This window comes from Sorex fumeus, unplaced genomic scaffold (genome assembly GCF_029834395.1).
Source record: "Sorex fumeus unplaced genomic scaffold, SorFum_2.1 ptg000075l, whole genome shotgun sequence".
Taxonomy (NCBI): domain Eukaryota; kingdom Metazoa; phylum Chordata; class Mammalia; order Eulipotyphla; family Soricidae; genus Sorex; species Sorex fumeus.
The window spans coordinates 26,557,267-26,629,355 of NW_026606132.1; the positions used below are offsets into that span (position 1 = coordinate 26,557,267).

The 72,089-nt window shown below is 43.0% G+C and overlaps 1 protein-coding gene across 1 annotated transcript; it reads right to left on the reverse strand.

Annotated features, from left to right (window-relative positions):
• Nucleotides 1-4,186: 4,186 nt before the first annotated feature.
• GABRE (gamma-aminobutyric acid type A receptor subunit epsilon) lies at nt 4,187-16,995 on the reverse strand. Its single transcript, XM_056130269.1, has 10 exons — nt 16,884-16,995; nt 13,502-13,719; nt 13,035-13,102; nt 8,991-9,211; nt 8,221-8,303; nt 6,631-6,762; nt 5,658-5,810; nt 5,346-5,542; nt 4,707-5,095; nt 4,187-4,298 (listed from the first exon to the last, which is right to left on the reverse strand). The coding sequence occupies exons 1-10, from the start codon at nt 16,937-16,939 to the stop codon at nt 4,187-4,189; spliced, it is 1,629 nt and encodes a 542-aa protein (XP_055986244.1). The 5' UTR covers nt 16,940-16,995.
• Between the last annotated feature and the right edge of the window lie 55,094 nt (nt 16,996-72,089).

The window sequence follows — 72,089 nt, forward strand, 5'->3', positions numbered from 1 at the left end:
ACTGCCAAGATTCAGAGACTATAAAACCCAGCTCCCGGAAGTGTGCAACATCTTATTATCTCATTCTTACTTTGGACAACCTGGCAGGCTACCGAATGTAACCTGTCCACACGGCAGAGTCTGGCAAACTCCCCATGGCGTACCCAATATGCCAAATACCAGTAACAATCATAGGTCTCATTCTCCTAACCCTGAAAGAGCCTTGAATATGGCACTTCTTAAAATCTCAAGGCTAGGACGAAGGAGACGTTACTGGGGCCTGCTCGAGGCAATCAACGAACAACACGATGATCGTGATCATGATCATTGCCTTCTACGGGGACAGGCTTGAAGGATGCTTGGAAAAATGGAGGCAATGTTGGAAAGAAGGTGACAGTGGTGGTGGGATTGGTGTGGGAATGTCGAATGTCTGTAAGAAATCCTCATGAGGCAGAGATGCCTCCAGTCCCCTTCCAGGCTGAGTCTCATCAGGAGCACCCCAGAGGGGGGTGAGTAACCCTACTACCCGCCCAAGCAGAGCCCCAGCGGCCAAAAACCCCCACGCTCCAACTGCCACCATGCTCACGGTCGGACCCAACAGGCTTGGGTTGACCCTCATGCAGGAATGAATCTGTTGAAAAACTCAGGTAAGTGGGTTTTGTAACTGAAATCTTCAGGTCTCAGAGAATCAGGAATGGGTGACCTCTCCTATCTCCCTGTGCTTCCATGCTTCCAGGACCCTAGCGGCCACATCCATGAACTGCCTCTGGCACCATATAAGCTCATTAACCGACCATGATCCAAAGACTCACAAATAAATCTCGAAAGAGATCAACAAGCTGCAGAGCAGAGATGCCTCCGCACACCAGAGTCACCATCCAGTTAAAAATTTCACTCCAACTGTATCACCCCATTCAATATTTTAGAATTCCTGGAGCACATGGCCATGATATATAAAACTCTACACCATTGATATACTCTTAGTAGCACACCACATTGGATGGGATGAAAAGTAAAAGGTCACCAATCTAGAGTAAGAAAATATTAACACACAAGTCTTAACCTGTAACAACACATTAGTAATCTCTTATACAAGGACTTAATGGCTTCAAAATGAGATACAACTATCTTCACACACTTTCTCCTAAGGAAATTTTTCTTGATAATTTATAGAAAATTATTCATAGTAAGCAATATACAATAAATTATATAGGGCCTTCTATTGGAACAAACTTGGGTGGTGGTTGGGAAAATTGGATATAATGGTGGTGGGAAGTTGCAATGGTGGTGGGATTGGTCTTGGAATATTAAATGTAGCAAATTATCATGAACAACTTAAAAAAAAGAAATCATCACGAACAACTTTGTTAACCATGGTGTTTAAATAAAGTAAGGGAAAAGACCCTTATCGATATTTTTGATATAAGTAAACTTTTCAATATTTTCCTTTATAGTTTCCTGTTTTGTGTCATGCTTAGAAAGGCCTTCCCTCTCCCAAGGATATAAACATTTTCAACCATATTGTCTTTTGGTTTTCTGAAAAGGTTTTACAGTTTCAGGGATAGGGAGATAGCAAAGGGGTTAAGGCAGTTGCCTTACAATCTATCAACCCAGGTTTGGCCTGTAGCAATGCATGGGGTCCCTCAACACTGCCAAATGAGACCTCTGAGCACTGATCTCATTGTTCCCTCAAAAGTTTGAATACCTTGGATTCATCTTTAAGTTCAAGGTCAAGAGAGAGACAAGTCACCCAGTTATCTATACTGATTTTGAAATGGTTAGTTTCTACACTATATTTTAAAAATTCTTTTCCCCAAATTTTCTAAGGCATAGTGTTTTTATTCCTTTTCCAATTTTTAGGTTTCAATTCTTAACTAATTTTTCTTTCACGTATTTAGTAATTGGAATGCTTGAAGTATGAGGTTTTCTCTAGGCATCCCATGCATTTTAATATGCAGTTTTTTCATCATTACTTTTATTTTCAGACATTATGGGCCCAGTTTTATCTCATTTTAAAGAACTTTTTGAGCTTTTAGAAGTGTATGACCATAAGCAGCAAGAATGTTGCTTCGAGCTTTATTGTAATGTGATTAAGAAATGTAGATCATACTATTCACACATTTCAAGATGATTTTATTTATTTATTCTTTTTAATTTTTTTAAGTTTTTAATTTTTATTAGTGAAACACCATGAGGTGCAGTTGTAGACTTACAAATTTTTGTGCTTGGGTTTCAGTTATACAATCATCAAGTACCCATTCCTCCACCAGTGCCCATTTTCCTCCACCACGGGTCCCAGTATCCCTCCCACACCCCAGCCCCCCCCCATTCCACCCTGCCTCTGTGGCAGGGCATTCCCTTTTGTTCTCTCTCTCCTTTAGGGTGTTGTGGTTTGCAAAAGAGGCATTGAGTGACAATCATGTTTGGTCTATAGTCTACTTTCACCATGCTTCTCCCATCCTGGGAGGATCCTCCCAACACCCTTTATTTGTTGTTCCCTTCTCTATCTGAGCTCCCTTTTCCCCTAGCATGTGTGACTGCCCTCCAAGACATGGAGCAAAATTCCTGGTACTAATCTCGGTCACTCTTGGGTGTTAGTCTCCTATTTTGTTACTTTATGTTCCCCGGATGAATGCAATTTTTCTATGTCAATCCCTCTCTTTCTGACTCATTTCGCTTAACATGATGCTTTCCCTGTAGTACCACTTGTATGTAAATTTCATGACTTCATCTTTTCTAACAGCTACGTAGTACTCCATTGTGTAATTGCACCAAAGTTTCTTTTACCAGTCATCAAGACGATTTTAACAATGAGTGACACCAATCTGCATCTCTCACTGCCCAAAGTCTGATGGTCTCTAGGATCCATCTAGGTCTGACTAGGTAGGAGCTAGAATAACAGGTAAAGAAAAAGGAACATGGGTATGGGAGGCAAATGCCTCAAATCAATAAGGGAGTCATTGAAAGGCTTGAGTTTTCCCAAGTAGTTTCAAAGCTTCATAAGAGTGACTACTGGGTCCCTCTCTTCTTTCCATTTGTAACTGAGAGAAGGTATGTGGCCGCATGCCTGCTGAGTCCATGGGTTAAAGTGAGGAACAGACAAAGGTTCGAATCACTAATTTAAGATCTAAAATCTGAGTTGAGAACAAACTTGAACACCTGAGAAATAACCACACCATCAGTGCTTTGCTGATATCTTTATTATTTCTCCTTATCAGATGAAGATGATGAGAGAAAGGATATGGATCCCCACCACACCCACCCCCAATAATACACAGAGAATTCATTCCACATATACAAGCATCGTGGTATGTACAAATTCACTTCACTGGGTTAACAGAGCCAGGATAGGTTCGGTCTTGGGGTGCCAACAGAGACCCAAGAATAGTCATGGTAGAAAGAGCTCTCTAGCTAGTCCTGTCTTCTAACCTAGACGGTGGCAGTGGGTTACTGGGTAGTTTCCAGTAAGAGCCACTGTGCCATTGAAATCTGTGACTCAAGGATCTCATCTGCAAAATAGGAATAACAATTGTATCTTGGATACATTACAGAACTGTGATAAAGTTCAAGATAAAAGTAATTTCTCAGAGGAGCTTTGTAACAGTAAAGGGCTGTATACATTTTAGAGAATTCAATTGGTTTATTATGATTGTGCAAGTGCCCCAGGTAGAACCGGGGGTCGACACAGGGGCCCAGGGGCTGGGCTAAAACACTCCTTTGGTGTCCGCAGGTTGTGCAGGAAATGCCTGCTCCTTATCTTGACCCCAAAAAACCACCATGGCCTGGACTATGAGGAAGGACTAGGAAAATCACTGGGGAAGTTACAGAGATTCACAGGAGTTAGTCAAGGAGGGTGGTGGCATATACAAAACAGAGGGTTATTCCTGTTACCACACACAAGTCTCTCTCTGTATCTATACTGTATCTATATCTATATCTATACCTATATCCATATTTATATAATTATATAGATATATAGATAGAGATAGATATAAACTCTGGATGTATGGTACTGAATTGGTAGTGCAGATGAAGGATGAAGGGAGGGCCTGGGTGGAGAGAGGAAGGTACCACAACAGCACAGGGAGGGATACTATTCCAAAGACGTTCAGTTGCTGGATCCCCTGTTTCTAAATGAATATCTCCGAGTCACTCTCTATGCAGGGGGATGGGGCAAGGGGAAAAACCAACACAGTAAGAACCAAAGCTAAAGGTCTTGGTCCTCCCGGGCCATTCTCTTGCTGCCCAGTATCCTCAGGAGGTGTCGGTAAGAGAAGAGCAATTGATAGGCGCCTCGAAGGCTGAAGTCAGAACCAGACCTGTCCCCACAAAGGCAGCACTGGGTTTCTGGGGGGAAAGCCAGTGGGTGTCAGAACTCTCATAGGACTGAATTCATTTATATATAGGCCGCATATTAGGACATGGGCTACTGACAGTCTGTGAATTTTAGCTGAAACATAATAAATGTCCGTTGGAGAACAGAGTCAGGCTACTGTACTTGCCAAGGAGCGTTAATGAACGGGCTAGGGAGGGAGAGAGCTTGCAAAGACCGCTTCACTGCTGGCTCCTGTTTGGAAAGGGTGGAGGAAAGATACTCTCTGGTTTCATTTGCTGCTGCTGTCTCATCCCAGCTCCCTTAGCAAGAGATGTGGGACCTCCAGAGGAACTGGGGAGGCTGGCCCACAGGGTAGGTGTCAGCTAGAGCCTATGATTTCAGGCAAACAGACCAGTAGACAATATTGAAAATTACGAAGACCAGTGGGAACCAAATCCGCGAGTAGGCATCCAGGCGGTAGACATGAATATAGATGCGGCCGTCCTGCCATATCCCACCACGGCAGGAGGCGAAGGTGCAGAAGAACTTCTGGTACCACTTGCAGGAGCTCGCGGGGCGGTGGGCAATGTCAGGATAGTCGGCCACCTGTCTAGGGCAAGCCAGGCGCTCCCACCCTCCCTCCACCCATTCCTCCACCCGCTGCTGCTCCTCACCCTCGGTGTCACTGCTGTCAGAATCCATCAGCAAACCTTCGAGATGGAGTCGGGTCGCGGCACGGGCACGGGCGCGGAGATAGGCACTGTCCCGGGCCGAGATGTGTACGCGGACAAAGGAACGAGACTGTAACAGAACAGAGAAGTCAGGCAAGAGGGAAGAGAAGAGGACAAGTTCTATCTCGAGCTTCTGTGGGGAGTCTGGCCTTGGGCCCATTTTCATCATTCCTAGAATCTCTACCACCACCTCAGGAAGTCCAACTCCCCCACTTTGCAGTGTAAAGAAAACTGCCAACCAGGGACCTCAAGTCCCAGGGCCCTCTTTTGCATTTCTGCATACCCCAACTCTCCCCAGGACTCCCATAACCTGTTCATACATGGCGAATTTTTGGAACATGGAGTTTGTTTCGTTTGTAAGTCACGAGGGTAATCAGAGCAAACTCCAACAGAGAACAGAAGGAAAAAACGAAGCAAGTGGCGACATAGAAATCCAAGACAGTGCCACAGGTCATGTTGGGTACTTTCCTCTTGATTAAGCTGCTTATCGTGGACAAAGTGAGAATAGCGGTAATCCCTGCCAACACAGAAAAGTGAAGATAGGTCAGCCACTGGCCCCAAAACCTTGCTACCGAAAGAAGACTGGAGAAATCCATTCTGTGTTCAGGCAGGCACCTGCCGCACCCACTTACCCAGAGAGATCCTGGCAGAAGAAAAATCCTTATGGATCCAAAAGGAAAGCCAGGAGAGCATTGTGGACAATGAACAAGGGATATAGCGGTGGATGGTCAGAAAGCCCAGTTGGCGGGTGATATGGAAGTAAAACGTCATTACTGTGTATTCACCTGAAGGACACAAAAAAGAAACCACATTTGTGGCGGCACTGAGGAAAGGCTCAACACCCAGGCTCATTCATATCACCTAGGAATAAAGCAAAGGTGTTTATATCTAATTGAGGACCGACATTCATAAATGTCAGGAACTTCATAAGACCCAGGAACCATTGCTTTAAGTCTAAGGACAGGATCAGAAAACCAATGATCACCATAACTATGTGACTTCACCACAAAGCCTTTTACAGGAGTCTGTGCTCGTGAGAATTCTTTCTTTATGGTCCCCAAACCCTCCAAGAGTGATCCCTGAGTGCAGAGCCAGGAGTATTCCCTGAGCACATCCCTGTGTGGTCCCCAAACCAAAATGAATATAGATGTTGATGCAACAGTTGCTATAGCATCTGAAATTTCTTTCAAACACACCAAAGGGATATTAGAACTCTAGTTTCTACACTCCATTAGTATGAACTTTCACAGAACAGCTTTGGGTATGAAGAACTCACATGAACTCCATTCCCCAAAGTAGACCTGTTTTAACAATCACTTTGAAATATAATGTAAAATATGACATCAATCAAACCTGTATGTTTACCTAACATTTTATCTTGAGAGGCTTAGCAAAGTAATTGCCTTTTATTAAAACAAGACTGAGGCATAGTCACAAAATCTGTTTCCTCTGCACACAGTTGTAAGTACCTAGCATTTACAACACAGGAGCCATGTTCTACAGCTTTTAGATGGGCTAGTTGCATGCTATATGTATGAAAAGCCATATCCAGTCATCCTTCCATCCTGGGTCTCTGGATACCTTGGCTTCCAAAAAAACACTTACCAATCTCGGTATCGGTGATTTCAGTCGTATTGGTCACTCCCTGGAGCTCAAACTCGAACAGCTTCCAGGCAGCAGTGGTATTAAAGTCTAGCTTATTCCACTTAAAGATCACCTCACTATTAGGATAGAAAACTGTAAAGCAATGTGGAAAGAAGGGTCATAAAACTTGTAAGGAATGTCAGGAACCTGTAACACCCAGGAACCATTGCCTTAAGTCTAAGGACAGTATCAGAAAACCTATGATCACCATAACTATGTTGAATCTACCATGATGCCTTTTACAGGAGCCTGTGCTCGTGAGACTAAGTAGCCCAGCCGAGGTCTCCCCCAACGTGAAATCTAAATAATGCCTTGGATTCCTGGACTGTCACAGTCATCTTACCCGGTTCTGGAATCCTGCATCTTTTACTTCATTGTTGAAGTCCACTAAATAAGCGCATTTACTGAGCTTTCTTCAGTACAAGTTCTGTGCTGGAAATAGAGCGACCAAGGCGGAGCCCAACTCCCAAACTTCCATATTTTACTGAATAAGACAGTGAGTGGTCATATGAAACTGCTCTGAAAAACCTTAGCTGAGGACCAGTGGGCAAACAGGAGGGAAAGACCACTTGAAACACACTCAGTAAGACACTTCATAATGCAGGGTGACACTGCAAAAAACTTAAACGTCAGAAAATTATTTTGCATATGGATGAGAGAGAAGAGGTGAGGGAAGGTATTCTCTAACAGGAAGGTGAAAATGACTGATGAAAATGCCCAAAACTCAGGAAGACACATGATGTGAGCAGGATGTGTAGCAAGGTCACTTTATGAAAGCCTGTGAAAACCATGCTAAGGAATTTGGAATTGAGCATGAGAGCTCCAGATGGCTTCAAAACTAAGAAGTGATCTGGTATAGATTTGATGATGCGTCAACTAGGTCGCTCTGGTGATCATATGAGGGTGGGCTGTTGGCAGAAAAACCAGTTATGGGAGACCAGTGCAGCAATCGAGGCACAGTCAAATGAATGAAGGCAGGATGAAAGTTGAAGCAGTGAGAATACAGAGAAATGTACAAGAGCATCAGGGATGGTAGAGAGCACAGCAACAGATGTACAAGGCAAAGAGGCACCAAAATTATTGGCTTGAGCCGTTGAGTAGATGATGGTGCATTTTAATGAAACAGGTAGGAAAAAGAAATGCATTCCTTTTGGGGGCAGTGGTTAGAAGGGGCCAATGTATTTAGTACTGGATATGTTCAGTTTCAAAGCAGAGATGTTACAAGAGGGTCACTGAAGATGGTGGTAGAAGATGGCAAAAAAACAAAGGTATTGATGGTTGGTGATAGAGATGGAGAGGAGTAGACATGCTTGGGACAGGGTGCAGTAGATGAATGACCCGAGATGGGGTAGAAGGAAAAGGGGGGGGGGGGTGTCCCAGCATGAGATCCAGGATAAATAACAGCAATGGCAGCAGGAAAGGAGATGAGAATGGACTTTGAGATTCAGAGAAACCTTGGCACCATCTTCGGAGAAAATCAGAAGAAAAGATGACAAAAACAGAAGGGCCCAGCATGACTCTGAAGCCCCAGAAACCTAAGAAGGTACTCACAACTAGAGAAAGACAGAGGGCAAGAGTGAGAATCCAGTGGAAATTTGTTCAATTGCATTGGGCATCCAATATCAATGATCATCCTGGAAGGGAGAAAGGAATCTAATTAGGTTAGTTCTAAGAACTTAAGTATCCTCAACTTAAGCCTCCAATGAATAGCAACTGTGGGGCTTAACACATGGAGCTCAAAGGAGAGAGCAAAAGAGAGGAAGAGCACTGTGAAAGTATCTGGTCACTCTGACCTCCATGGTCAGAGAAACATAGGGATTTAGTTCAAGGGGTTGTACTTTCCTACCCATCCCGGGTTCCAGGATCTGCCAATATCCTCATGTGCACTACCACACTCCCGCCCCCCCCATAGAACCCATATAAAACTCCCTTTGGCAGGCATTAAATCACCCAGATTGGTGTTTCCAATCTCTACATTTCCACTTTGTCCAGATGATTCCACCATTGTGGAAATGCCCTTAGAGCCAATTATCATTTGGGGTGAAGTCATTCAGGCAGTGCAATCATATTGGTACATTACAGTGGAAGAGCTCTGGCTTGGGAGCAGGAAAACTGGCTACCAGGCCCAGCTCTGCCATGAACCTGTTGTCACTTTCAAGGATATCTTTCTATGTTAAGGGCTGGGTATCTGTTGGCTTTCTGTGAAGGAATCAAACACATGGTCTAGAAAGGAGGGGAGGGCCTTTGGAAGGAGGAGATTTCTGCCCATGGCTGGTGCTCTGGGAAGGAAAGTGCTGATAGACTCCAGTGGCTTGACGTACCTAGTTGTGTGCAGCACCTTGCCATTTTTGTAGATGCGGGCCATACGAGTGTTCATGTCATGCCCTTGATCTTGGATCCTCTTAGAATTTTTGATATCGATGTTTGGGAGCCATAACTGGTTCACCAAGTGCCTGTTCAAAAGAAGGTCCTCAAAGCTGCCATTAAAACTGAGGCGTTCATCATACCAAGTTTGGTGAAAGGTGGCGTCGATGGTATATTCCTGGTAGGGAATACAGAAAAGTATACATGTGGAACTGCACTAACAAAGAACATTACACGATCAAGACTTTTCTCTTTCTTTTGGATGTGCAAAGATGGACTCCAGAACCTCACCCATGCAAAGTATATGCTCTACCATTGAGCTACATCCCTAGTACAAAGAGATAAAATCCAAGACCTCATTCAATGTTTAGTTTTGCTTTGTTTCAGTTGAGCGGGATAGTTGCCAGCACCTCATTCCTGAGAAGCATTACTAATTCCTGAGCTCCTTCCCTGACCTCAAGAATCTCCTCCTAACATCTTGGATAGGCTTATCAAGCCACTTCACCTTGTATAAGGAAAGAAGTAGAAGTTTGGTTGTGGTAGTTTTCCATTTCGAGATATTTCCCAAATAAAGAACAGTTCTAAGCAGCTTAGTGTCTGGGAAGAGACATTTCATCTAGAAATGACAATAATTACATGGACTGGGACCACTCCTCCCTACCCCTCCCTTGTAGGGCCGTGGTGCTACTCCAGCCAGATCATCGCCCTCTTGGCTCATGCCCATAGCAAACCAATAGTCTCAGTGTGAAATCGTTTAAACATTTACAAACTACAAACACACAATCTCTGATTAAGTACCATGAAGTTTCCCTTCGGAGCTTTTATTTGGGAACTCACATGGTAATTAACTTCAATCCTTCATTCCCCAGAGTTTATGTTTTTAAAATGAAGCTGAATTACAAGAGAAATGTATTTCGTTTCATTCTGCGTTGTGCTTTTCTTTTTCCTTGTAACAAAGGCCCCTAACCTCTAAATGTGTATGTGCATATTCATGACTATTCACATGACTGTTTGGTCTCTATTTATAATCTATCCCCTAAACTGCCTGCAAAATAGCAAGGAGGAGGTTTAACAGGCATAAGCATAAGAAACTAGAACTGGGATTGGAGCAAGAGTAAAACGGGGGTAGGGAGCTTGCCTTGCTTTCGGTCTCAGCACCCCATATGGTCCTCTGAGCCTGCCAGGAGTGATCCCTGAGCACAGACCCAGGAATAAGCCCTGAGCACCGCTGCGTATAGCACAAAAAAGAACCAAAAAAGGAACTAGAACTGTGCCCCACTGGTATTGAAGGGAGAAGAAGAGCTATAAAATGATCTCAAATATCAAGTACCACAACTAGGTTCAAGTAGAACAGTGAAGGCTAGCCTAACCTTCTCCTCAGGGGCTGGCCTAAGACACAGAAAAAGTCAATGGTGGCGGCTGTTTCTAGTGCTGAAAACTTCATTACCTTGCCCCTAATCTTGTGCTCTGGGTCTTACCTCACTGGCACTAAAAATTCAATTGGGCACCGAGGTTCGAGTTTCCCATGCAGAGTCTGAGTTGCCCTGCATTGGACAATGTACCCACAACCCTGACGGTCAACAGACTCCCAATGGGGAAGGTAAAAATAAACTTGGAGAGTCACTGTCAAGAACCAGTCTAGGGGCTGAAGCAATAGCACCTTGGGTAGGGCATTTGCTTTGCACCTGGCCGACCCGGGTTCAATTCCCAGCATCTCACATGGTCCCCTGAGCACCGCCAAGAGTGATTCCTGAGTGCAAAGTCAGGGGTAACCCCTGAGCATAACCAGGTGTGACCCAAAAAGCAAAAAAAGAATCAGTCTTGCAGACTGAGAATGTTCTCTAGAATAAGTAAGTGAAAGAAGTAATGGGTTGTGGTGGGAAGTGAACCCTACTGAGCTTCACAGGCAGCCTTCACAGTGGCTACAGTCCCAAGTCCCTGGCAGTTCCAGCCTGGCCTGCAAAATCTGACTCTTGGCAATCAAGGAAGCCTTTTCCTCCCCAAACCTTGCTGTGCCCCTACTCTCTTTAGGCAAGGGAGAAGAAGAGCTATAAAATGATCTCATTTATTAGCACTTCATTTCTATTTAACAAGATGGCAACTGTAAGTTCATTACACACCGACTGATACCTAACACATTTTCCTTAGTGTGACAGGGAGGTTTGGGGTGCAGATCACTTTAAGCTCCACTGGAACTCTAGAAATTCATTGTCATGAAATTGGCTTCAGAAGGAGTATTTGTGAGAATTACCACAGCAAGAAGCAGACTTAGCACTTGTTGATGCTGCACTGGGCAGTTAATAAAAGACTGGCTACAGCTTCTAAGATCAGGTCAAGGGTCCCCAACATTAGACCGAAGGCTGGTAGAAAACTGATTCCAAACCACATGTTGTGGACTGAGATTTCTCTTCTTGAAGACTGACCCTATGTGATTCATCAGGACTTTCTTGAACTTTTTTTCACCTGCATCCCTTTTCACCCAAGAAATATAGCACAGGTTAGCACTGTCAGAAAGACCCTGAATTCATTGTACAGTTGATTTTGAACGAATTTTTAGTTAACGCCCATTCAGAAATCTTTTGAAAATTTCACAAGCCCACATCCCATGACACTTGACCCAGGGTGTAAGAAGCTAGGGTTTACACAGCGCTGCTCTGATTGGAGGCTAAGGGAGCCATACACAAAGAGCTACGACCGAGGCTGCAGCAATAGCACAGTGGGTATAGGGCGTTTGCCTTGCAAGCGGTAGACCCAGGTTCGATTCCCAGCATCCCGTATGGTCCGCCAGGGGTAATTCCTGAGTGCAGAGCCAGGAGTAACCCCTGTGCATTGCCAGGTGTGACCCAAAAAGCAAAAAAAAAAAAAAAACAACAAAGCAAAACAAAACAAAAAACAAAGAGCTACGACCACTGAATAAGGATTCCGGAGATTTACAATAAGGGTGAGCTGCCTCAACTATCACATAAAAGGATGGGGTGTCACTCCCCAAATCAGATTATTAACATTTGTGATGTTCACCTTGGCCACTTTCTCTTATGCTTTTGCTCATTCTGGAAGAAGCCTGGTGCCGTATCGTAAGGCCACATGGAAAAAGCTGGTGGAGGGGGTTCTGCACACTCTCCAAAGAAGAGCTGAATTGAGTTTGTAACTCAGTGGAGTCTTCAGATAATCCCCAACCCAAACTGATATTTTACCTTCAATTCTGTGATAATCTCCAAAACAGAGGACTCAGCTAGGTCGGGACTGAATTTCTGAACACCGAACATGTATTCCACAATTATTCATGTTTAAGAGATGTTGTTTGGAGGTAATTTGTTACATAACAATGCATGAGTATACCATGCTTGAAGACTCGGGTAACCAGACAGAGCAGCACAGCGGGGGATCTTACAATCCCTGTGAGCCTATGGAAATACCTTGCTCTTCCTTGAATATTTACTTACCTTTGAATGCCTATCTGGAAATATCCTCTCAGAGCTAAGACCCTGAGTTCACTTGGACAACTAGGTTTATAGATAGATTAGAATCAGTACAGAGCTTGGTCTTTGCATATTTCAGGTGGGAAGTAACAAAGCATAATACAGCAGTGCTGACCCGAGATTGACAGCAGCGTAACATGAGATAAAGAACTAGAGAAAAATGAAGAAACAATCTAAGAGCAAGCATTGGTAACTATATATGTGAGGAAGGAAATCATTATCAGAAGAGCAATTGGATTGTGGTCTTCTAAGTTGCTGAATTGCTTTTCTTTTGAATAAAAGACTGGTACACAGAGTCAGGGTTCTGGAGGTTCTCTTCGGGCAGCAAAAGACTCACCTTTACAGGCCTCCTTCTCAGTCACTGTTGGCAATCCCCCCCCCCCACACACACACACACATCTCCTCTCTCCATCAGCAAAATGCTCATTACAGAAAAACGGAATAGTAAACTAAGCATTTTAAAGGCTTTCTAAGTCAGCTCCCCCAGGTTAAGAGATGTTTCAATTAAAGCTCAGTACTCACCATGTTTACAACAGAGAGTGGACCAAATGAATGTATTATGAACGTAAAGTTGACCACAGTGGGTTCCTCTGTAAAGAAAGCAAGAACGGTAGATCACATCAATTTTGGACATGAACAGGGAGAGTAGGGTCACACTGCCCAAGTTCAACATTTGACCCATTTCTTTCTTTCTTGTTTCATGTCAATCTCAAGACCCATTTCCTAGAATACTATACAGACCTCCAAGGCTAAGCATGTAGTCCAGGCATCTCATATTATAGTTGGAAAAACGAAGTTTGTCAGAAGGAAAACATCTAGACTCTGGTCAGTAGCATTGCTGGGTGGGACTAAAGTTGAAATCTCTTGCCTAGCAGCAGGTCAGTAACAGATGTTCCCGCCCACATGTGCCCCAGGCCCATACTCCACCTTCTGCATCCATTCATACTCTGCCCAGGATGGTAGGAGGGGAACTGTGTTTTGCCACTTACTGCCAATGCCAGGCCGCAGTGAGCTGTCATAGTTTGCCAACATGTTGTCCAGGATTCTAGTTGCTTCTGACATTCTCTTGTTTATGACAGGAGTGAAATCATAAGATTCTTTTTTCTCAGGTGAAGTCTTCTTCTCCTCAGGGGGCTTTGGCATGGGGCCATAGACAATATTTGGAGCAGTAGGTTCAATTTTGGATGTAATATGTGGTGCTTTTATCCTAGAACATGTGAGCAAATATATACATATAAGTATATAAGCAGTTCTGTTCAACACTCTGTGGAGTCCCAGTTGATGCTTCTTGTGACAGAAAGAGCAAAAATAAATATTCACTGAAAGCATGGTTAAATAACAATTAGCAATAGTAAATTACGGGCCAGTGTTTGCTTATATTCATCAATTTCTTTTTAATTTATTGTTCTTTGGTGACTTTCCATGATCTCTTTTTTATGGTACTTATTTATTTTTAAAAAATAGCAAAACCAACCTTGAGACTTTAAAAGGATTTTTCCTTGTGAGCTGAAGAGGGACTTTTTAAAAAATGTTTTCAGGTAGTTAAGACTAGAAATTCATATTATAATCAGTGCACATGGAGTGATAGGCTCCAGATGTTTAAAATGGTTTAAGCAAAAAATGAAGGGTGTGAGTGGAAGTGGCCAGGTTTGTTAATTAATGAGGATGGTTATGGGCGTATGGGGGTTTGCCCTACTGTTCCCCCTTCTTTCTGGAAAAATTTTAATTTTTAAAGCCGTAGCAAAATGAATATCAGGCTAGAAGGAAGAAGGACAGTGTATTTGGCAAGAGACAGGTGGTGAAGCTTGCTGAGAGTGTGTGTGTGTGTGTGTGTGTGTGTGTGTGTGTGTGTTCAATTTCCTGTCAGGGCATGTTTACTTGGTGATATCCACTAAACGTTCACTCATGATTTATATTTGCTTCCATTTGTATGCTCCCTAAAATAAGGGGTTAACAAGGCAGGAGATGAGAGCATGGGCTCTGTATTTCAGACCAGGAAAGAGACAACGAGAGCACAGACATCAACTTTTGCCATATTTCAAGCTCTTAGAACTGCTCAATGGCATGTGGATCTGTGAAGCCTACGCCATTGCTCATTTATGAAGTAACCAACTCCTATTGTGGGCAAAGGAAGAATTGGGGGTGGGGAAGCATTTTCCACTTTCAGAGACCACATTCGAGAATCCTCTGCAAGCCCCCTACTCTAAATACACGATGGCCGCTGCTATGAGATACCCAGCACTGCCAGCCAAGATCACCGAGACTGCAGCAGGCCCCCAGCTTGTGCCACTCAAAGCAAGAACACCAAGGTTCAAGAGGAGAACAAATAACTGAGAAAAACTCTAAATACCACTAAAGGGCCCCCTCTCTTGACTGTGTGCCAAGAAAATGCAGAGGACGGTCAGCCAGTTACTGCAATCCTGAGCGTTGGCTAGTAAGAACTAAAAAAAAAAAAAGAATCAATTCTCCATCATTTTGGGCTCTTTGGCGTTACGGTGCTGTGCTGGCAATGCACACCTTCCCTTAGCCAGCCACTCAGCCCACCTTCGGGGTAGAAAGATTACTGCATGGGAAGAGGTGGGGCTTTCCATGGGGCCTGGCAGGGCAGCTGCAGTCCTTCAGATTCCATGGTCCAATCTGCACCCTCCCTGCTCCCCCCATTCACTCCTCTCGGGCCCCACTGAGGATGCTAATGTAACCACGGCGGTGGGGGGGGGGACAGGAAACAGAAAACTGTATCAGAAGGACCACTCGATTGGTACCTCCTTTTCACCTTAAAGATGGAGAAACCGAGGCCCGGATGGGGACGTGCACAGGGTCACATGACTGGACCAGAGCAAGGTGCCTGCCCGTGCAGCAGCACAACCTACTGCCCGCTCCGGGGCTCCTGACATCACCCGTTGCCATGTTGACCAGCATCAGTGCTGTCAGTCTCCACGGCCCCTCCTCCTGCTGGGCCTCCTGCGCCCCCTCCCTGCTCCTGTCCTCTCCAGACCCCTCTTTGGCTCCAGCCACCCAGTCACCATGGCATCTATTCCGGCCAGCCCTCTTCAGTCAGAGATGTGGATTCTTAGCACGCATTCACAAAATTTTGCCCCCACCCCGCCCCAAGGTACCAGAGAACCGGTGAGAGCAGCAGAGAGGCACATGGCCCTTGTCCAGAGGACGCAGGCAGAGAGATTCGACACTTGTCCCCCTCACAGACAAGCACGACGCAGGCCAGGAGTCATGGGGAAACTTGGAGAACACCGGGAACTTTGACAGTTGGCACCTAGCAGCAACCAGCTCAAAAATACCCAACAGCCTTCTTTAGTACTAAAAAGCCACGAAAGCGAGAGACAGCTGTCTTAGCGCGGCCCCGGGGCCACGGAGGACCAGGGGCCCCTGGTGACATCCCAGCCAGCAGTCCCGGTCCTGCGTCCAGCCTACTCAGGGCTCATGGGTGTGGCTGGCATGAGGGAGGAGGGGAGTGTGCCTGTGCGTACTTGGAAACCGTCAACTCCCGCCAGCCTGCGGGCTGGGCAGCGCGAGTGGCGGGAAGAGGCGCCCGCGGAGTTGTTCGGCGCCAGGCGCTTGGCAGCCACTCAGAGAAAACCAAATTTGCTCCTCGAGGACGCACCAGCCAGCATCGAAACCGTCAGACGTTTCAGGAACCGTTTCTCTCCGCACGCATGCATGCTCCGTTTGGGGGGCTCCCCCTTCCGACGACGCCCCGGACCCCGGACCCCCACCCCCACAGCCCTCGGAAGCTCCGCGGACCACCCTTTCCGCACTTTGCTCGCGCAAATTGGAGAAGGGGATGGAGTGGCCCCGCGACACCCGAGGGGATCTCGCCCCGCAAGCTCAGCCAGGGCGAGGGGCCCTGGTACCCGGGGTTGCAGGGGCTTGGGACGGAGACACAGACCCGCCACCGTCTGGGGTCCGAGCACCCCGGGCACGGCCGCTGCCGTCCCACCTCCGGGACCCCGCGCCCCCCTCCCAAGGGGAACCCGCCCAGCAAGGTCCCACCGGGTAAGGGATCCGGGTGCCGGGGTTTGCCGGGGCTCGGGACGGAGACACAGACCCGCCCCCGTCTGGGATTCAAACCGCCCGGGCGCGGCTGCTGCCGTCCCACCTCTAACGCTCTGCGCCCCGCGCCCCGCCGAGGGGACCCCGCCCAGCAAGCTCCGCCGGCCGAGGGTCCCAGGTGCGGGGGCCCACGGGGGCCCGCGGGGGCTCGGGATGGAGACACAGACCCGCCACCATCTGGGGTCCGAACGCCCCGGGCCAAGCCGCTGCCGTCCCACCTCCCAGGTCCCGGTCCCGAGACCTCCAAGGGGATCCCGCCCCTCCCGGGGCCGGGGGCTGCAGGGGCTGGGGACGGAGACTCACCCCGCTGTCAGGATCATTGTCAGGAGCAGAAGCACGCGCACAACTTTCGCTAACATCGTGCCGGGGACCGGGGCGACTGTCCTGAGGACGTCGCAGCGCACGGTCTGGCGGTGCGGAGCCGCTTGGCCGCTTTTATGGGATTCCAACTTTCACTCCTCCCCGCGCCCCGCCCCGAGCGCCCCCCCCCCACCGGCTCCGCCCCGGATTTGGGCAGTTCCGGCGAGGCACGCGGACGGCCAGTCGAGGGGGCCGTGGACGCGTGCTCCGGAGGGCGGGGGGGAGGAGGAGGAGGGGACCCCGGTCTCCACCCCCCCCCCCGCCAACACCGCCGCGCGCCCAGGCGGAGGGAGGACGGGCCAGGGGCCACCGCACGCTCGGCTTTCAGGGGACGGCACGGGGCGTTGGAGGGGGGCTGCCGCCTCCTCTGCGACCCCCTCCCCCCGGTCTGGGGGCCGCGGGGCTCACGCGCGGGCTCTCCCGGCTCTCCCACCTGTTGCTCACCGTTTCTTGCTCCCGGGCGGACCCCCGCCAACGCCGAGCCCTGCCGAGCCCGTCTTTGCGCTTGGAAGGCGGCAGGCGCCCGGTGACGGCACTGTCCTGGCCACACGGACCGAGCTAGTCCCCGCGGTGGCGGGCAGTGAGGGTCCGATCTGCCGCCCGGGACTTGATCCGCGTCCTCCCGGGAAGATAGGAATATTCCCCGGCTCGGGCCGGCCCCGAGGGTACTTGTAGGCAGCCTGCATGGGGTGCGGTACCCAAGAGCCTCCTCACTCAAACCGGCTCTCCAGGTTTGGGGTGCGGGGGGGGGCTGGGGGCCTGGGAGGGGAGAAATCAGTCGGCCCTCCCCCAGCTAGGACATATCAAGAGTCTCAAGCAGAGTTCTTCCCGCCCCAAGCGCTTGGTTTGGGGAGCGGAGAGCACTCCAGGGGGAGAGCACTTGCCCTGCCCGTGGCCGACTCCAAGCCCCATATGGTCCCCTGAGCCTGCCACTAGCAAATCCTCAGCGCAGCCAGGAGTAAGCCCCCGAGCACCGCTGTGTATGGCTCCAAACCAAAAAAAAAGGGGGGGGGAGGGGGTCAGGGGTCAAGCTATAGGCCAGTGGGTAGGGGGCTTGACTTGCAAACTGCCACCCCCGGTTCAATCGCCGGCATCCCGTATGGTCTCTGAGCTCCACCAGGAGTAATTCCTGAAAGCAGAGCCAGGAGTAAACCCTGAGCACCGCCAGGTGTGTGCCCCCCCACCCGCCCTGTCTAAAGAAAACCCAAACATTGCAGCAACCTCTGGTTCCGCATAGGCACCCATTGATGGCTCCTGGGGGAGGTTTTGCTGTTCCTCGCTAATCTCACCACCCCTCTCCACCACCTCCACATCTCTTCGTGCTGAAGTGGTCTTCATCACACTGCTTCCTAACCAATCCGTGTGTGTGTGTGTGTGTGTGTGTGTGTGTTTGGGGGGGGGGGGTAAGCTCCAAAGCAACTAAATCAAACCAGAAAACGAAGTCTGATTGCTTTTCATCACAGCCCCGACCACAAGGAGTTCCAAGCACACGGGGTCTTGCAGGCTTGGTTTAATACTTTGCCTTCTCTCTCTGGCAAGTCTGAATAATTTCTTAGCAAGTGATCCTGATTTCTTCCACCAATGCCCTGCAAATTCTGTAGTCACTATTGCCCTCAGGAGACAGGCTGCAGACGAGGGGTCAGACAAATGCAGAATGTTCTGGACATGCTAGAAAGAAAAAGCTGCCTGGCCATCTGCTATCCTGCACTTCCCAGGTCCAGCCGAGGACTGGACTACTTATTTGAGCTCTGTTAGGAGAGGGAAGCTGGTTTGGTAGATCTGAACCCACCACGCCAGGTTGAGTGCAGCACCCAATGGCTGACTGGCATGACTTATATTATATTATACTATGATTATTACAAGCTCAAGAAGTACCTGAGCTTCACATTGACTTGAATTCTGCCACAGTGCTAGTATATTCCAGGAAGAGGTATACAGAAAGCCAGTCAAGAAGGACTGAAATTAGAGATGTGTGATGCTTGATAAAGAAATGGGAGCATTTTCAAAGAGATAATGTGAGATAAAGCCAGAGTGTGAAAGAATGAGAGTTAGTGCTGAGCCCTGAATACCAAGCTAAGATATTTTACTTTATTTGACAGACAAAGAGGGAGTTAGAGAACAATGTGACATTGCATGTCAGAACTGTTCTTCAAGTAGGTTCCTCTGCTGGGGCAGTCAAGAGTGTTCTCAGGCAGGTCAGGCCAGAACATAATTTTCTCCCAGTAATTTTGCTGCCCGGATGTGAATGAGCCATCGCGCAGCTTAGGAAAGAAGAGGAATTTGAGGGAGGTTTCACTGAAAGGACTCATAAGATGGAGAGGAGGGGGAGGAGGTATAAGAGGCTTAGGAGACAAGACAGACAGAAGACAGACGGAAGACAGAGAGTGGGGAATGGCTGTTAGTTGCAGGAACCGGAATAAACCTTGCATTCTGCACTTTATTTTACTGTTCAGAAACATTCACATCTATTGTCTCAATAAATATGTGTGTAGGTGCATTTGCCCACTGCTTGCCTTGGGATGTTCGTACTTCAAATATATCTCTCTTTAGAAGAAAAGGGAATGCCCTGCCACAGAGGCAGGGTGGGATTGGGGGGGTGGGGGAGAGAGATACTGGGATCAGTGGTGGTGGGAAATGGGCACTGGTGGAGGGATGGGTACTCGATAATTGTATAATTGAAACCCAAGCACAAAAATTTGTAAGTCTACAACGGTGCCTCATGGTGTTTCACTAATATATATGTATGTATGTGTATATATATATATATATATATATATATATGCATATAGGTAAAAGTAAGGTAAAGGTAAAGGCCCTCCCGTTGATCATCGATTTTCTCCAGCGGGCCCAGTAACGTCTCCATTGGAGACTTTGTTGTTACTGTGTTTGGCATATCGAATACTCTCGGTAGCTTGCCGGGCTCTCCGAGAGGGGCGAAGGAATCGAACTCGGGTCGGCCATGTTGGCTGCTTGTAAGGCAAACGCCCTACCCGCTGTGCTATCGCTCCAGCCCAGCTTCATAATCAAGCTGCAATCAGTCAGAGTCTCCTGCCCCCACGCCTGGCTGTCCTCACCAGGGCCCCTTGCAGGGGGGCGGGTTGAGTTTCCCTCCCCACCCCAAGCAGAGGCCCAGCAGCCGAAGACCTCCAGAACCAGCCACAGCCATGCTGAGATCACTCTCCACAAATCCGGAAAAGCCTCATGCATGAAGGAACTGGCAGAGGAACCCAGGCAGGCAGGTCCCGGGGCTGAGATCTCCAAGCCTGCTCGGATCGGAACTGGGCCTTCTCCACCCAGATCCTCCATCTTTCAGTAGGTAGGCGTTATACCCACCAGCTGCTGCCGGCACCAGGTGGTCCCATCAACGGCCAGGACCCAGAGACTATAAAACCCAGCTCCCGGAAGCACACGGCAGCGAATAAGACATCTTATTATCTCATTTTTTACTTTGGAGAACCTGGCAGGCTACCGAAAGTATCCTGCCTGCACGGCAGAGTCTGGCAAACTTCCCGTGTCATACTCAATATGCCAAATACCAGTGACAATGATAGGTCTCATTCTCCTAGCCCTGAAAGAGCATTGAAATGGCTCTTTTAAAATCTCAGGGCTGGGAAAAAAGAGACATTACTGGTGCCTGCTCGAGGCAATCTACGAACAACAGGATGATCGTGATTGTGATAGTCAAGCTGGAGACAAGCAAAAGTGTTTAAGTAGCAGCTGTGATTTTATAACAAAACCAAACTACCCGTTGATCAAAATAGCCATTAGCCACCTCCTTATCAATTGTAAATGGTCACATGTAATAGCCAATATCAAATCATCACATGCTTAACTGCGGTTAGCGTTTTGAGAGAAAGCCAGAGCTTTTGGATGCAGCACCTGTGTGCTCCTCTCCTAGGTTGGCCCAAACTGTAGCACAGAGGCAACATGCTGTTCCCATTAGGCCAAGGCAAAAAAGCATAAGATCCAACAAATTATGCAAGACTCTTAGCCTGTTAAGTAAGTGAGACCTTGTGGAAAGCCCAAGCTCCTTGAGCCACTAGGAAAAGACAGTGGGAGAAATAACAATCTGCAGGTCTGACCTGGGAGTAGAAGAGGTTGAAGGGGGAAAGCAGAGGATAGCCAGGCTTTGATAGGCAACAAGGTTTAATGCTGGCCCCTGATCCCTGAATACCAAGCCAAGAAATTTTTCTTTCTTTACCAGGCAAAGTGAGAGTTAGAGAGCAAGGTGACATCGCATGTCAGAACTGTTCTTCAGTAGACTCCTTGATTCAAGTAGATGGAGACTGTATTGGGCCTTTCTACTCCACTCCAGATGAGACTGTGTCTATATTTTCAATTTTTCATCTTATACATGCTAGCTAAATAGCCATAAACAGGTCACCTAAAGGACCCTGAGCCCTGTGTTCGCCATTTGTAAATTGGGGACTATGATGCTCCCCACCTCACATGCGATGCCATGGGATGTGTAAAATATTTATGACAGTGGTGAGCAGTCACCAGAACATGTTTGCAGTACTTGTTATGATTATTATTGCCAATAAAAAGGTAAAGGTAAAGGCCCTCCCGTTGATCGTCGATTTGCTCGAGCGGGCCCAGTAACGTCTCCATTGGAGACTTTGTTGTTACTGTGTCTGGCATATCGAATACTCTCGGTAGCTTGCCGGGCTCTCCGAGAGGGGCGGAGGAATCGAACTCGGGTCGGCCATGTTGGCTGCTTGTAAGGCGAACGCCCTACCCACTGTGCTATCGCTCCAGCATATCTGCCTAATAATAAATGCTACTGGGAGGTTATTGACAAACTTGGTAAGAGCCTTTGTATGGAACCTTGAAGTGAGGGCAGGTTCACTGAGAATAAAGGAGTTCAGGGGAAAGGCTGGAAGGGAAGGGACAGGATGAGCTTGTGTAAGTTATCTGGCTGGTAAGTCATGAGAGCCTCGCGGAAGAACAGAAAGTCACTGTTTGTATCCCAGGTCAGCTGGAGCCCCAGAAGCATCTGCTCCTATTGTTAGTTCCTTCCTTGAATATCCTTCTCTTCCAAGTCTTTAGATCAGGCCTTTGGGACCAGAGAAGAACTGGGCACTGCTCACAGCACTCCTGCCCTCTCCCCCCATAGACAACTAGCCCTGTGAGTGAGGGCTGGGCTCCTCTTTCTCAGAGGAAGTTAGTACGGTAGGAGTGAAAATAAACAGGTTCACGAATGCATCCATTCATCGAATCAATGTGTGCTGCTATGCACTGGCCCAGGTGCTAAACCAAATAAAAATCTCGCCCTTGTGGGATAAACATCCTCAGGAGGAGGAACCCAACCCTAGAGAAAACATATAATACACAGATTTATAGCACTTTAGTGGATAATAACTGGTTTTGAGTAAAAGGATCAGCAGAGTGAGGGGATTGATCTTGAGAGTACTGGGGTCAGCAACAGGGTGGTAAGGGGGTACACCATTGAGAAGGTGGCACTGCATTGGACAAATGTCTGAACACAGAGCCAATCTAGAATATAAATAAACAAAACAATAAAAACTATCCTAGGTCAGACCATGCTAGAATATTCCAGGAGAAAGAAGAAGGCCAGTTTGACTGAAGTAGAATGAACACAGAGGAAATAGCAGAAGAGATTAGATGGTTACACAGTGGGTCTACACCTCATACAGTGTCATGAAAAAGAAGCTTCTACTTTGCTTTTAAAATATGAAAGCCAGGGGCTGGAATGATAGTACAGCAGGTAGGGCGTTTGCCTTGCATGTGGCCGACCCAGGTTCGATTCCCAGCATCCCCCATGGTCCCCCCCCCCCCGAGCTCTGCCAGGAGTTAATTCCTGAGTGCAAAGCTAGAATTAACCCCTGAGCATCGCCGGGTGTGACCCCAAAAAGCAATATATATATATATATATATATATATATATATATATATATGCCATTGGGAGGGTTATGAGCAGAAAAATAGCATAATCTGACTGTTTTTAAAAATGGTCACCCTGTTTTAAAGAAAGTAATGATGCAAAGATAAAAACAGGAAACAACTTTAGCAACCAGAGGAGGAAAACTTGCAGTAATTCAGAAAATAAATGATAGTGGCTCAGAACTGGGTAACTGCAGTGAATAGACTTTGACACTATGCACATGTCTTGAAAGTACAGCCACCCAGGTTTCCTGACATGAGGTGTAAAGGAGAGATGGAACTGTTATTAGCTGAAATAGGTGAGACTATAAGTAAAACATGGCTTGTTTGTTGTTTGGTTTGTTTTGCTTTGCTGTAATTTTTGGTTTGCTTGTTTTGGTTTGTTTTTAGTAGATAGGTTGGACATTTTATTTTGGACACACTTGGTGACACAGTCTTTTGGACCTTTAAGTGCAGATGCATTGATAAGTCTAAAGTTTGGGTGGCAGAAAAGAAGACCAGAACTATAAAAGTATAAAAATTGGTAATAATTATCATAGTGGTGGCACAGAAACCATGCTACTTGATGTGATAGGCATAGGAGTGAGTAAAGCCATAAGATGAGTGAATCGAGTTCCAAGGAACTCCAACATTAAAGAACCAATATTAAAGAACATTAAACCAACATAAAACCAACATTAAAGAACAATAAATGACAAGGACCAGTAATTTGGGTGGATCACTGTATTACTATATCACTGTTATCCTGTTGTTCATTGATTTCCTCGAGCAGGCACCAGTAACGTCTCCTTCGTCCTAGCCCTGAGATTTTAGAAAGTGCCACATTCAAGGCTCTTTCAGGGTCAGGAGAATGAGACCCATCATTGTTACTGGTTTTTGGCATAGTGAATACGCCACGGGGAGTTTGCCAGACTCTGTCATGTGGGCAGGATACTTTTGGTAGCCTTCCAGATTCTCCAGAGTAAGAACTAGATAATAAGATGTTGTGCGGCCACCAATGCGGTAGCGTGCTTCCAGGAGCTGGGTTTTATAGTCTCTGGATGGATAACAAACTGAATGAGGCAAATTTGGGGTCGGGGCACGATCAGTAGTAAGCTGCCACAGGCACAGCAAGGGGAATAAGACTAACAACTGACCGTTGTGTTTAGCAATACATTTCAGTAGTAACCTTAATAAGGAAAGTTTCTAAGATGAGTACATATTGTGAGAAAGGGTAGGGAGGAGAGACAAAGGATGATTGAAGTCAACAAAGACTCAGAGTTGGAGATGAGGAGCTTTGACAACAACTCCTTGAGGCAGCTTAGTGAAGCAGTTGTGCAGAAAGAAGAAGGCTAAGGAGAAGGTCACATGGGAGGTGACAAGATGTTTGTGCAAGCTGGTGGGAATACAGAGCATAAAGTGAAGTCTTTCTGATACAGGGCAGTGAAGGTAAGATTGCTGTAATGTCGTTGAGTGGGCGAGAGGAGAGAAGATGTGATAGAGGTGACAAGCCTATAAGAGATCTTAAGAAACATGAGATACCAGCGAACAACTTGCTTCAATTGGCCCCACAGGTGCTGGGTAGGAAAGAGACCTATATGGAGTCTTGTCCCCAAAAGAGGAGCAGCACTGAATTTGAACAAAGAGGTGGAGGTAGAGGACTGAGTTCTGGAGCAAAGTGCCCGAGTCCCAATGGGAGATTTTGAAGACACGGAAGCTGTACTAGAGTGAGGGGATCTGGGAAAGCTGCCGAAACAGAGAGTTGTGCAGAGTGGAATTTGTAAATAGCAATGAACACAGAGCTTTTCCCTGCAAGACTGGTGTGTGGGGTGGTGAGTGTTGAGGTTTCAGCAGGATAATTACCCCACTGTTCCTTCAAAATTCAGAATGGTTGAAAAGTAAGGGAAGGGGCTCAGACAGATTCAGGGCTTAATATAGCAAACAGGCTCCAAGTTGGCTTCCTCATATTCTACTGAACCTACTTCCAATGATAGCTACCTATTAAAGGCTTGTGACATTCTACGTAGTATAGAAATCCCAAAGAAAGCCAGAGCACCAGGGTCGCTTCACTGTTTCTGTTCCTCTGGCATACTTGTTTATGTCCAGAAAGGAGTAAGGAAAGGAGCAGAAATGGTTCTCGCACTGGACAGGCAACAGATGTTTCCTATTGTTTGGGCAAAGCAGAGCCACTAAATAGAGGGGAAATTGATTCACTTAGGAGCACCAACATTTTGCTTTTTTTAACCCTAGATTGTTAAGTCTGGAATAACCAGAAGTGGAACTGGAATCATCTTGCATGTGGAACTGGAATCATCTTGCATGTAGCAAGAATAGGGAGAGATACACAGTATATTTTTAAAAATAAAATAAAGCCCTCAGTTATACTCCTGTTCTCTTTTCATGCCACTCATCTATGATCCTTCCCTGAAACATTTGTTCTTGTGCCTTTTTGCCTAGAGTAAGGGGAATCATACTTGTAGCCTTTCCTATCTTTCTCACATCTGTGGTTCTGCAGTGTTGGGACACAGTGACAAGCCAGACTGAGGTCCTGCCTTCACGGGACCTACAGCCTCATGTGGGTAAGCAGTTAAGACACATACAAAAAACCCAAATCATTTCATTTCAAGTGGCAGATGCACTCCAGACGTTTTAAGTGTGCAGTATAGCCAGGAAGGATTATAGGCCTGTGGACCATTCTGTCTTTCTGCTCAGAGCATAGAGAATGATGAAAGCTCCTCTCGGGCTTCCTAGGCAGCCTCAGAACTCAAGGCTCTCTGCTCTGAAACCACTTCTGGCAGTTATAATTCCAGCGTAGCTCAAGGAAGTAAGCAGGAGGTAAAAATGAAAGAAATCTGCTCTGAAACCCATGTTACCATTTCTAATTCCAACGTGAAATAAAAGAAATAGGAAGAAGAGCAAATGGAAATGCAGGGCACACAAAAGGCCGCCTAGTCATTATCATTTCTCTCAAGTGGTGGTAAAAGCAGATGACTCATCCCTGGGAATTGCAGGCCACACCATGTAGTCAAGATGGCTTACTACTTTGCCTATTTTCCCAAGCCTGAAGTTCATGGCACAGGGATTTTGCTCATGAATAATCCTGACAATCACATTCCTTCATCTCAGCTTCAAAAAAGCCTTTCCCAAAGGTAGAAGGTGCTGAGGAAGAACATGTTTCAATGTCAGCAGAAGCAGAGTGCTTTCCTGGTATCTCTGGAACTAGGCAAGTGGATGGTCGAGTCTGTTTCCCTGGCCCTCCTCAACAGCGATGCTTCTTTGCCCTCTGGGTTAGGTGGAAGGAGAGGAGCTTTGTTGAAATTCCCAGGAAGACCACTTTTCCTTGGTGCCTTTATCAAATGTAGCCTGTTAACTTCTCTCCAGGCTATGGAAAACCATTTGGGTAGTTCATCTATGTGCCCACCAACCATTTGTAACAATGAGAGTGTTGAACTTGCTCAGATACTCTAAGAGTCTCCTTGGGTGGAAGCTTTTCCAGGATCCCCCAGTGTGCAGCAGCCTGTGCTACAAAAAAAAACATTTGTTCCAACAAACCAAGAGGGGGATTCACCAGAGAACTTCATGATTTCAAATATATGCTTTGTGAAAAGCATATATTTCCTCTCTTCAACAACATCCTTGTTTGGGCCTCAGTTCCTCCTGATTTGTTAGGACTACCTAGAGATCTTTGATGAAACAGACAGGGCTCCGAGATGGGTTAGAAAAAAAAAAACAGAAACTTCCTGTTTCTATGGGCAACCTTGAAAAGAAAAAGAAAAAATCATGTTTTCATTGTCATAAACTTAGTATAAAAAACTAAAATTGGAATCAAGATTTGGCAAAGACTGTAAAGGATTTGCTGAATCTCTTCTCAGGTCCTGAGATAGGAATCTTTTTAATACTTTCACCCACAAATTGAACATTTAATCTTAAACTGAACCGGAAGTGGAGACCACCCCTGCAGGAAAGCCGGTGTCAGTCTGATATAAGCTCAACAGCAAAGGAATCCTCAGACACAGTGAATGAAGAATATCTTAAGAGAAAGGATAAGATTCAATAGGACGTCTCAAGTTTTCAAGCTCTAAGAGAGTCAAGCCAAAACATTAAAACTTAAAATGACAAAGTCTCCTCACAGGTAGCAACTCTGTGACATTCAGTAATCAATGACATAAAAAATGTGTGTGCACTTGCACACACACACACACACACACACACACACACGTTATCTTGATGCTTCTGGTACTTTCTGGATCAAAGGCTGCCTGAAAAGTTAGAAACGCCACTCAACTGGACCCCATATGTCCTCCTCTGGGACCCCAAGGGCACAATAGGTGAAAACTGCATAAACAGGGATGATAATCCTGAAAGCAGTTGTCAACTGAGGGAACAAAGGAGCCACAGGAAGGAACCAAGAATGAAAAGGGGCCAAGGTCAGGAAAAGGTTGAGAAACACTGATTTAGTTATCACAAAGCCAACCCCGCAGCAAAGGTCTGCAATTTCTTCACTAGCAAGCCCTTAGGTCTTCACTCAGAGGCTGCTTACACTTAGTATAAATGTAGATTATAGGAAGAAATGCATGAACAGCCCATTCAGAACGGCATTGATGATCTAGGCTGCAAAGAATTTTTCATATTATCACAGTCCCTGCAATTAGCCATTGCATTTTCAGAATGTTCTTGGGGAAGTTTTGTTCTCTGATTTTCAGTTTCTATTCTTTTGGAAATTTGATTGAAGAAAGATGACAGTACCCTTGCATACTCCATAGTCCAATGCTATTATTGCTTAGTCAGACATTGTGTGTAATTATTTACAGTATATTTAGTAGCAAAGTAATGAAGACTCTTATTCAGGTTGACAGAAACATAAAAACACACATATAACAGGAAGTACATAAGTGTCTCCTTGGTTCTTTTATTCTGCTTAATAACTTATTGGGGATCACCTTAGAAAGGTTGCAATGCACCTGAACAAAAATAAGTACACCCTAAGGGGCTGGAGCAATAGTACAGTGGGTGAGGCGCTAGCCTTGTACGTGGTCAACCCAGAGTCAATTCCTGGCATCCTATATGGTCCCCTGACACTGCCAGGAATGATCCCTGAGCATAGACCAAGGACTGGGCCCTGAGCACAGCCAGATGTAACCCACAAACAAGCAAACACAAACAAAAGCTGCACCTCAAATAATCTGACAAATAACCTCAAGTTCTGCCCACTGATTATATCTCCTTAGACATGTTCCTATTCAAAGGTGGTGATTGCCTTTAGTCTGAGATTGTGTTTGGGGAAAAAGAATTACTGAAAGTTAAAGAAATCTACTTCAGAGAAGCTCTGGTGTCCATTTGACTATCAAGTCGTCAAACTCTGGGGGAGCCCTAATTCCATGATAAGGTTTAAAGTATATCAGGATGCAAAAGGGTCAGGCGGTTGGAGAGAACATGATCTATTGAGGATGCTGCAGGAGTGGAAGAATATTTGATAACTGCTGGGAAGTACATCTTGAGTGCGGTAGTGCTGAAACTTGAATTTCTCTTTTAGTGGCCACTCTGGGATTTAAGTTGAGCGGCTTGACAGGCATAGTTTGATGAATGTTTTTAAAGAACTATTCTGACCAATATGGTGGACGTGCTTCTATGGAGGTGAAGAGTGAGCTCAGACAAAGCTGATTTCTCAAGACACTGCAATGATCCAGAGCAGAAAATCTGAAAATACTGAGAATCTTACCTAGGTTTGGTAGAGGGGGTCAACTCCAGGACAGAAATACTCTGAATGCAGTATAGGGCAGGGAAAGGTGGGGGTGGGGTGGGGTGGGTGAGCAAAAGAGCTAAGAAGTTCTTCAAGTATTCTTCTTAGCTTTTTGTGGTCACATTTTGAATGTGGGTAGTAGCGAAGGGTTTAGCCTATGGGATCCTTTGGTACCCACTATGTATTGTATTGTACCTCACTAACGTAGGGGCCACAGGAGAGAATATCTACCTTGAAATAGAGATTCAGAATTTTGATACTGTGGAATATATTGATTCTGAAATATCTGACAGATGTTAGTGGAAATTTTCAAGCAGCAGTCGAATACATAAGGTTGGAACTTGTAGTTTAGGTTTAAGGTTGGAAGTGTAGTTTAGAGACAAGCTCATCAATATTAGAAATTATATTGTATAGAACTTTTTGTATTGCAACACATCTTAATATTCATGGTTTTACTTAGTTTTAGGGCTGGAGCGATAGCACAGCGGGTAGGGCGTCTGCCTTGCACGCAGCCAACATGGCCGACCCGAGTTCGATTCCTCCGCCCATCTCAGAGAGCCCGGCAAGCTACCGAGAGTATTCGATATGCCAGACACAGTAACAACAAAGTCTCCAATGGAGACGTTACTGGGCCCGCTCGAGCAAATCGATGATCAACGGGAGGGCCTTTACTTTAGTTTTATCTTGGTTCTATGAGATAGGCAATATTTTTCCCACTTCTCAAGTGAGAGAAATAATCCCAGAGAATTCAGATGATTTGTCTAAGATCATGCACCAAAGAACTAACAGTGCTGTGGCTTAAGTACAGAGTTAACACTGAATTCTGCATATTTCCCACTGTTTAGCTAATAGTCAAATCAAATGCACAGATGGTTGGGTAACCATGATTACCTCTTGACCTTTTCTGAAATTCACAACTTTGCTTCTCTGCAATTTCCTTCCAGATCGTCTCAAACTGCTATCCTTATCCCCTCCTACTCTGCAACATTTGTAATGTGTCTCTCAATTTGTATCTGGGGTCTCAGTTAAGTGTGTTTTGAGATTTGAGACCCTTACTGCACTTGTAGGACCCAGCCTGGGCCTCCCTGTTTGGATCTTGGACTCTGTCCAGAAATTGGGCTGGTTGACTGGGCTTCTGGTTCTGAATGCAAGAGACTATAGATGTGATGCTGCTTGGGCCCTGTTGCAGTGGATTACCTAGATCGACCCAGACTACACCTGGAAGTGCTTGAGGCCTCCAGGGTCGTGTACCCTGTAGTGTTTAGGAAACTATATATTGTTTGTTGGAAGCATCTTAAGCATTTGCTCCAACTGTGTACTATCTCTCAACCTCTACAACTTTATTTTTAAAATTTTATTGAGATATCATAATTAGCAAGCAAAATGTGGTATATATTTAATACACGCAAACTGAGAAGTTTGGGGATAAGTCTACAACCAAGAAAGCATCACTACTTCAAGGCAATAGCCATCTTTGTTACCTTCAAAAGTTCCTTCCTGATGCCCCTTACTATCCCTATTCGTGGTGGAAATGCTTCCTTTTATTTTCATCTACTTATTTTTTTAGTTTATTTTTAAATTGAATCACTGTGAGATAGTTACAAAGCTTTCATGATTGAGTTTCAGTCTTACAATTATCGAACACCCATCCCTCCACTAGTGTACATTCCCTCCACCGTTGTCCTCAGTATACCTCCCACCACCCCCACTCCACCCCACCCCCAGACTCTATGGCAGGCTCTTTTCTTGTTACTCTCTCTCTAATTTGGGGCATTATTGTTTGCAACACAGATACTGAGAGGCCATCATGTTTGGTCCTTTATCTACTTACAGCACACATCTCCCATCCCATGCTATCCCTCCAACCATCATTGACTTATTGGTCCCTTCTCCTTTCTCTATGGCAACTACCTTCTCCTGCAGCACTCAAAACAGACTTCCAACTGTAAACCAATTCTCCTGGCCCTTTCTCTACTATCCTTGGGTGTTACTCTCATACGATGTTATTTTATATTCCACAAATGAGTACAGTCAGAATGTCTACTTTTACTATCAATATTAATCAACTTTTAAATATATAATTCAGTAGTATTAGTTATAGGCACTGTGTAGAATACTAGTAGATTTCTTCCTCCTTTCCCTCCATCTCTCTCATACCATCCCTGCCCTCCTAACACACACACACACACACACACACACACACACACACACACACACACACACCCCTTGCTCTCTTTGACACTCTCTGGACCTGCTCACTGGAAGACTGTAGGATCAGGCAGGGCTGTGCACCCAGACAGAAGACCAAGTGCAGGCAGGCCTCATAGGCCCAGACAGGTAGGACTCATATGCCCAAGGGAAGTTCAGATTCAGGCAGGGCTTGGATGTTCAGGCAGGGATGCAGGGATAGATACTGAGCCCAGGAGTCTTACCCAGAGATTAGGAAAGCCAGGAAAGGACGACAGGAACTGCTATGGTACAGTTGGTAGACCCAATGATAGGTACAGAGCACAAGGATCTTGCCCACATGCACATTGTCGTGGCTGGTGGCTAAAGACAGAGGAAATGAATGTATGCCATTCTCACTGGTGTGAGGTGATACATCAAAGTCATCTTGATTTGTGTTTCCCTGACAATAAGTGATAATGAGCACTTTTCATATGCTTATTTGCCATCCATATCTCTTCTTCTTGGCAGTGTTTATTCATCTTCTCTCCCCATCTTTTGATAGAGCTATTGTTTCTTTGTTGCTCTTGCTGAGCTTCATAGACTGGACAACCACTAGTAAAAAAATAAATAAAATCGGATCCCTATCTCACACCATATAAAAATAATTCAAGATGGATAAAAGACCTAGAGAATAGATCAGAAACTGTAAAATACATTGAGGAAAATATAAACAGAATGCTTCAGCATCAAAAGGCTCTTGGAGGCCAGCCACACATTCTGGGGGAAAGGGGAGCTCAGATAGAGAAAGGAGCACCAAATAAAGGGTGTTGGGAGGATCCTTCCAGGATGGGAGAAGCATGCTGAAAGTAGGCTATAGACCAAACATGATTGCCACTCAATGCCTCTTTTGCAAACCACAACACCCAAAAGGAGAGAGAGAACAAAAGGGAATACCCTGCCACAGAGGCAGGGTGGGATGGGGGGATGGGGGGTGGGAGGGATACTGGGACCCATGGTGGTGGAAAATGGGCACTGGTGAAAGGATGGGTGTTTGACCATTGTACAATTGAAACCAAAGCACAAAAAATTGTAAATCTACAACTGTACCTCATGGTGTTTCACTAACAAAAATGAAAAAAATGTAAATGATGGAGAATGGGCACTGGTGGAGGGATCATCGTATAACTGAAACCCAAGCACAAAAATTTGTAAAGCCTACAACTGTACCTCATTGTGTTTCACTAATAAAAATTTTTTAAAATGATAAAATAATAACATAAAAATTAAATTTTAAAAAGGCTCATGAGACTTTAAAAAATAAGTTATCTCCATAATAAACAAGTGCTGATAGAGAAACTTAAAAAAAGGCTCTTACACATGCTAGGGGGAAAGGGAACTCAGATAGAGAAGGGAGCACCAAATAAAGGATTTTGGGAGGATTGTCCCAGGATGGGAGAAGCATACTGAAAGTAGACTATAGACCAAACATGATTGCCATTCAATGCCTCTCTTGCAAACCACAGGACCCAAAAGGAGAGAGAGAGAACAAAAGGGAATGCCCTGCCACAGAGGCAGGGTGGGATGGGGAAATGGGGGGTGGGAGGGCTACTGGGATCCGTGGTGGTGGGAAATGGGCACTGGTGGAGGGATGGGTATTTGATCATTGTATAATTGAAACCCAAGCACAAAAATTTGTAAGTCTACAACTGTACCTCATGGTGTCTCACTGATATAAATAAATAAATAAATAAATAAATAAATAAATAAATAAGGCTCTTGAGTGAGACCACCTAATCTCAGTGGCAAAGGTAACAAACACAAATATATGACAGAGGACCTGTATGAAATGGAAAGATTCTGCATGTCAAAAGAAACTCAGGCTAAGATAAAAAGACACCCAACTGACTGGAGGAAGATATTCTCACAGTATTTCTATTTGTTTATACTTTTTAACCACAGAAAGATGCTTATAGAAAATGTAAATTATGTCATACACCAATACTGCCCTAATCAAAAAGAAAAGTGAACCCAGAAACCTGCAACAAGAAAGTCAAATATACTCAACAGTAGAAAACATGTGTGCTATCTTTAACAAAATTAGATAGACTAAACTACTGTATTAAAGAATGTCTATTTCAATAATAGTTGGAGATGATCACGCTGGAATATTTAAAGTACATAAAGGGATTTACATAATGACTTTTCAATATCTGTGTTGCAAGCCACAATGCCCAAAAGGAGACAGAGAGAGAGAGAAGTTGGGGAGGGGGGCTTGGGGGTGGTGGAAGAGAAACTAGAGACATGTGGGGGGCTTGGGGAGTGGGAGAGAAACTAGGGACATTGGTGCTGGGAAATGTATACTGTTGGAGGGATGGGTGTTGGAACACTGTATGATTGAACCTCAATCATGAAAGCTTTGTAATGGGGTATCTCACGGTGATTCAATTTTTAGAAAATGATATAAATGGGGGAAAAAAGAATGTCTATTTACCTAAATGTACTTAGAGTTAAATGAAATTACTATCTGAAGTTTACAATTTATAAAAAATTATGCAGAAATTAAATAGAAATAATCACAAAACAATCCCTAGTAAAACACTGTTGAATTTTGGGCATCTCCCCTTTGATTTTATTTAAATATTTTTTACTATTGATACTAGTAGTATTACTATTTATGATTTGTGGGGCAACGCCCAGCAATGCTCAAGGGTTACTCCTGGCCCTGGACTCAGGAAATTCCTGGCAATGCTCAGGGAACCACATGGAATTCCTTAGATCCAATAGGGTCAGCCGTGTTCTAAGAAAATGCCCTAACTGCGCTATCGCTCCGGCCCCTACCATTTAAGATTCTTTGTACAAAGTTACTGAAACTCGTCACTACCAAAGTGCTCAAGACCCTCCATCACTGTCCTTAGCCATCACTAGTCTATTTCTTCGTTTCCCCATCACCCCCAACTTGGTAATCTCAGTTTTATAATTAAAAACTAGGGGCTATTGTCATTTAATACTTCAGACATTTTCTTATATGCAAATACAAGCATTTATACAAAAGTGAGATAAGACTTCAAATATTAAGGTTTCAGTTAACATTTCTTGATGACTGTTTAGAAAGTCAGCACATGATGGTTATGAAAGTTTTAAAAAATGTTAAACTATGAAAGATGAAAATAACAACTGCTGTTATATCCCCATCCAAGGACAACTACTGTGAGTGTCCAATCTGATGTGACTGAACTGTTCTCTGTCTACTTTATTCTTAAATGATCGAATTAGTGGTGTTAAATCCTTTTCCTGCCCCACAATGCCAAAGAAATATAAAGCATTCCCATGTGTGATTTACAAGGTGTTCTCTCCAATCTATCCCCTGCTTTAAACGGATTAAAACAACCTGAAACTCTCAATGTCAACAGCCTAAGTGCATCAATTAGGAGACATAGAGTGCCAGGGTGGATTCGAAAATTGAATCCAACCTTCTGCAGCCTACACAAAACTAGAAAACGACCAACAAAGCAGACAGAAGAAATGAAATAATAAAACTTAGGGCAGAAGTTAATGAATTGGAATTTTTTAAATATCCAAGAGATTGATGAAACCAAGAGTTGGTTCTTTGAAAAAAATAAACAAGATTGATAAATCACTAGAATGACTCAGAGACAGAGAAAGAGATAGATAGAGAGAACCCTACAAATCAGAATTGAAAGAGGGAATGTCCCAACAGAACAGAAGCTCAAAGATATATCAAAGATCACTTTGAAAATCTTTATGCCATGAAATAAGAGAACCTAAAAAAAATGGATAAATTCTTGGACTCCTAACAAGTCTTTAGTAAGGAGAGAAGATGACTCATCCATTCAATTATTCATTTGTTCTTTTATGTTAGGAGGAAAAATATTGTTATTTTCTAGGTGCAGTTGAATCTGTAAGTCTATGAGAAAGATGTATTTTATTATAAAACATACTTTGTTTATAAAATTATTTTACTAAGTTCATGTGCATAGTTGAGGTACAGCCAATGGACAAGTGGAGGTGGAAGAGGTGCAGTCAACAAGAATTACATTTCTAAGAATTATAAAGAAACAGGTATTCTCTCTTCCTTCTAATGAATCAGGAGAATTTTTTTTGGCAAGAACTGATGAGGAACCTTGGAAAGAGGAAAAAAATTCTATAGAAAATGCAAAGCTGGAAAAGTGGGGGCGGGGGGGGAGGCACGATACTGTTCCTGGGACATTTCCTGGGGAAGAAGAGAACTCAGCCCTCATATTTAATTCTAATTGGCTATTTTGCTGGCTATAAAAACTCTCTGCTAGCCCCCAAGTTCTGATACTCCTCCACTTCCTCCTCATAAATATCTATAGCATTATAGCACTGTCCTCTCGTTGGTCATCGATTTGCTCGAGTGGGAACCAGTAAGGTCTCCATTGTGAGACTTGTTACTATTTTTGGCATATCGAATACGTCACAGGGAGCTTGTCAAGCTCTGCCATGCAGGTGGGATACTCTCTGTAGCTTGCCGGGCTCTCCGAGAGGGATGGAGGAATCGAACCTGGGTCAGCCGCGTGCAAGGCAAACGCCCTTCCCACTGTGCTATTGGTTCTACATATTTTTCCTCGGTAGATTCAATAAATTTAGGTCTAAAATCAAGGTATTGAATTCATTTTTAATTAACTTTTATGTATGTTATGAGGTAGTGGTCCACTTTCATTATTTTGCATGGGGATAATATGTTTTCCAACACTATTATTCTCCACTTTAGACTCATAATTTACCAGCTTGTTTATGTGAGGGTGTATTTCTTAGAATCAATTAATTCTACTGAGATTCTGCTTTTATTGCACTCAGTTTTGTTTATTATAGCTTAATGGCATTGGTTAAAGTAAGGGACTGCAATGTCTCCCAAGTTTTCTGAGAATTTCTTTGGATATCCATGAACTTTTGTGATTTCATACAAATTTTAGTAGTATTTGTTCTATGTCATTGTAAAATTAAATCAGTTTTTTCCCTCTTTAATTGTCTTATTGAATCACAGTGAGACACACAATTACAAAGTTGTTCATTATAGGGTTTCAGTTATATAATATTCCAACACCCATCCCTTAACCAGTGTACATTTCCCACCACCAATGTCCCCAGATTCTCTTCTGGCTGCCTCCACCCTGCCACCCCACCTGTCTCTCTCTCTGGCAGGCTTTCTGTCTCTCTCTGTCTCTCTCTCTCTCCCTTCTATCTTTCCTTTTGACATTATGGTTTTCAATATAGATACTGAAAGGGCAACACGTATATCTCTTTACCTACTTTCAACACTCAGCTCTTGTCCAGGGTGATGATTTCTAACTACTATTGTCATACTGGTCCCTTCTATCTTAACTGCCCTCTGCCCACACACACCTGTGGTAAGCTACTAACCATTGACCAGTCCTCCTGCTTCCTGTTTTTACCTCGTCTTGGATATTAGTCTCATACTATTTTTTTATATCTCTGAAATGAGTGCAGTCATTCTCTATCTGTCCCTCTCCTTCTGGCTCATTTCACACAGCATGATACTTTCCATGTCCATCCATTTATAAAATTCAATTCAAATTAAATCAGAATTTTTATAAGGGTTGCCTTTACTATAATGTTTTACTAGGATGGTAATTTTTTCAATGTTAATTCATCCAACCCATGAAAATGTTAACATTTCACTGTATATTCTTTGATTTACTAGTGACTTGTCATTTTATTGTATATGTCTTTCATGTGCTTTGTTTTGGTGATGACTAGGTATTTGATGATTTGGGACACTTTTAAATGAAGTTTAATTTTAATTTTTCTCTTTAAATTTGTTGTGTGCATAAAGAAATTCAACTGATACTTGTGTGTTGGTTTTGTAGTGGCAACGTTGCTGTATTGGCTTATTATTTCTAGTTGAGTGGAGTCTAGGATTTTCTGTATATATTATCATCTATTCTTCAAATGCTGACACTCTAACTTCTTTAATCCAATTTGAATGCCTTTAATGATTTTGTGGCTTTTCATTACGTTTTATATTATACTATTTTATTTGCATATACTTAATCACCTATCCATGCCTGGAATGTTCTGCTTTATCATGGTATATGGTGCTTTAAGCTACCGAGAGTATTCGATATGCCAGACACAGTAACAACAAAGTCTCCAATGGAGACGTTACTGGGCCCGCTCGAGCAAATCGACGATCAACGGGAGGGCCTTTACCTTTACCTTTACCTTTGGATTTGATTCACTAAGACTTGGTCAAGGATATTTCCATTAAGACTTAGAGATGTTGGTCTGAGATTTTCTGTTTTAGTAATATCTATGCCTGCTTTTGGTATTAGGGCTCATAGTAATTTTATAGTATCTTCATAGAATAGTGGCTTCAGAGTAGCTATAGGGAGGATTCTCATTTCCTCAGTATTTTGTAAAGTCTTGAAGAGTGTAGTCTTCATTGAAATTTTGGTAAGAAAGAATGAAAGCATGCACTGTAGATAGAACTAAGTGAAATAAGTCAGAGGGAGAAAAACAAATACGGGACTAGTTCTCTCATTTGTGGACTATAGAGAAGCAAAATGAGGGAATAGACAATATTGAACAACAACAAATTTTTAATTCACATTTGTTATTTTTTATTGAATCACTGTGAGATACAGTTACAAAGCTTTCAAGTTTGAGTTTCAATCATACAATTATCAAACACCCATCCCTCCAACAGTGCATATTCTCTACCACCAATGTTCCCAGTATACACCCACTCCCCCCACCGCCTTCCTAACCCTCCCCCTATGGCAACCTCTTGGCCTTGGATTACAACACTTATTAACAAACAGTAGGGGATTGGTATGAACTAGACAAGAGATTACATAAAGATAGGGGTTAAGAGTCATAGATACATTTGTGCTGCTGGTATGCAGTAGCTTTGTAAATCAATACTCTAAGCTTAGACATTATACCAGTCATATTCCCTAAATGATAGTAGTTCTTGAAGTTTGGTAAAACTCACTAGTGAACCTGTCTGAACCAGGGCTTTTGTTCTTGGGAAAGTTTTTAACTATTATTTCAATTTCCTTGTGATTTATCTGTTAAGGTTTTATATTTCTAATTCAATCTTGAGTAGGAGTATGTTTCTAAGAATTCAGCTTTTTTTTTAGATTTTCCATCTTAGTCACACTGAGTTATTCATAGTAATCTTTTGTTATCTTTTATATCTCTGATATGATTTATTGACATTTTCTCTCTTTCCCCTCTCATGAGTGTATCAAAGGTTTTGTCATTCCGCTTATTCTTTTGAGAAGTCAGCTCTTGATTTTATTGTTTGTTTTTTTATTTCCCATTTATTTTCAGTCTAATTTTTATTGTTTTCTTCTTTTATTTATTTATTGCTTTTGGTGTCTACCTGGCCATGCACAGAGATTACTCCTGGCTCTGCACACAGGAATCACCCCTAGCGGTGTTCAGGGGACCGTATGGGATGCTGGGAATCGAACCTCAGTCGGCTGCATGCAAGGCAAACGTCCGACCCGCTGTGCTACTGCTCCATCCCCGGGTTTCATATTTTAGCCTCTCTTGTTCCCTAATATTTGAAGCTCTTTTTGTTTGAGCCTTTTCTTTTTTCTTAATAAAAGCTTACCTTGCTAACATTCCTCTTAACATTGCTTCTGTTGTGTTCTGTATGTTTCCAGGATCTTTTGGTTTGTTCTTTGGTTTCTGCTTTGATTCGTGGCTAGAGTAGAGTGTTGTTCAGTCTCCATTTTCTTCGAGTTTTTCTCAGCTTCTTTTCATGATTAATTTCTACATTGATAGCATGGTGATCCTAAAAGATATTAACATAATTTTTATTTTTATGGTTTCTGAAATGGGGGGGCTGGAGTGATAGCACAGCCAGTGAGGTGTTTGCCTTGCACTTGGCCGACCCGGTTCGATTCCCAGTTTCCCATAGGTTCCTCTGAGCACCACCAGGAGTAATTCCTGAGTTCAGAGCCAGGAGTGACCCCTGTGCATCGCCGAGTATGACCAAAAAAGCAAAAAAAAATATTTGCCCATATTTTCCTTTATATGTCATATTTAGTTTTGAATATACTTTAATGTCTCTCATTCTCTTTCTGTACTGTTTTGTGATGCTGGGACTTTGTGACCCAGAACTTTTGCATTTTCTATTGTATGCTGCATTGTTACACTCTGACATTAGAAGATGGTACAAAGAGAGACAAAATTTGGAGAAGAGGGGACTGCATTTCCTCTATTTACTTCTAAAAATCATTTAGGGTGTCTCTCTAGCAATACTGCATCCCAGCTGAGTAAGTTCCTTCTGATGAAAGTGAATGTATTTGAGCTCGTATTGAGCTCAAAACTGTGAATAGTGTGTTAAAAATATGAACTTTACCGGGTGGAGAGATAGTTCAGAGGGTAAGGCGCTTGACTTGCACGGGACAAACCTGGGTTTGATCCCCAGGATTCCATATGGTCTCCTGAGCACTGCCAGTAGTAAGTCCTAAGTGCCGAGCCAGGAGTCGCTCCTGAGCATCATTGGGTGTCACCCAAAAACTTAAAATATATGAACCTTAGTTCCTCAAGGTCCTCCTCTCAGTTTCTATGTCTTGACTATATTTCAATAATTCCAGCATCTTCCTTGTTCCAACTTCCCTACTATTTCCTATAGTTGTTCTCTTCATGACCCTTTTGAGTCCTTTTACTTATCATTAAAGTCAAGTAATTAACAATGATGTACCTACTCACTAAATACCTATTTATTATAGTTTTGTTAGTTTTGAGGACACACTCAGAGGTGTTCAGAGTTTACTCCTGGCATACTCATGAGTGTGCTCAGGGATTATACCTGACAGTGTTTGGGTGGGGAGGGGTGGCATACATTGTGCCAGGGATAGAATCTGGGTCAGTCGTATGCAAGGCAAATTCCCTAGCTGTTATACTATCTTTTTGGCCCCAGTATACATAATTCATTATATTAAATCTACTCTGTTAAAATTACTTGTGATATTTTCATTTCCTTGTTTATATTTAAAAAGCAGTAACAGAAGTGATTTGCATAAAATGGAATTTGGGGATTGATCTGGTTTTGTGCTTGAGATAGATCAATAATACTGGAGTCGGTGGTAAGTAACCCACGTGTGTCTTCAACTTACTGCCAGGAGACTGTTCTTATCATAAGGGTTTTGGTAGACCAAACAAATGCTATGAAAGAAAGTTTAACTACTAAGACGTGTGGAGTGGGCTGCATTATTTTTAGAACAATGGGGCTTGTATAACATGAAAATGAAAAATTGGGGTCTAGTAACTTTCTTTTTTTTTAGATAAGAACACCAACAGCTTTTATTTAATTAAGCTTTCTTTTTGAGAATACATGTCTTTTTAAAAAATCATTTTAAAGGTCTTTAAAATCAATCTTAAATACAATGTGATATTATAGATATTGGCAAAACAGACATATACATATCATACACCCTCAGATACAAACTATGAAAAGAAAAATATTAATTATATGAATCATTAATCCTAGAAATAACAGCTCTATTGAAGCATAAATTGCCTAGATGGTAAAGCTGTACAAATGGCTTTGGTTATAAAGACAACTTAGAGGAGGACTCTGCCTCCATTTATCTCACGTTTTGTTGGGAATAAATTAAATTTACCAGAAAAACTGCTACAAGTTATAAAAAAAATTGGAAAATCGTCATATTGACAAGGGAGTGCAATGTTCTTGCTGATCTTAAGTTTCAGAGCATTACAGAAGTTTGGAAGTGCCTTTTTTGTTTGTTTTGTTTTGTTTTGAGGGTCACATTTAATGATACTCAGGGCTTACTCCTGGCTCTGAATTTAGGAATTACTTCTGGCAGTGCTCAGAGGATCATATGGAATTTCGGAGATCAAATCCAAGTAGGACACATGCAATACAAGCTTCTTACCCCCTGTACTATCTCTCTATCCTCATGCAAGGTGTCTTTATGTAGCACTGGCTATCAAACTCTTGTTTATCTTATTGGCAAAAGCAGGAATACAAAATCTGTAGCATGTATTAAGTAAACCAGTATTCTCTGGTGAAAAGGCTTTGTGATCTTTTTATTCAAGTGTCAGGTTTATTTTTCTTCAGCCTAACTGAAAGCCTTGATCTCATTTTTTCCTATCACATTGTAAAACTTGCAGAGTCAAATGCTTGGTATTATTTTCTATCCATTTATATATTTGTGAATATGCAGTAATTTTTATTTATAATAGATTATGTATATTTTGTGTGACAAAATAATCTAATAATCGTTGATATAAACATATATTAGTTACATAATTTTAATTTCGTTACGATAGCAACATTGATGAGATTGTGTTGGGTTTATTTTCATGATCCAAAATCATGATCCATTAAATGTTTCTACATATACTCACATCTTCATATTATTTCATTAGAACAGTTTCAAAAAGGTGGCTAAACTATACTTGTATTTACTTATATCAGGGCATGTGTTATTTTACTTCATTTTATTGTTTTTGGTTTTGGGATCACACCTAGTGGTGCTCAGAGTTTACTCTTAGCTTTCCACACAGGATCACTCCTGGGGGGTCAACTTTCAACTCATAATATTCGCAAAGAGTCAGAGAGCTGTTGCAGTGACATCAAAACTTTATTTCCTAAAGCAGTAGAGTCAGTTCCTAAAAGTACAGCTCTAAATTAATTCAGTGAGTAGCATAAAAAGGCTCTCCAATTTTAAACTGCTATTTCAGATAGAGAACCATTACTTGAGCAAATCAACCCAGCTCATGATATTTGATATTTATCTGCTGAACTTCACGGTGCTTCTTTCCATACATTCTTTTTTTTTTCTTTTATTTGCGGTCCTGGGTCTGAGATCTCCAAGCCTGCTCGAATTGGAGCTGAGCATCCTCCACCCAGATCCTCTATCTTCCAGTAGGCAGGGGTCACACCCACCAACTGACCCCCTGGTGCTGTGTAATCTCATCAACGGCCAAGACCCAGAGACTATAAAACCCAGCTCTTGGAAGCGCGTGGCCGCAAATGCCATCTTATTATCTCATTCTTACTGTGGACAATCTGGCAGGCTACCAAATGTAACCTGCCCACACGGCAGAGTCTGGCAAACTCCCCGTGGCGTACCCAATATGCCAAATACCAGTAACAATAATGGGTCTCATTCTCCTAACCCTGAAAGAGCCTTGAATATGGCACTTTAAAATCTCAGGGCTAGGACGAAGGGGACGTTACTGGGGCCTGCTCAAGGCAATCGACGAACAACAGGATGACCATAATTTTTGGATCATACCCAGTCATGCTCAGGGCCTATTCCTGGCTCTGCGCTCAGGAATTACTCCTGACGGTGCTTGGGGTACCATATGTGATGCTGGGGATTTAACCCGGGTCAGCCGCATGCAAGGCAAATACCCTTCCCACTGTATTATCATTCTGGCTCCACTATACATTCTTTTAAGATCACCAGAGAAGCTCACTTTACCTCAAAATGTCAGTAGTTAGTCTTCACAACCTTTCCTTAGGACTAAATAATTTCTCCTATTCTCCAAAATTTACAGACTAAGGATTTCTATCACTTCATTATTCCATAATATACACTGGTTTACTATGTTGGCAATGTCCTACTGATTACATAGGATTACCAGGAAGTACCAGAAATAGCTTATGTGCCTCTGTGAGATGTATGGCAACAAGAACGTAGGAGTAAAAAGAGTACTAAGTGGTGGGGGCTATGATGAGGGGAACTGGCAGCCACATGAGAACATTTGTGGAGAGTCTTGGGCACTTTGTAACACTGAGTTGAGATATCCATACAGACCAATATCATAAACATTAACACTATTGTAAGCCTATTACCTCACGATCACGATCACGACCATCCTGGTGTTCATTGATTGCCTTGAGCAGGCCTCAGTAATGTCTCCTTCGTCCCAGCCCTGAGATTTTTAAAAAGTGCCATATTCAAGTCTCTTTCAGGCTTAGGAGAATGAGATCCATCATTGTTACTGGTATTTGGCATATTGGGTACGCCACGGGGAGTTTGCCAGACTCTGCCGTGTGGGCAGGTTACATTCGGTAGCCTGCCAGGTTTGTCCAAAGTAAGAATGAGATAAGATGTTGCCCAGCAGCAAATGCGGCCATGCGCTTCCAAGAGCTGGGTTTTATAGTCTCTGGATCTTGGCCGTTGATGGGATTACACGGTGCCAGTGGGCCAGTTGGTAGGTGTGACCCCTGCCTACTGGAAGGTGGAGGATCTGGGTGGAGGATGCTCAGCCCCCATCTGAGCAGGCTTGGAGATCTCAGCCCCGGGACCTGCACGCCTTTGTTCCTCTGCTGGTACCTTCATGCGTGTGGAGAGTGATCTCACCATGCTTGTGGCTGGTTCCGGAGGTCTTCGGCTGCCAGAGCTCTGTTTGGGGCAGGGAGGGAAACTTAATCCACCCCACTCCAAGGGGCCCCGGTGAGGACAGCCAGGCATGGTGGCAGGAGACTCTGCATATTACCTAAGCTGTAAAAATTACAGGGAACTGTAGTGACGGTACAGAGGTAAGGGTGTTTGCTTTGCATCAACCCAGGCTTAATCCCCAGCATCCCACAGCATCCCCCGAGCCCAACAGAAGTGGTTCCTGAGTGCAGAGCCAGGAGTAAACCACGAGCACTGCCGGGTATGATCCACTCCCCCCAAATAAATAAAAATAAAGTAAATGATATTTTCAAAAATGGATTTTAAAAAAGAAAATCCAACCTCATGGGATGGGGGGCGTTCCGGCCCGTCCTTCACGCCCTACCGAGGTCACCAGTTGCCCCCCACGAGCGGCTCTCCAGCACGGCCACGGCCCCAGAAGCACAGAAACCAATCTCTTAACTTTCTGACTCTCAGTAGAAATACTTGCAAGGTTAATAAATAAAATAGCAGAAATCCAAAACCGCACGGCCGCAATAGCGGCCGCGCAACATCATTTAATTCTTGAACCCAGCTGTAGAAAGCAAATCATTTCACAATGCTTTTTCAACATGGATGATTTGGGGGGGGGAAGTCTAAATAATAATGGTGCAACTTTTATCAAAACAATGAAGCTATTCAAAGTAGGCAGAGTTTTGACTAGAATTCATCTACCCCACAGACATTGGGGGAGGGGGGGTTATTGGGGTTCTTCGTGGTGAAAAATAAGTATTGGTAAAGGGAAATGTGATTGATATTTGCATGACCGAGACCTAAACCTGAAAGCTTTGTAACTTTTGCCACAGCGATTCAATAAATAAATTTAAAAAAATAAAAAAAAATAAAAAAGAAAATCCAGGGTATAGGAGTTCAGTAACGTCTCTGGGAGGTTTTATGGTTTGGAGCATCTTGAAGTAGTCTTTCCAAAAGAACAAACTTTTATATTTTCTCTATACTTGTTACCAACTGAAGAAAAGAAAACATTTTTTCATTTTTTAATTTTGATAAGTGTACTGTTTCAATATATTAATTGTAACATTTACTGAGTGATTCATATCACTCAGTGATATAAATTGTTTTGTTGTGTGGAAACCAGAGTCAAAAAAGTTTAGACTGCAGTAAACCAATACAAGTTGTTCTTCCGTGTTTGCAATCTAGCATATTTAATGATATTAAAAACATTTCCAGTAGAGAGACACACAAACAAATCTCGGAGATGAGCAATTTGCTGCGGAGATGACCTGGGACTTTGCAATAGGCCTTTTCCGCTGGGATGCTCCAGACGGAGGCAGGTGTTGTTCCTTTGCCTGCCCTCTAGGAGATCCGGTGGCCACCATTTTCTAGAAGTCAATGAGTAACTCCAGGTACTAATGGCCGTGACGGCAAATCTCAAGTTTCACCGGACAGAGGAGGAATGGGCCCTTCTTCCCCCCACCCCATGGGACTCCAAGATGACACCACATCATCCCACTGTCTACTTAAGCTCCCACACGGCCACGATCCAGAGACACACAAACAAATCTCAGACCCGAGAAACTTGCTGCACGATTTCTTCAGACTCTAATTATTAAAATCTTAGAATTCCTAGAGCGTGTGACATTATATTATATCCATAACAAGCAATAAAAAAACACATTGTCTAGCATTGCATTTTTGGCAGGTATGAGGAGTGGTAGGACTGGTCTCGAAATATCAAAGGTAACTAAAGTAGAGAAAGAGAGTATTGTGCAAATTGTCTGCCACACAGGCAGGGGGAGGTGTGGAATGGGGGCGGGGATACTGAAGATTTTGGTGTTGGAGAATGTGCACTGGTGTAGGAATGGGTGTTTGATGACTGTATGATCGAAGCTCAAACATGAAAGTTGTGTTACTGTACCTCATGGTGAATTAATAAAAATAAATAAATAAATAAATAAAACGTCTCTAGTAGTGATGTTGTATGAACCCCATGGAAAGCACCGGTACAAGAATAATAAAATCATATCTCCAAGATTTTGGAGAAAATATCTCTTCTCTGAAGTTAACTTATCTTTTACAAAATAGCCTCTAGATTGCTTCTGACCATTATCATAGAATGAATGTTTAATCATGTTGTACCAAATGAACATGCAACTCACTTCCTATCAAGAACTAGTTATTATATGACTCAGAAATGGTGGAACTTGATCATAGACAGCATAGGTTTGCAATTGGGTGAAAGTGATATCTAACTAGTAAGATGGGTCTAAAGTCTTCGGTAATTTGTGTGAGGAAATGGTATAGATGGACACTTGCTATACTGTTTCCCTCATTTTAATCACTTACCTGAGGAGGAAATATTAAGATGATTTTTGTATATTTTCTGTATGATCTTCTGGCAGTGGACAACAGTAACACTAAAACCCCACCTGAATGACAGTGGTGAAGGGAAATTCTCCCAGTAGGCAAAGTTTCAAGTGGCCCAGTTTGCTACTAACTTGATCTAGAACTCAAGTCTGAACATAAAACTATACTGATTAATTGGTATTTTTCAGTGGCTTAGCTTTATGATCAATTGAAATTGAAAGTGGTAGAACTGGAAGATTGGTGACGCTGAAAGAACTCTCATAATAGTAAGTCATGAAGTGTGAAGTCATGCAATGTGAATTCTTACTAAAGGGCACACACTGCAGATAAAGGTTAATAGTTAATGCAGACAAAAACAGACATTCTGGGGATTTCTCCCAATCCCTTACCAACTCACCCGAATCCTTATTCAGAAATTCCTGTTAATGTTCATTCCTGCTCACTTTTGTGGCGGGTTTGGAAGTTATGGATGGGTTTAACAGTTTACCTGGCTACTGTTAACCACGGATAAACTTATCCGTCAAAACCAGAAAATGTTCAGTCTCTGATAGAATAGTCATTTCCTTAGATGGTGCCAATTAGCCCACCTCATGGACGCTTGTATACAGTGGTTCTCTTACATCATGGGAGAAGTAGCAATTCATCTCCACTGGAATATATGTGTTATAATATGGGTTTGCCACTCCTACCTGAAGTACTTCTGCCAATATTAGTTTATGAGCTAAGTTATTCCTGTTACTGATTTGTCCGATGATGCCATCAGACTAGATTATCTATCATCATCCCTCCTCACCCGTGCTTCAAATCAGTCTTGACGACTTTGCTATAAGGATTTTACTAGATAAAATCTTAATTTAAGACTAAGGTGAAAAGTGTTTCATTTTGACAAACTCCCCAGAGCCTTTCTTCACCTGAGGAGCCTTCATCTCTGTGGCATGCTGCTCAGAGAATGATTGGAAAGCATATGCCCATCCAACATTCTTCCGTTGCCAGATCTCATGGTAACTATCTTCCATAACTAAGTGTCCATTTTGTATGAAAAAAAAGATTGGAATTCTAGCAAAGTTGTATGGCAGGATTAAAGGTGGCTATGGTGGATGATAATGGAGACAGGAAAGCTATCTTGCAAAGAAAAACAATAGGATTTTGTTGAAGTTGTTCTTATGTGAATTTTTAATACCATTGTACTAGAAGAGGAAGCCTTGGGGTGCCATATTTTGCCCTGGAAACTGAGGCATAGACATCTAACATCTGTTAAATCAACCTATCCCCTAAAGCCTAACCTTTGAGTAGAATGAATTTGGCTTTAACCTTGTACTTGTACACTTGTGCATACACACTCATACAGAGAGAGAGAGACTGAGAGAGAGAATCAAGAAAGAAGAGAAAAGTTCATAATATTGCACGATGTGGGCAAATGAACAAAGAAATTGGTTCTGCCACACTGTCTCTATGGGAAAATGAGCTGAGAGCCAGGTTCTAGAAAGATTTCAGCCACTCCGGGGTGTTGCTGCATAGCAATGCAGTAAACAGAACAAGAACTTGCTCCTTATCTCATCTTTTGAAGAGCTCATGCCAGTCTAAACTGTGCAGAACTAATTAGACGGTTAGGGGAGGGGAGGGACCGAAAAGTGAAACTTGAACATGAAAGACAGGAAGAAATGCAGTCAGAACAGAGAAATATACATCATCTAGTTGGCAGGGCACAGGAGTAAATTGGAGCAAGGCAGGAAGGATTTTTTTCACTTTTGGTACTGGAGGCCAAAGATAAAACAATATTTTAAAAAAACATCATACACTGTGGGGGAGAGAGGGCTTAGGGAAAAAAAATCCTAACAAAGAATTCTAAATTGCACAATTTCTAGTCATCAGTTTCATTCAGAGACACTCCTTTACACATGTGCTATTGCCATCTCCTACTTTGTCTCACACCTGCTATCCTTTGTAACAATTATTGCTAATAGCATTTACAATGTGCCAGGCCCTATTCTAGCACTTCACGTGCATTCACTCATTGATTCCTCATTCTTATAACCCTTGGACATAGGTGCTGTAATTATCCTATTTCTACTTCAAAGACAAAGAAATGGAAATGAAAAGTAGCTAGGTAAGTTATATAAGATAACAGTAGTAACAGAACAACTTTAAAATAACGAAGTTTAACCCCAGAGATCAAACTCTTACATTTCTGGGTTTTTGACTATCTTTTCTTCATCTTACACACTAAGAATATGCAGTGCTAATATTTGATAGCACAGTGGTAGGGCGTTCGCCTTACAAGCGGCCAACATGGCCGACCCGAGTTCGATTCCTCCACCCCTCTCGGAGAGCCCGGCAAGCTACCGAGAGTATTCGATATGCGAAACACAGTAACAACAAAGTCTCTAATGGAGACGTTTCTGGGCCCGCTCGAGCAAATTGATGATCAATGGGAGGGCCTTTACCTTTACCTTTACCTTACACTACTTTGAGGCTATTCAAAATTTTGCAGCTCCACCTTATCTATTTTTGATTGAAGTATAAGTGACCTATAACATTATATTAATTTTAGGTGTACAACATATATTTACATTATAAAATGATCACCACACCAAATCTGAGTAAGAGCCATCAACATGTATATTATAAATGACTTTTTTCTTGTGCTGAGAGCCTTTTTAAAATTGAATCACCGAAGATAACAGTTGCAAAGTTATTCATCATTTGGTTTTAATCATACAATGTTCCAACATCCATTGTTTCATCAATGTACGTTTCCTACCACCAATGTCTGAAGTTTCCTCCCACCCCTTTTCCAGCCTGTCTGTATGGCAGACACTTTTTTCTTTTTATTTTTACAAATATATGGTTTTTATTTTATTAAAGAGCCATGATTTGCAAAGTTACTGATAGTTGAATTTTAGGCCAACTCCACTTCCTCCACCAGTGTTCCTAGATTCCCTCTCCACTGGAACCCCACTCTACACCCTCCTGTCAACTTGACTGGCACATTACAATGGTTCAGTGGTAGCATCTTAGATCTCACGTTTTCAGTTTTGTTGAATCTGTATTTTAGGTATATGGCTATACCCCTCACTCATATCACTCAAGCCCTGATGCATATTCACCCAATAACTTCTCATTCTCTTCTCTCCCCTTGATTTCTTTCCTTTGCTGTCCATCTCCTTTCTAAACACTGGGGTCAAGGGTGATCTAGACATCCCCTTTTACTACAAAACATTTCCTTGTCCAGTATTCCATATAGAAGTGAGATCATTATTTGTCTTTCTTCTTCTGACTTATTTCACTCAACATGTTATCTTTCAGTTCCAACCAGGTTACAGCAAATTGCATGATCCTATAGTTTCTTGAAGCTACATAATATTTCACTGTGTATATGAACCACATCTTCATAATCCATTCATCTGTCATTGGACACCTAGGTCGATTCCACATCTTAGCTGCTGTACTGAATGCAACAATGAATAATGGTGTGCATATGTCCTTTTGGGAGAGGATTTTTTTGTCCTAGAAATAGATGTCAAAAAGTGAAATTTTTTGGGTCATATGGTAGTCCAATTCTAAGTTTACTGAAAACTCTCCATACTGTTTCCCACAAGGGTTGTACCAGGCAATATTCCCACTAGCAGTGGTGAGAGTTTCTTTTTCACCACATCCCCGCCAACACAGATTGTTCCTATCATTTTTATATGTGTCATTCACACTTGTGTGAGAATATATCTCAATGTTGTCTTGATTTGAATTTCTCTAATTATAAGTGATGCTGAACATTTTTATGTGACTACTGGTCATCTGCCTAAGTGTCTATTCATTTTCTCTCCCCACTTGTTAATTGGGGTTTTGAATTTTGTTGTTGCTGTTGATCTGATGTGTTGACTGCAAATATTTCCCCATTCAGTTAGCTGTCTTTTAGTTTTAGCCCATGGATTTTTTTGCCTTGCAGAAGCTTTATATAATCCAATGTTTATTTTTATTTTGTTACCTTTGCCAATAGTATCAGATCATCAAAATCACCTTTGAGGTCCACATCTAGAAGTTTTCTTATGGTAGACATTTTTCTTCTCTCTCTAGAAGTGTTCTTATGGCAGACGATTTTCTTCTACCTCTCTTTCTCTCTCTATTTCCTTCTTTTCCTTTTAGGCACTGTGATTGGCAATACTGTTACTGAAAGGTTATCATACATACTGTTTTACCTCCTTCCAGCATGAGTTCCTGTCCAGAGTGATCATTTCCAATTATCACTGCATAGTGGTTCCTTCTATGTCCTAACTGCACTCTCCCCACAACTTGTGGCAAGTTTCCTACCATGGACTGGTCCTCCCAGCCCTCACTTCTACTGTCTTTGGGTATTAGTCTCATACTATGATTTTTTTTTTATATTCCAAGATAAGTGTGATCATTTTATGTCTGTCCCTCTCCTTATGATTTATTTCATTCAGCATGAGTCCATCCATGGATAAGCAAATATCATCACTTCATTTTTATAGGGGCTTCATAGTATTCCACTATGTATACATACCATAATTTCATCATCCAATCATCTAAGGGCACTTGGATTGTTTACAGATTCTAGCAATTGTGAATGGTGCTGCAATGAACATAGAAGTGCAGATGCTTCTCTGCTATGCTTTTTTTTGGGGGGGGGGGGCAGGAGTATATACCCCTAGGAGAGGTATTACTGGGGCATATGGAAGTTCAACTTCTAGTTTTTTTGAGGAACGTCCATATTGTTTTCCAAAAGGGCTGGACCAGTTTTCATTCTTGCACCCATGAATGAGAGTCCCTTTCTCCCTACGTGTTTGCCAGCACTGGTTGTTTTGGGGGGTTTTATGGATGTGTGCAATCTCTATGGTGTGAGATTATATCTTGTTGTTGTTTTTTTTTTTTGCGTCACTCTGAGGATTAGTGATGTAGAGCATTTTTTCATGTGCTTTTTGGCCATTTGTATTTCTTCTTAGAGGAAACTTCTGTTAATCTCTTCTATTCATTTTCTGATGGCGTTGGATTTTTTTTCAGTCCCTTATACACTTTGATATTAACCCTTTATCAGGTGTGTGCTAAGTAAACAATTTTTCTCATTCTGTGGCTTTTTTTTGTATCCCGTTCATCATTTCTTCGATGTACAGAAGCTTCTTAGTTTAATGTAGTCCCATTTGTTTATCTTTGCTTCCACAAAACAAAGATATCTTTGTTTGGTCAGTGGTGTTACATCCTTGAAGATGCCTTTAGCGTCCTTGTCATGGAAAATTCTGCCTACATTTTCCTCTATGTATCTACAGATACAGGTCTAATATATGAAGTTTTTAATTCATCTTGATTTGACTTTTGTGCTTAGCATTAGAAATAGGTCTGAGTTCACATTTTTTGGATGTAGTTGACCAATTTTCCCAGCACCAGTTGTTGAAGAGACTTTCTATGCTCCACTTCATTTATTTTTGCTCCTTTATTGAGCTGGAGCGATAGCACAGCGGGTAGGGCGTTCGCCTTACAAGCGGCCAACATGGCCGACCCGAGTTCGATTCCTCCGCCCCTCTCGGAGAGCCCGGCAAGCTACCGAGAGTATTCGATATGCCAGACACAGTAACAACAAAGTCTCCAATGGAGACGTTACTGGGCCCGCTCGAGCAAATCGACGATCAACGGGAGGGCCTTTACCTTTACCTTTACCTTATTGAAGATCAACTGATCATATAACTGAGGATATGTCTTAGGATATTCAGCTCTATTCCATTGGTCTGTGAACCTATCTTTATTCCAGTACCATGCTGTTTTACTTACTGTCGTTTTTGGTACAGTTTGAAGTTTGGGGAAGTGATGCCTCCTGTTTCTTTTTCCCAAGGATTGCTTTAGCTATTTGGGTTGGAGGTTGAGGGCTCGGGAGGGTGTTGTACTGAAAACTTTTAAGATTGACTCTGTTAATAACTTTCAGATAAACAGTACAGTAGAGATCAAACTCTTTCATTTGTTTGGTTTTTGTTTGGGGGCCACACCCAGCAATTCTCAGGGATTACTCTGGTTCTGCACTCAGGAATGACTCCTGGTGGTAGAGGGCAAACTTTTGATCACCATTCCAAATTCCTTTTTCAATACTTGTAGTGACTAATAAAACACTTGTTCAGTAAAATACCCGTTCAATCTGTGGCAAGGCAGGAACCAAACTTATGGCAGTACTAAAAGAACGGACCATGGGCCAGAATGACAGTACAGTGGGTAGGGCATTTTCTTTGCAAGCGGCCAACCTGAGTTTGATCCGTGACACCTCATATGATTCCTCACGCCCTGCCAGGAATGATCTCTGAGTGCAAAACCCCTCTCCCCACAGATAAACCCAAAATACATAAAAGAATGCCAGAAAATTGGCCTAAATGCAGCCTGTTTCTCTAGGTCCTTAAGACTGAATCAATAAAACCACTTCATGAAACCACTTCATTTTGTGACTTTGTAATGGTCGCTTTGAGTCCTGCTTTTCTGCATTCACATGCACTCAGCAAACATAGCCTTCCTGCCATTGCCTACCCTTGTCATACCTGGGTTTAGGGTGGGGACTGGCACCGCCCCCACCTGTTGGTGAGCTCCAACCTGCTCTTTGAGTACTCACTGATTTTTAGAAACATCCTTTTCTGGGACAAGCTCTGAGGTGTGCAGGGGGAGCGAAGGAGGGGAGTTTACGTTAAACATTCCAAGACCAACTAGGTACTTAGAGAAAATGATGAGGATGAAAGATAAAGTCATGGTAAGTTAGAGCAGTCAGAGTTGAGTGGCAAGGAAGCAAAGAAGAGAGTAACAGAACGGAAGAATGTGGGATGTGCACCGCTGATCAATACCGGCCGTGAACAAAGCACTGCTGGACCCCTCACTGACGCTCTTTTCTTTTAGTGTTCTGCGGAAGTAGTCAGTGGCCTGTTCTGGCTTGTCAAGCAGGAAATTGTTTTTGGTGAGTATCTTTGCCTCCTCTACTAGACTGGCCTCTCATTGGTGGGCATTGGACCTTGGGCTTCTCTGCATGCATCACAGCCCCTAGCAACAAGGAGACGTGGGTGCATGCGTTTCCTCCTCAACTCTCCAGCTGTTCCCCTAAGTTCCTTTAAACAACTCTCCCTTTCAACCCTTTCCAAGCTTGATCATTATCATAAATGCAATTGTGAGCTTCCCATGGCTCTGATAACTGTTAACAATTGCTATTATGATTAAGTATCACAAGAGTCACTATGAAAATTACTATTAAAGCTTCCCATGACAATATTCATGATTATAATTTACCTCTTAGGAGTTTTCAATGCTGGAGAAGAAGCTGCCTCCAAGAGGCTTTGTTGGATAGAGAACGGCAGGAGAAAAGGTTACCTAGGACAATTTAAACCTGCACAATTAGTGCAGCTGGAAGGACAGCTTGTCAAGTCCAATCAGGGGGTGCTTTTGAATTAATGCCAGCCATAGTAAACTGCGTGAGGAGGTCAGCACAAAGGTTGGCGGTGTAACTGAGTTGGCTATCAAGGATGACAGTCCTTCAAATCAAACATCCCCAGTCAGCTTTCAGTTCCTACGCTGACAACTCCATCCCCTCACTGGTTGCTGGTCTCAAGTGCTAAACACTAGAATCGAGCATGTATCAACAAACTGTGAATCCCTTACTTATTTTCAGAAAGAGAAATGTGTCCATGGGGCTGTAAGCGTTGGTTCCCGCCAGACAGGCTTTCATGGCAATACCTTGTGCTTCTGACCTTAATAAGGAAGAGCCCAGTTGTCACACTTCCTGTAAGTGCTTAGGGAGGAAGAAGGGAAACAGTCGTAAATATTTTTCACGTAAAGTCTGTATAGCCAGATCCCATAACATCATTCTTTGCAGAACTCATTAGTTTAGCCCAGACTTGGTGCCTCCCATAGGATTCTATATTTCTTCTTGATTCAGAAGGAAAGGTTCCTTTTTTTGTTAGCTTCCTCAAAAGCATAAACACAGTCTCAAAGATTACCCCATCCCTGGGCTGCAGGTAAAAGCTTTTGATAATCGGTATTTCTAGCATTAGGTAAAAATTCTCTTACTTCCTCGAAATACAGTATAAAATTTCCACAATAAAATAATATTTGAATATGTGTTATAGTAGTGGTAGAAAAACAATACTAAAATGGCGGACTTGAGAAAACTAGGAAACCCAGTTAGTTTGAGAACAATCAGTTTCACAAATAGTGGATGGTGGAAAATGACAGAATAGCTTGAAATGATGGACAATTCTCATTTTAGCCAGCAATTACAAACTATTTTTTCACCCATGCAATAATTACGCTCTCCCCATATAATCATGATCTATGTTCACTGAAAGCCTCAATAGATTTAAAAGAATTAGAACTCATCAAGACTGATCCCTCACTGGAGCTAAATTAGAGGAGAACGCAAAAAAATAAATAGAAATTACCTTGTAGTTAGAAAATTTTTAAACACACATCTTCAATAACTTGTTGTTTAGATAAGAAATTAAATGGAAATACAAAAATGCCTAGAACATAATGTTGATGAAAGCAGCGTATATAAAACCTTCAACATAGAGCATTTAAATGCCATGTTTTCCTTTTTGACGAAAGTACGAGATACAATTAACATACAGTAAACTGCACCTGTTTTAAACATTCATTTTCATTCCTTTGGATATAAATATTACCACAGGGAAGAAAGATATAGTACAGGGTATTTCATGCTCCTAACCCCAATTTGGTCTCCGACAATACATGGTGTCCTAACATTGCTGGGCATAGCCCTGGAGGACCCAGAGCATGTGACACTGGTGGTTCCCAAAACTGCATGGTCAAACTGCACTGCATCCTCAGGTCCTGGCACTGAACTACAGAAAGAGTTGAGTATCACTGGAAGTGGCCCCTGTATGTCCTGTGTCCACTTGAGAGGCCCATCTTAAAAATTGTTACCTCAATCACCAGTCTCAAGAATTTTCTTATGCCCCTTTACCCTCTGTTCCATACCCTCCTTTAAGTCAGACAGCCTCCAATATAATTTCTGTCACTATTAGGTTCCATTTTAAGAAAATGTATATAAATGTAATTTAATGTAATCAAACATGTAGATTTGCCTGACACTAAGGAGTTTCTCAGGATGCAAGATTTTGATTCGTGCTGACAGGCAGGTAATGTACTGCTGTATTATTGTGTCTTATTTATCGTTTTCTTAATAACTAAGTATAATCATTTTCTTTTTAAAATTTTGTATAGATTTATTTATTTTAATTAAGACCCGATGATTTACAAAGTTGTTCATAATAGAATTATCTCAGCATACAATGTTGCAACACCAATCCAACCACCAGTGCCCCCAGGGTCCCTGCATCTCCCAGCCTGCCCCTTTGGCAGGCATATAGAAAATTTAATTGGTATTGCATTCTCCAAAAAAAACTTAAAGAAATATTTTTATTTTATACTTGAACCTATTGAGGTCCTCATCATATCTTCCCTGTCATCATAATGAGGCTTCTTTTTTTTGTCCTCCTTGATAGGGCATAACTAGTTTATTTTATATTACGTAGTCAAAAAATGAAAAGAATGGCAAATAGTATTATTAGAAAATAGATATGTATGTATTTATAAAAATAGTATTTTAAATTTAAATTGTGAGAGTGTTTTGCAATATTATTAGTAATGCTCTCAGGTACATAATTCCAGCACTACTCCCACCACCAGGGTTCCCATCTCCCTCTCCCAAGGATCCCCAAACCTCTCACTCCTAACCTCCCCCACTCCATTGTGTGGATCAGTAATTCCATTATTAAAATAGCTTGACTTAGGAAATATGAGTATGAAGGGAGAGAGCAATGCACTTAAGAGAGAAGCAAAGCTTCTCCAAATAGTACAGAGACAATCGCACCCAAAAAAAGTATAGAAAAGAACAGAAAACCCAGGTTGATAGGAGAGTGACCCTAAAATGGGAATGTGCCTCTAATTTCCCTTTTTTTTAACCTCTGACACTGGAATTATTTAATAGTACATTTTCAGTTTACAAGTTGTGGGAAATTTTCCACATGCATTTTTTGATAATGTTTTCCATTTTCATTGGTTCGTATAATTATTTCATTGGCATTCATATAATTATATAGAATGTGCTCTATATAAACATTTCATTTATGCTTGAAAAGAGAGAATGTTCTGATGTTTCAGGATTGAGTGCCCTATAAATATCTCTTATGAGAGACCTAAGACCTGAGAATGGCTCAGAGGGCTAATATGCATGTTTGGCATGTTCAAACCCCAGCAGCAGGAGCAACCTCTAAAACCCTGTCACAAGCAATAGCCCCTGAGCACCACCAGGTATGGCCTACCAACAACTAGAGAAAGAAAGTAAAGTAATACCAAGTAAGAAGAAAAGATTCGTAGAAAGCTGCAACAACAAAATTTGTGTAAACTCACACAAAACGGGGGGCACAGCACCCCACAGCAGCGGTGGCTCTATCTCTCCCGCCGCCCGCGTTCGGTATTCTCACCCTTCTCCCACCCCGGAGAGGTCGATGGCGATGGCCAGGCCGGTAGGTATTAGTCGTAGTTTATTCTGATTCTCTCCTCATCTGTCTCTGCTCCCTCTCTCCTTCTCTCTCTCTCTGCTCCCGTCTCTCTCTGTTTCTCCTCGTCTCTCCTTCTGTCTCTGCTCCCATGCTACTTCATTCTCCTTCTCCATCCCCCTTCATCCTCCTCTTCCTTCTGATCCTCTCTGAACTCTCTTCTTCCTTCTGCCCCCAGCACGCTCCTACAGTACAGTTAAATCCTCTCTCCATGAGGAATTGGGGGAACAATTACACATAGGTGCTGTCACAATCAATAGGGGTAGAAATCAATAGGGGTAGAAATCTTAGCCTCAGGGAAGACGGCTCCTAGGACAGATCCTTCCTCAGCAGGAGGACCCACCCTAGAGCATAATCCCATGGGCGTGCCTCTCCTCCCCTTGTCTGACAAGCATACAAGAATATAATATAAATCATTTTGTATGGATACAGTAAGAAATATCTTAAACTTATAGAATTGCTCTCCTAGGGCTATCTCGATCTCAGACTACGGTGCTCAGGCCAGATAGTCTTTCCCACTCCTAGCAGGATCCTAGTCTTGTCGTTACCTTTGGATCATTTCATTTTCATTTCATCATCCTGTTAATCGTCGATTGCCTCGAGCAGGCCCCAGTAACGTCTCTTTCATCCTAGCCCTGAGATTATTTTCACGGCTGTTTAGGAGAATGAGACCCATCATTGTTACTGGTATTTGGCATATTTGGTAGGCCACGGGGAGTTTGCCAGACTCTGCCCTGTGGGCAGGCTACATTCGATAGTCTGCAAGTTTGTCCAAAGTAGGAATGAGATAATAAGATGTCATAAAGAAAAGTTCTGATAAGATGTCATTCGCGGCCGCGCGGTTCCGGGATCTGGATTTTATAGTCTCTGAGTCTTGGCCGCTGATGGGATTACACGGCGCCAGGGGGCCAGGTGGTGGGTGTGACCCCCGCCTACTGGAATTTGGAGGAGCTGGGTGGAAGAAGCTCGACTCCAATTCGAGTAGGCTTGGAGGTCTCGGCCCCGGAACCCGCGTGGCTTTGTCCCTCTGCCAGTACCTTCATGTGTGCGGAGAGTGGTCTCAGCATGGTGGTGGCTGGTCCTGGAGGTCTTCGGCTGCCGGAGCCCCGGTCGGGGCGGGGAGGAAAGCTCGACCCGCTCCCCTCCAAGGGGTCCCGGCGAGGGACACCCAGGCGCGGGGGCAAAAGACTGCACTGTTCTCGTCCGGGATCTGGATTTTATAGTCTCTGAGTCTTGGCCGCTGATGGGATTACACGGCGCCAGGGGGCCAGGTGGTGGGTGTGACCCCCGCCTACTGGAATTTGGAGGAGCTGGGTGGAAGATGCTCGACTCCAATTCGAGTAGGCTTTGGATCATGACAGCATTTGTCTATGATCAAACTCTTAACTTATAGTTAAGAATCGTGGCACTTTGGCCTGGCCCATTTCGCTGCCAGGGTAGCTCACCGCTTGCCCTGGGTCCATTCAGTCCCTCGTCGGGACCCTGCTTTTGGGGTGTTAGGAACTAAGGGCAACTGAGGCTTAAGTTGAGAAAGATGCCAGGGAGTGAATAATATTCAAGGCCAATCAAATCCTAAGTTACAAAGCATAATGTTAACAGTCTTCCTGTATCTATACAAAAAGGATATTACTTTAAAGTAAACTGTTCATAAGGCATAGGGAGAGGAAAAAGGCAATATTTCACTCATACATATAAAATCATAGATTTCTGGGAAACTGATCTTACAAATTAACAAAGTCTGATTAAAGGGAAAGCTGATTATCTGGGTTGGAAGGAGAGCATAGGGAAGACTGTTTACATGTTTACATGTAAACACAATGGAAGTGGAAGTGCCTCTGGAGCACTGTGGTGGGTGTAACCAGATTGATGGGTGTAACCAGATTAAACCTAAACTTCTTGTAGAGGGACAAAGCAATGTTACCCAACAAAAATTGTTCTCCCCTCCTCCCCCACCAACTTCCTACAGTTAGTGTCTAGTGTTCAGCTGGGACAACGGTGGAGGGAAGTGAAAGGTTGATGCTGTTTTTCTGATATGCTCGGTAAATGAGGCTTATAATATTAAGCCTTAGACACCACTACAGTTTTCTAGATCGACAATTATAAGCTAATGTATTTTCAAAAGTCTGGGTGCTACTGCCATTCTTGTTATCGTTGAGCACGGAAAGAGCCCATTAATCAACAGCATTAAAAATATCTTCTAAAATTAATTCTATGTATCTCATTATAAAGAGAAAATGAAATATTTTCTTGTATAAAGTTTACATATGTTCTTTATCACAAAGGGAAGACTGTATCTCTGCCCCAATCCCTTCTGTTCAAAAGCATGCTCTGATTTAAGAGCACTGCACTATAAATAAAATGTTATGGAGCCAAAGCTAAATAAAAGGCTGTACTATCTGTACAGACTGGTGAGGTACTCACGACAGTGTGGTATTTATATAGGAAAATAGATAAATTAAATATAGGCAAATAGATTTTTGGAACAGAAAGGACCACACAAATATAAACAATTGATCTTTACTAAAAGAGCACAAGCAATGGAATGGAAGAGCTAGAGTTCTTTTACAAAAAATGATGTCTAAACAACTGGGATTTCCTGTGCAAAAGAAAAAAACAAAATTAACATTTATCTAGACTTAGACCTTATACCTTCCATGCCTAAATATAAAAGGCAAATATATGAAACTAGAAGAATCAGGCAAACAATAAAATAAAAGTGGATTTGGTAATTTCTTTTTATATACAACACCAGAATCACAGTTCATAAAAGAGGGAAATAGGGCTAGGCTTGATATCATTAAAATAATCAACTTAGATTAAAAGCATTAACATAGACAGGTTGGAACTATATAAAACCAAGAAGCTGCTGTGCCACTGAAGAAACAAGGGCCAGAATAAAAAGATTTTTCACAGGTTGGGAGAAAAGACTTGACCACTACTCATTTGACAAAGGGTTAAAACACAAGACACATAAAACCCTTGTAAAATTGAACGAGAAAAAAATCAGCCCCATCAAAAACTAGGGAGAAGAACAAAACTTTTTAAAAGACATGCAAATTGCCAATAGGTATATCCAGAGATGCTCTTTATCACTCATTTATCTGTGGGGAAATGCAACAGTGAGATATCACATCACACCAGTGAGACTGACACACATCAAAAAGAACAGAAACAGCCAGTCTAGGTATGGATATGTCGGAGAAGGAATTCTCAACCACTAATGCTGGGAATGTCCACCGATTCAACACTTAGAAAACAATATAGACACTTCTCAAAAACTTAAGACTTGAGCTATCAGATGATCCAGCAATTTCTGCGTATCTACCCCAAGGACCACAAAACTCTATTCAGAAAATCCATCTTTATGCCTAAATTCATTGCATTACTTTTTTTGTTTGGCTTTGCTTTGGGGCCACACCTGGTGGTGCTCAGGGTTTGGTCATGGCTCTGCACTCAGGAATTACTTCTGGTGGTGCACAGGAGACCATATGGAATGCTGGGAATTGAAACTGGGTAGGCTATGTGCAAAAAGCAAACACCCCATCTGTTGTACTATCGCTTTGGCTCCCAGGGTAGCACTATTCACAACAGCAAAAAAAAATCTAGAAACGACACATATCCAGGAATATATGACTGGATAATGAAACTATGGTATATATACAGAATGGAATACTATGAATATAAGAAAAGACAAAAATTATGTAATTTTCTGCTGCTTGAATAGAACTGGAAGGGAGCATTCTGTGTGACAGTAGCTGGGGAAACAGATACATAATGACTCTCTAGTGTGTGGGACATCAAGGGACATTATGAAGAAGCAAAAAATGCCAAAGACAACAGAACCTGAGAACTGTTCTACAGAACAGAGCTTGGGGAAGGAGGGGAGATGTTGAAAGAATGGGGAGGACATGGAATAATGGTGGTAGAGGGAAGTGGGTTCTCTGGTGGAAGGTGTGGTGTAGAACATTGTACTCATGAAATCCTACCATAACAATTTTATAAATAATGCTGCTTAAGTAAAAAGTTTACTAATCGCAGTTTACTAATCTAGGAGGAGATATATGCAAAGCTTATTTGTGTTTGGGTGGATTTAAAATTTTTTTAACTTGTATTTATTTTTTCTTATAGTCTAGTTATAGTGTAGTTCTCCTTCTCGGAGAACCTGACAAGCTACCAAGAGTATCCTGCTTGCCCGCCTGGCAAGCTCGCGTGGCGTATTCAATATGCCAAAAACAGGAACAATGATTTGTCTCATTCCCCTGACCCTGAAAGAGCCTCCAATGCAGCACAACTGGGAAGGACGAGTAAGGAGAGGCTGCTAAAATCTCAGGGCTAGGATGAATGCAGACGTTCAATGAATAACGGGATGACATTGATACAGTGATATCGTATTTATTTTTTCACCAGATAACCAAATCATTTATTTCTTAAGGCTTTTTATTGGAAATTGAATGTTTCCCATACTCAATGTCTCAGATGATTCACTCACCGTCCAACTCCACCAATTCCAGACTAAATCTCCCAGAAGATGGACACCAAGCAGTCAAACTCCAAGAAATCACCGATCCCTACAGCTGAAACCTTCAGAATGCCCACAGACTGCAGATGGGTTAAACACATGCCCAGAGAAAGCTCCAGAAGCAGCCCTCTCACCCCACCACTGCAGGTATGCCAAGGGCTCAACTCCACCACCATATGAATACTCTCTGTAGAGACCCCAATCTGTGAAAAACTTCAGGTACCTGGTGCCCATGCTGAGAACTCCAGTTTTCTCCTCAGAGCCCATGTAGGTAGTCACTCCTCAACAACCCTCCACATTTACAAAAGCCCTGGCAGCCTTTTTTAACTTGTAAATTTATTTTAGTGTAGACATAAGCCACAACTGTTGATACAATTCTGGAGTTGAAATTAATTAGATTTAAAAGCTCCAATATTAAAATTTATAAGAATAAAATGTATTTTATGTGAAAATTGTTATATTTCATCACGGGATTATGTCTTTGTCCAAGAGTTTTCTAAGATATTTGTTACTAGTTGAGTATTCTATGCTATTGTTTTTATTTGTTGAGTTGAGTTGGCTTCTATGTTACTTTCCCATCTAATTTGGTGTTCTCCTACTAGAATGTCAGTATTGAGGAATTAGGAGGTATCATACAGTCCAGAAAATTTAAAATCTATGGTCTGGACCAATGAGTTGATATGGTGGTGGCTTTGGAAGGTGATTGTGACTGCCAGGGCTTATGGAAGTGCAGGGGATTGAGGGAAGCCTGTCTGTTCCACTTCAAGAAGACCCCAGAGTTCTCAGCCTGGGCATCAAGGTACCTGAAATTATTAGCAGTTGATATCTCTGCAGAGAATATTAGTGAAGTAGTGGACATGACTGTTAGGACTCCAGTAAGTAGCATGAGAATTCAGCCTACCCATCTCTTGAGGGAGCCCTAGAGTTTTCAGCCATGGAGACTGGTGCTTCCATAATTTGGGGCTGCTTTGGCTTGGATCTTCTCAGAACCGGTAGAGCAGGGCCAGTGTGTGTGCAATGCATATTTGTTATAAATGATATTTATGTAACATATGAAAAAAGTCTCATAACTAAAGCATAAGAACACACAAAAAATGGCAGTATAAAAATGGCCAAAGATCTGAAAAATATACCTCCCCAGAGAAGATATAGAAATGGAAAACACACATGAAAATATCTAACTTAAGTCAGGACAGAACTACAATTGAGCACTATTAGATGTCACTATACAACTATTAGAATGGCCAGACTCCACTACATTTATACAACCAATTACTGTCAAGGATATTTAATAGCAGTACCACTTGTTCATTTGCTGGTAATGCAAAACAATATGTTGCCACTTTGAAAGACTTTTGGCAGTTTGTTACAAAATTGATCATCCGCCTACAATATGATTCAACAACTGGTGATCATAAGTATTTGCTGAAATGAGGCCTTATGTTTGCATAAAAGCCTATACACAAATCTTTGCGAACCAACTTATGTTTACGCAACAGCCTGTGCACGAATCCTAGTAACAGCTTTATTCATAATTGTCAATAGGTGGAAGCAATTAAGATGTCATATCCCAGATAAATATAGAACCTTTATATACTGGAGTAAGATACAAATGAAAAGATATAAAAAGAAATGAGCTATTATGTCATGGAAATACATGGAGAAAACTTAAATGAAGATTACTATGTGGAAAAAGGAGTGCCGCCACTAGTCTGGGAAGTCTTCGGTTACAGTGATGATATTCTGAGAAAAGCAAGACCATGGAGCCAGTACTACAAGATGACCTACTGAGAGAGACTTATGGATAAGAGGACATAAAAGGTGCAACATGAGGAATTTTAGAGCAGTGATATCAATGTGAATGGTACTATGATAACAGATACATGTCATTGTGCATTTATCAAAACCGTTAAAGAAAAACAAGGCCAAGAGTGAACCTGCATAAAAACTATGGAATTCCTATACATTTTAGGGAATGTATTAATCTAATGCAAGATGTTAATGATAAGCGCCACTAAATGCCTCTTTTGCAAAGCACAGCACCCAAAAGGAGAGAGAGAACAAGGGGGAGTGCCGTGCCACAGAGGCAAGGTGGGATGGGGGGAAATGAGGGGTGAGAGGGATATTGGGATCAGTGGTGGTGGAGAATGGGCACTGGTGGAGAGATGGGTACTCGATCATTGTATAACTGAAACCCAAGCACAAAAATTTGTAAGTCTACAACTGTACCTCATGGTGTTTCACTAGTAAAAATTTTTTAAAAAGATCTTAATGATAAGGTAAGTTATAGGGAATGAGAAGCAATCATATGGGGACTAAATTTTACTCAATTTCCTGTACAATGAAAAGTGTTCTCAAACAAAGTTATGATGTTTTTAAAGTTCTAATAAAAGATTTGAAAAGAAATATCAGAATATACATAGATATACACACATCAAGTAAATAATGGGTATTTGAAATCATTAGTCATCACATCCATAGTGAAATACCTCTGCAACTTATTCCAAAGCTTCATGGTCACAGTCCTCCCATTGTTCATCGATTTGCTCGATCGGGCCCAGTAACATCTCCATCATGAGACTTGTTGATAACTGTGTTTGGCATATCGAATACATCACGGGTAGCTTTCCAGGCTCTGCCGTGTGGGCAAGATACTCTCGGTAGCTTGCAGGGCTCTCCGAGAGGGGCAGAGGAATCGAACTCGGGTCGGTCATGTTGGCTGCTTGTAAGGCAAATACCCTACCGCTGTGCTACCGCTCCAGCCCATTCCAAAGCTTATGTTTATTTATTTATTTATTTTGCTTTTTGGGTCACACGTGGCAATGCACAGGGGTTATCCTGGCTCTGCACTCAGGAATTACTCCTGATGGTGCTTGGAGGACAATATGGGATGCTGGGAATCGAACCTGGGTTGGCCGTGTGCAAGGCAAACACCCTACCCGCTGTGCCCCTCCAAAGCTTATGTTTAAAAGATTAATGATAATAAGTTTTGAAAAAATGTAGAGTGACCAGAGCTCTCACATGTTGCTAAGAAGACACAAAATTGTATGGCCACTTTGGAAAAAAGATCAACAACTTTCTGGAAAGTTAAATATACATTTATCCTCAACCTCAGAAATCCCAAAAACATTTCCAACAAAAATAAAACCATATTTCCACAAAAAACATAAATGTTATTAGGAGCTTTGAACCTAAAATTGTGAAATTATAAATAATTCAAATGACAGTTAATTGGTAAGTGCATAAACTATATATGACGTCCGTGCACTTAGATATCGCTCAAAGGGATCAGTGAGGAAACTAACTACTGATGTACACAATATTTTAAGACATTAGGATAAATAAAATAACTCAGTAAAAATGGGTACTATATAGCTCAATTCATATAATAGTATAAAAATGATAGATCAATGAGTCCATGAAGGTGTAGAGGGGGAAGAACTTGGCTGCATTAGGATACACGGACAGTTATTAGTATGATGGAAATGTTCCATAATTTAATTGTGATAGATAGCTGTATATGCTCATTGAAACTTATCAGATATCGTATTTAAAACATATAAACTCTGCAAATTAGATAATAATTGGAACAATTTAGAGCATGATATATATTAGCACTAACATAAGAGTCTAAAAGTATACACTTGCACATTTTGTGATTTTATTTTTAAGAATGTTGGCAATTGAATTCATCTGGGGAACATAAAGTAACAAAATAGGAGAATAACACCCAAGAATGGCCGAGATTAGTACCAGGAATTTTACTCTATGGCTTGGAGGCCAACCACAGATGCTAGGGGGAAAGGGAGCTCAGATAGAGAAGGGGACACCAAATAAAGGTGTTTGGAGGATCCTCCCAGGATGGGAGAAGCATGCTGAAAGTAGACTATAGACCAAACATGATTGTCACCCATTGCCTCTTTTGCAAACCACAACACCCAATGAAAGAGAGAGAACAAAAGGGAATGCCCTGCCACAGAGGCAGGGTGGAATGGGGGAGATGGGGGGTGGGAGGGATACTGGGATCTGTGGTGGTGGAAAACGGGCACTGGTGGAGGGATGGGTATTTGATCACTGTATAATTGAAACCCAAGCACAAAAATTTGTAAGTCTACAACTGTACCTCATGATGTCTCACTAATAAAAATTCAAAAAAAAAGAATGTTGGCAATTGAAACAAAATAAATCTATGAAGTGGGCTACATAAGATGTCTATGTGGATAAACTAAACTAGAAAATAACTTTTCCTAGATATATTGTAAATCGAAGTGAGCAAAATAAAAGTGCTAAAAGGATACATCGTATAGTGTTCTCCTGGCCTTGACATGAAGGACTATTTCAAAGGCAGGAAGTAAAGATTTGTAAAGTAGACCAGAGTAGTAGGTAGACCTCTCTTCGGAAGAGATACTTGAGACAATGTAAAAACAAAGCACAGGTTGCCATGCTGACAGAACCATTCCTAACTGCCCACCAGACCTTGCTGAGTCAACCTGTTGGTGGCTTTGCTACACATTACGTTCGAGAGTCACAGTTAGTGACAAATCCCAGCTGTGGCACTTTTCTAAGCCTGTGTGACAAGCCTACAAAGAAATGCTCTCTGTTTATCAAGTACAGGACCAGCCTGTTGTGCCCGCACTTGAAGAATTTGGGGTCTAAGGTTTGGGGGGGGCGCAACGTGGGAGTGAAAAACAGGGGAAGGTAGGATTATTGGGAAAATTGTCTATGTGGGGTTAGCTTCATTTCTGCTGGGAACCAGAATCCAGAAATGGAAAGTTGGCTTGGAGTACTGTCTGTAAGATCTCGAAGCACTTCCCCCGAAGGAATCTTTCATCAAGTTTATGTTTATGTTAGACCAACACCCTCAGATAGGTAAAAGTCTAATCCAACTGAATAACGTTTGTTGTTCTGATGTTTACTGGTGCTAAGCAATAAATACGGTAAGCTGAGGATAGTTAGGACTCTGAGTCCGCGAGGCTGTTAGCCCCCTGGTCCGTGCTCTTTCTCTTTGATTTCTATCTTTATTTCGGTCTCTTTTCTTAATCCTCCTGGCACCTCTGTTTCAGGTCTCTTCCCTCTGGCTGGTCCCAAGTGCTCCGAAGGCACCTGAAGCAGTAGGAATTGTCTGACACGGCTCTAATCAGAGAACTCCAATAAGCCTTGAGTCCCCAGAACTGCAGGAGGGCATCCCTGCTGAAAGGAAGAGTGAGTGAAGCCCCAGGGGTGAGTGTGTTTGGGGGATTCTTAATCAGCGTAATAATGGGGAAAAGTACTTCCAAAGAGGGGGAGTACAAGAAACTCCTAAAATCATTAAGGCACACATTCAGAATAACAATAAAAAAGGAAGGTTGTCCACAACCCTTTCGGGCTATTGTGCAGCATCATGGCGGCTCTGGAAGGGAACTTTTGGTTCCAAACAATGAAAAAAAGTCACTTTATGCCTGAGAGAGGACCACAGCAAAGGGGCATCCATACCCAATTCTGTATGGGCCCTTCCTTTGTCACTTGGTCTTATCATCTTTATTTATTTTATTTTATTTTAAAAGGTAAAGGCTGTCCCGTTGATCATCGATTTGCTCGAGCGGGCCCAGTAACATCTCCATTGGAGACTTTGTTGTTACTGTGTTTGGCATATCAAATATGTCACGGGGAGCTTGCCAGGCTCTGCCGTGCGGGCGAGATACTCTCGGTAGCTTGCCGGGCTCTCCGAGAGGGGTGGAGGAATCGAACTCGGGTCGGCCATATTGGCTGCGTGCAAGGCAAACGCCCTACCGCTTTTTGGTCACACCCGGCGATGCACAGGGGTTACTCCTGGCTCTGCACTCAGGAATTACTCCTGGTGGTGCTCGGGGGACCATATGGGATGCTGGGAATCGAACCCGGGTCGGCCGCGTGCAAGGCAAACGCCCTACCCCGCTGTGCTATCTCTCCAGTCCCTAGTCTTATCAGCTTTAATCATCACAATTAGATGGTGAGCACAGACAAAGGAGTAAAAGGACAGCAAGGAAGAGGAATTATAAAAAGATACGGACCATTCTGAGGAGGAAGATCCTGGGAAAAGTGAAGAGGAAGAGGAGACCAATAATCCTTTTCTTCCTGCCCCCGTTCAAGATTACACCTCCCAAACCTCCTCACACCCAAGCCCATCACAAGGATCTCTTAGAAAATCTGGGGAAACCTAGCCTAAGGAAAGGGGAGAGAGTGAGGAAAGGCTTCAGCCTCCCGGATCACCTGCACCTCCCTCATCTCCACCAGAAAAACATAGTAGTGGCAGAAGCCAGATCATCACTCTTATTTAGAAAACAAACTAGACTGCAGGAATTCAGCGTCTCACTTAGGAGCGACTATGGATGCTTTTTTGTACCCTATGCTCATTATTCCTGGGGCTGCAGATGAAGAATTCCCAGAAGGGATGGATGCATACACACAGACTTCCTCCCTCTTGAGACTTTAAAAGAATTTTAGCAGGCTCACCTCAGTACAGAAGAGACTCCCTATACCCTGGTACTTATTGGCTTAGCTAAAGCAGAGGGGACTGTCCTGTAGATTGGGAACAGTGACCTTGCAGAAGTCTCACATGCTGGGCAGATGAGGCTCAGAGACTGGGAATTAGAAATGCTAAAGCTAACCCTCAGATAGATAATTCTATGGAACAAGGATGGGAACTGGGACTTGGGCAGATAGAGAACTACAATCTGCTTTTGGCAATAAGGGAAATAGCCTTATTGCCATAAGCAGATTATGTAAAAGCTTGGGGGAGGGGAATCTCCCATCCAGGATCCAAGTTCAGCCCTATGTTGAAGTTAAGCAAGGGCCTAAGAACCTTATGTAAAAATCAGGACCTGTTAAAAAAAATTATTTGGCTAAGACTGTGCCCACTCGCGGGGTCCGAGATCTGCTGCTCTGTATCTTGTCCTGTGACAACGCTAAGGGACAGAGTCAGAGGGCTGTAAGAGCAGTCAGATGAGCGGACAATGAGAGAATTAGATTCAAGTTTGAGTGACATAAGGTCCGAGTTGTATCAAATGCAGATGCTGGCCCAGACCCTGAACGGGAAACCAAATAGCAATAGAAAGGGGGTCAAAGGGTCTGAGAATTGTTTTAAATGTGGCAAACCTGGACGTAAACAGAGAGAGTGTCAAAACGGCAGCAAAGACAGCTTTTATCCAAAAAAATCAAAATATCCAGCCCCGACCTCAAGTATGTCCTCCCTCGCTGTGATAAAGGTAAGCATTGGTCTACCTGATGCAGCTCCAAATTTGGCAAAAATTGGCAATGTTTACAGCAGGGAAATAAGAATTGGGGATGTTCCCGGGGCCTCCCTCAAAACAATACTGTGGACCCACGTTTACAGCAGGGATATGGGAATTGAAGCTTTACCCAGAGATCCCTCAAAACAACACTGGGAATTTCTTCGTCCAGGAATTCATACTGTACAGAACCCAATACAGCCTCTGAGGGGAGAACTTCAGAACATTTCCCTCCAATGGCAGGCAGTACTACAATAGCCCTTCCCGGCAGAAATCCAGTCCTGCTGGCTCCTTCCGCAGGAATTACTAAGGCAGAAAACAGGTGCAGGACCCTGGCCAGGGCAGCATTCCAGGGAGCTTCCATCTCCAGATTCCAGCTTCCCTTCCTTTGTCTTCGTCTAGTCCCCACAAAATTTCCATTCCTTGTGCTCCTCAGCTGTTGTACACCACTTAGCAGCAGATGCATACTTTTTTGATGATACCAATTTCATCTTGATGATGAGGGAAATGAAACTGCCCACATTTCAAACAGGCAAAGGCAGGAGAGCAGGACTTGCCAAGGGGCAGCTGAGTCAGAGTGACCTAACGAAATCACGAACTCATTCAGGCTGTCCTGGAGGTAATCATCGGCTTGCTTGGTAACCTTGGTAACCTGGGAATAGATTCCAAATGTTCTTATGGTCTTGAGGAGGTTCAGAATCTGCTTTATAAAATAAAATGCTTGAAGCATCTCTAAGATTCACGGTGGATTTAAAAACTGAGAGCCAGTGAGCAACAGAGACAATGGTGGGATATAATTATTTAAAAATTTTTAAAAACTCAAATGAAATGAGCCTAACACCAAGAATATTTCTCCAGCCAGATTTCCATTTCCGCTTTTCTGGAACAATATAGAGCTTTGTGGATAAACAGCAACTCGAGAACTTCCTAGGCTCAAAACCAGCTCTGCAAGAACTTCAGGGGCTTCTGTAAAACAAGAGAAATCCCCACAGATGCCACAATTCTACAGAAATATGGCAGAAACTCTATGACAGCAATTTCACTCAATGTCAACAGCCTAAATGGACCAATTAAGATAAACAGAGTGACAGGACAGATTAGAAAATTGATCCAAACTTCTGCTGCCTATAAGAAACATATTTTAACCTTAAAGGCAAACAAAGACTCAAAGTCAAAGGTTGGAAGACTGTATTTTAAGCAAACAACTCCCACATAAATACCAGGGCATCCATACTTGTATCAGAGAACATCAATTTAAGACTTTTAAAAATCATAAGTGACAGAGAGGGTCATTTCTCAATGATCAAGGGATGTGTACATCAGGAAGAACTCACATTCCTAATCATACATGCACCTGACAAGGGACTAGCAAAATACTTAAAACAACTGCCGATAGATTTGAAGAAAGACATTGAAAACACTACAAAAATAGTTGCAGATTTCGGTACAGCCCGCCCCCAAGGGCCTGGGTTCCTCTCTGGGCACGCACAGCTAGAAACAGCCCCTAGACAGCCGGTTTTCAACCCCTGATCCGCGTGGGACGGGCACAGAGGCCCAGCTCTGGGCAACAAAGCTGAACGGCTCCAATTCCAACAGGTACAGCCCGCCCCCAAGGGCCTGGGTTCCTCTCTGGGCACGCGCAGCTAGAAACAGCCCCTAGACAGCCGGTTTTCAACCCCTGATCCGCGTGGGACGGGCACAGAGGCCCAGCTCTGGGCAACAAAGCTGAACGGCTCCAATTCCAACAGGTACAGCCCGCCCCCAAGGGCCTGGGTTCCTCTCTGGGCACGCGCAGCTAGAAACAGCCCCTAGACAGCCGGTTTTCAACCCCTGATCCGCGTGGGACGGGCACAGAGGCCCAGCTCTGGGCAACAAAGCTGAACGGCTCCAATTCCAACAGGTACAGCCCGCCCCCAAGGGCCTGGGTTCCTCTCTGGGCACGCGCAGCTAGAAACAGCCCCTAGACAGCCGGTTTTCAACCCCTGAACCGCGTGGGACGGGCACAGAGGCCCAGCTCTGGGCAACAAAGCTGAACGGCTCCAATTCCAACAGGTACAGCCCGCCCCCAAGGGCCTGGGTTCCTCTCTGGGCACGCGCAGCTAGAAACAGCCCCTAGACAGCCGGTTTTCAACCCCTGATCCGCGTGGGACGGGCACAGAGGCCCAGCTCTGGGCAACAAAGCTGAACGGCTCCAATTCCAAACAGGAGACATTCCCAACTCCTCGCCCAGTGCCAGGGACTCATTCCGGAGCCGCGGCCGCGTACGCAGCCGCGAAATATTTTCCCACTACATATGCCATAGGAACCATAAGCTAACTTCTTAGATGGAAACTTCTCTAGTTTAGCTCAGCCACTAGAAACACAGTTGCCAATAACTCATAAGCCTATCTTAACTCACACTGCATATCAAGCAGAATAGTAACACTGAACGTGAAGGACTAAACCACACCTCTCACAATGGTAAAGCAACGCAAAAGCCCACCAAACTTTCATATTGAAGAGTCTAGCCCAGATGACACCAACAGTACTGTTCTGTTAGACAACCTCTCTGACAAGGAATTCAGAAGGGAGCTACTTAGGATGCTTAGGGAATTAAAAGAAACAATGGAAACCAATGCCAATAGAAGACAAGAGGATCTGAAGGCAGAAATGAGGAAAATGCAATCAGAAATGTCAGACCTGAAAAATCTCGTAGGCGAATTGAAAAGCTCAGTGGAAGGCCTCAGCAGCAGAGTAACAGCGGCTGAGAACAGAATCAGTGAGCTCGAAGATGAACTTCAGAGACTCTCCAGAAAAGAGCAGAAAATGGAAAAGAGACTCACAATTCGGGAACAGATGGCAAGAAAAGATCGTGATGAAGCCAAGAGGGGTAACATAAGAATTATTGGAGTCCCAGAGGGACAGGAAGAAAACCTCGATGAAGAAGAAACTGTCAAAGACATCATTGCTACAAATTTTCCAGAGCTGAAGAAAACTTGTGACCACATTCAGGAGGCCCGAAGGGTACCAGCTAGAAGAAATCCGAATAAAAATACCCCAAGACACATTCTGATCAAAATGACCAAAACCTTAGACAGAGACAAAATTCTGAAAGCAGCAAGATCGAAGAAAGAAATCTCTTACAAAGGAGCATCCTTAAAATTCACAGCTGATTTTTCTGATGAAACCCTCATGGCCCGAAAACAGTGGTGGGACATAGTAAAAAAACTCAATGAAATAAATGCCTCCCCCAAAATACTTTTCCCAGCAAGACTCTCATTCATAATAGAAGGAACAACACACAGTTTCACAGACAAACAACAGCTCAGGAACTTCATAGACTCAAAACCATGGTTACAAGAACAACTAAATGGGCTACTTTAAGGCAAGAAAGGCCCCTCAAATACACCAAATTTTAACATAACAATGGGACAAAATCCCATAACAATAATCTCTCTCAATGTCAATGGGCTAAACGCACCAATTAAAAGACATAGAGTGGCAGGATGGATTAGAAAATTGAACCCAACATTCTGCTGCCTGCAAGAAACGCATCTCAATAGTCAAAGCAAACACAGACTCAGAGTCAAAGGCTGGAAAACAATCCTACAGGCAAACAGCTCCCATAAAAAAGCTGGGGTAGCCATCCTTATATCAGACCACATCGATTTCAGAGTGAGGAAGGTCATAAGAGACAGTGAAGGCCATTTCTTATTGATCAGAGGATCTGTACAACAGGAAGAACTTACAATAATAAATGTATATGCACCTAATGAGAGACCAGCAAAGTACTTAAAACAACTACTCATAGATTTGGAAAAAGACATCAATAGCAACACAATACTAGTGGGAGACTTCAACACTGCTTTGTCACCTCTTGATAGATCAACCAGACTCAAGCTTAGCAAGGACATACTTCATTTGAGGGAAACAATGGAAGAAAGGGACTTAGTAGATATATACAGGACACTTCATCCACAAAAAGCTGAATACACATTCTTCTCAAGCGTCCATGGAACATTCTCCAAGATAGACCACATGCTGAGCCACAAAACATGCCTCCATAAAATTAGGAAGGTAGAGATTGTATCAACAATCTTCTCAGACCATAATGCGCTGAAATTAGAAGTAAATCACACACAAAAACAGAAAACTAAATCAAACACCTGGAAATTAAACAGTGCACTATTGAACAACGAGTGGATTAGACAGGAAATCAAAGAGGAAATCAAAAGATTCCTAGAAACGAATGAAAATGAGAACACGAGTTACCAAAACTTATGGGACACAGCAAAGGCTGTGT

Bases quoted from the DNA above. Each gene is read 5' to 3' on its own strand.
- GABRE (XM_056130269.1), bottom strand. From the start codon at position 16,939: ATGTTAGCGAAAGTTGTGCGCGTGCTTCTGCTCCTGACAATGATCCTG. The intron at 6,763-8,220 runs GTGAGTACCTTC...ATTGCTTTACAG, and splicing joins CCCTCTGTCTTTCTCTAGTT to TTTTCTATCCTAATAGTGAG. The intron at 5,543-5,657 runs GTAAGTGGGTGC...CTGTGTTGGCAG, and splicing joins TTCTGCCAGGATCTCTCTGG to GGATTACCGCTATTCTCACT.